The sequence below is a fragment of the Argentina anserina genome, chromosome 7, assembly GCF_933775445.1.
Source record: "Argentina anserina chromosome 7, drPotAnse1.1, whole genome shotgun sequence".
Classification (NCBI taxonomy): Eukaryota; Viridiplantae; Streptophyta; class Magnoliopsida; order Rosales; family Rosaceae; genus Argentina; species Argentina anserina.
The window spans coordinates 19,158,857-19,217,671 of record NC_065878.1 but is presented as its reverse complement, the minus strand read 5'-3'; the positions used below and the strand labels follow the sequence as shown (position 1 = coordinate 19,217,671).

Genomic DNA, 58,815 nt, shown 5'->3' with positions numbered 1-58,815 from the left:
TTAGTGAGAGTGTCTAGAAGCTAATTAAATGAGCATCTAGGATCATGGGCAGTGAATTGACTAAGATCAATTAAGCTTAATTAATCAAGCTTTGCTATTTTATTGATAAGTTAGAGGTTCTTGCCCTTTCCTGTTGTTCTTTATCAAACTTGAGGTTTAGGACCACTACGAATAATGATTCTACTAACAGATACATATGTAAAAATATACATTTACCGGCTTTATCAGTTTTTGCTATTCTGGCTAATAGAATTATTAGCAAGGGTGACAAAAATTTGCTCCGTCCCAAAAAAAAATCATCTCTAAATGGGTTCTCTCTAGTAGTGGGGGTCTGATTCTTGCCTTGGTAGAGAGGTGTACTAGGAAAATGAATGCATTGGAATTGGAAGGAGCCCAGAGGAAATGTAACACAGAGCTCTAGCTAGCTGCTGCAGATTTAATAAATTTGTATGCAGGGGCTGCAACATATTTGAAGAGGTATGTTAATGGGATGGGTAACATTAACTCTAAAAATAAGGTGGTCCTTATGGTTCTATTTAAGCATGGCTCGTTATTTGGGGGTGAAATTTGATGAGTTCTCTTACTTGTATGGCCAGTCAAGAAAAATTGAAGTCCAGCTGCACAATGAAGCAACTCTGAAACAGTTCAACTATGCTAATTCGATACCACATGAAGAAACCCAAAAAGACATTTTAATCTAAAAATATGGAGGATGAATCTATGATTTGATTTGATTGAGAAAGTGGTAAACTGCTGCTTCAAATTAATGCTGCAAAATCAATTAGCTATCCAACAATATCCCCAGTGCTATATTTAGCCATGCAGATACTATATACTACAGTTCATGAACCTTGAGCTTTGACCATACACAATGGCGATGACAATTAACAAATATATGTAATGAAATTTACTAATAGATTGAATCAGTTCTTCAATTAAATCATAACTCTTGTTCATGCATTTCCAAGTTGGATTAGAATATGACAATCCTGGTATCTGATCAGTTACCCTTTTTTTGCAAGAGATTGTGAGAGAGATCTTTTCTCAAATTAATTTTACATCTCCTTTTGCTATCCAAGTATTGCATGTGGATCAGCAGAAAATCTTGTGAAGGTTATTCTTGATTGATTATGCCGTGATGATGGTTACAAAGACAATCTGTATAGACTTTCAACAGTAGATAGATATTCTCTAAAATTTAGCTCATGATCATCTCATGCCATGAATAATCATTGTAAACGAGACAGGACAAAGTAATCGAGGTGATTAATAGTAAACAAATTTCATCTGCAGTTTAATTGCAGGACAAGCAGAAACATATATTGAACAGAAGGCTAATTAACTTCTAAGCTTCAGCTCAATATTAGTCCAATTTGTATGTATCATGCCAATATAGACAGTATTGTTTCAATTTCAGTCAAGTTTCAGTGAAGCACCATTTGTTCCATACATTACTTGAAGTGGGCGAGTTTAGTAACATGCATTTAATGTAATCCGAGACAGATATTTGTGCTACGTGATCATTGCAAATAAAATGCCACATATATGAATTGATAATTGAACTTCCAAACATATATCTTCATCTGCGGCAAGCAATAAAATGCTTTCTGAAGCGTGTATAACAAACCTGCATAAAACTACTTTTCATAAACCAAAAGTCAGAATCTTATATAATTCTTAATTTGGCTCCTTTCTTATGTGCACCAGAATCAATCATTAGCTCTAAATAAAAAACCAGCAGTAGCTCCCTTAAGTAACATGCCTTTCCATTGGATGAAGGAACAATTAGACGTTAAGTTCTTATATGCAAAGTACCCCGAAATATAAAGCTTCCTCATTATCTTGAAGTTAAGTTCATCAACTTGAACAACTCAAACAGCTATATGAAGATTTGCAGATTGAAGTGGGATCTTGTTCCAGAATCACTACAACTGTATGTTCTTCGATTCTTTCACAGATACTGCACGTCTGTTTTATATATCATCTAGTTCAAAGATACTTCCACATGCTTCCATGTGATTTACCTAGATGAATGATCCGATTGATCTTTCAACCACTGGTAAACAGTATAAGTAGTAATAACATGGCAAAACTCATGTTAAATTACTTGGCAATAGAGAGAGAAGGGGTCATTAAAAGAGTACATGATGAATTGATGATTGAAGTTTAAATGTTATTGGATCATTTTAGCTAGATATTGAAATTGGTTGAAACATGAATGTTGAAGTCTTCGGTCCTCAGCTAATTATAATGAAAAAACTCATTGTAGTTAATTACTGGACAGAGATATTTTACTAGTACATAAAATGTGGCAAGCTTAAACTCGTCTTTAGTTAAATTATCAAGTAAAAGTTAAGGTAGAGGATTAACCTTTATATATGCTCTAAAGAGTTGATGGTCGTTCAAGCAGTTTTCGACTCCTGATCGAAATCTGAGTAGCCAAGGGGCAGTACTTGTAGCCAGGTTCCTGCAATTTATTTAGCTGCTAATGGAGTTGGATAACTATCTCACATGCTTCCATGTGAGGTATGCATGCATTTTTCAAACCTTCGGGGAATAATTGCCACAGAAAAAGATAATACAAGAAGAACAACCAGGAACCAAATCGATGAGTCAACTTTCTAAAACCAGTTTTCAAGGGACATAAAACGTCATTCCCTATATACTTGTTCAGATCATAACTTACATTTCTTATTGATCAGCAGTTTTAAGCAAACTTATATCAAATGAAAATGGAGTACATGAAATTTCCGTTGACTCGTCGGGTAATAAAACGAATAATTATCCAACTTATCGATCTCTAGGTTATTCCGGGCATTAAAATGGAGTACGATTTATTGATCCTAGACTGCAAAACCCAATTTCAGGCTCATTGTATATATACATATGTAAAACAATCATTTCCATTCATAAACAAAGAGTAAAATGCCTCAAGTTATGGCATAATTGAGTTCATTGTTGTCAACCGAAACATATACTTCATACATTCATACATAAACATCAACTTTCCATAGAATACGACCACACGACCAGATAATAGAAAGGTCTAAGAAAACAGTAAGCATGGAAATAGGAGGAAGAACAAAAATCTTTTATATCTAAAGTAAATTTGATTCACCAACACAAATCTTTTCTAGCATAATTTTATTTCGCCGGTTACTAAAAAATATAAGCGTGAGGCTTTCCTAGACATACGAGGGTGCACAATTGTGAGTGCCCCTAAGAAAATTAAAATTAACTTTTGAAAAAAAGAAGAAGATATAGGTAATAAGTGATTGTAAGTTTGTAACCCCAACACTGAAGAAGAAAATTTAGCGGCAAAATTCCATGAAAGAGAAGAACAAACCGTTAGCGGCAACCCGGTTCGAGTTGAGGACCAGTGGGCTTACCCGGCCCACTTTCTGCTAGTCTTCTTCTTCGTCTCTGCCATAGATGAACAACAGAAGCTTTGCTTAAAAAAACCCAGTCTTGGCTTCCATAGCCACACACACACAAATTCGATGCCTTTCTTATCCAAAATTCAGCGCCAGACTGATTACCGGCGATTCCCTTCCTCCACTCCCATTGTCATCGACAATGGCGCCTCCTATTTCCGCATCGGGTATAAACCCCAATTAGGGATAAACCCTAATTTCTTCAATCCCAATTCGCATTTGTGTTTGGTAGTTTTTGTGCTTAAATTTTTTGTCTTTTGGGTGAAATTTCAGGTGGGCTGGTGAGCCTGAGCCTCGTGTTGTCTTCCGCAACATTGTTCAGAGACCTCGCCACAAAGTCACTGGTACTCACTATTCCGAGCTCCGTTCTTATATTCAGCTTTGAATTCGATTTGGGTTTTCATTTTTACTGTAAAAGATTTCATCTTTCTGAAATTCTTACATTATCTTATATAATTGTACTGCATGGTATTCAGAGCTTAGTTGAGTAGTGATAAGAAGCTTTTTGATTTGTAGTGTTAGTGTTGAGTACAGTGTGTTTAGTTTTGAGAGAAATGTGTGTGTGTGCCCAGGTGAAACTGTGACCATAGTTGGTGATCATGATGTTGCTTTGCTGAGATACTTTGATTGCACGCGTTCGGGGCCTCGCTCGGCTTTTGATAACAATGTGGTTTACCAGTTTGAGATTATGGAATACGTAAGTTTGGCTTGGTGTTGTTGTTTACTGTGGATTTGTTTTGCTGGTTATATGATGAGTATAGGTGATTGGAGTGTATTGTGTACGATTTGTTTATGCGGTAATGCAATTGTAGCCTCACTGGATATTTCTTGCGTCTGTAGATTCTGGACTTTGCTTTTGATCGTCTGGGGGCTAATGGATCAAAGGTATGATTACAAAATGGACACTTCGTTACTTTTGTTTTCATTAGACTTGCTAATGCTCTTGGCATCCATTGTAAAGGTTAATTTGCCAATGTGGTCGTTTAGATCAGCTTATATATAAGTAGAATATTTTCCTTAACATCTGTGTTCATTTGATGACAGAACAGATTGATCATCCCATCCTGATTACAGAATGCGTATGCAACCCGTTTCAGTCTCGTAGTAAGATGGCGGAACTGCTATTTGACACATATGGAGTCCCATCAATAGGTAGAGTATAATCTGATTCAGATAATTAAAAGGTTATACATGTCTCTAGATGATCACCCCAGTGCTAAGGGTTATTATTGTGCGATTGTGCTTCATTACATCTCTCCTTTTCATCATACTATCCTTTGTTGTTCCACCCCTTTAGACATGCAAACTTATATCAAATGAAAATGAACTAGAAAGTCAGTGAGACAAGAAATCGTCCCTGATGATTGAGATTGAGGTGTTCTAATATTTTAGTTTCGGTTCTTATTCCTAGCTGATATTCTTGATCTATTGCTTAATTATGATCATTGATTACAGATTTAGAGAGAAAATCCTGTTCCCATAGGTAGTTAGTCAATTTAGAATTGTAGTTAAGCCCAACTACATAAGTTCTGGAATTGATTAACGTACTAAACCACTATTGTCCTGTTCTTGTCCCTTCTTTCTCTCTTTCTTTCTTCTCCAATTTTTTTTGGTATCAAAGGCAAGGACCTTACCAGCCATTTAAATGGTAAAGAGGTGTCTAATTCTTGCATTCCACATTCCATATAGCCATTAGCATAAAAACATAACTAAATCGAAGAAATTGAACTCAAAGCTATATTTCAAGCAAGTTGCAAATTTAATAATATGCAGCGGTTACAATATAAACTGCAACCAAGCCACCCACCTTTTAGAATGGTCTGTGAATGGGATAGGGGACATGAACTCCAAAAAAAGTCTATCAAGTTAATTTGTTGTTATAATCATTGATTATTATTCAACTGGAGCTTAGGGAATCTATATATGAACATATATATATATGTCTCATCATAGTGAGGTAAGGACCTCAGTTATACATATATATATATGAGAATTTTCAAGTGCGGACGTCTGTACTTACATAAGGTACGGATTCGCCGATTCTGGCGACGGCTTGCCGCAACGGCACGGCAGACCAGCACAGCCGCAGTACCCACCTCCCGGCGATTCCGTATGTGCTGGCCGGTGCTCCATCGGTGACTCATGGCGGCTGGAATCTGCAAAAATCAAGTTTCTAGGCAGATTCTGGCGATTTCGCGATTTCGGCCGCGTGGGTCGCTGATGGAGCTCCGACCGGCACAGAGGAGACCGCCGAGAAGTGGGGAGTGCGGCTGTCATGATCCGTCCCGCCATTGCGGCCTGCCGTCGCCGGAATCGGTGAATCCGTACCTTATGTAAGGTACGGACATCCGTACTTGAAAATTCTCATATATATATATATATATATATATATATATATATATATATATATACACCTGAGGTCCTTACCTCACTATGATCAGTCAAATCTTCTTATCTCAAGCTGCACCCGGAAACGTTGTAACTTGTAACAAATTAATTAACAAGAAAATAAGGAGGTGGAATCATTAAATCAAATATCTTTGTTCTAATTGTGGATTTGCAAGCTGTTGCCTCTTAGTTAAAGCTGAAAAATCAATAATGGGTCAAGAAGCTTAAAACATGATCCCTTCTGATGTGTTTAGCCATGCAGATAATACAATTATAAACACAGTGAATGCCTTTGGTCTACGAAATCACAGACACTGCATTTTGAAGCAGCTGCAGTTAGACAATCTTTTTAGCAGATTGAACAATAATTTTCTGCTCCATATTTTTTATTTCTTGATTGATTTTGCAGCGAACAATGATGGTCTGCATAGAGATTTCCTGTAGCTTCTGTTTACTTGGGCCAGTATCTTCTCGATTATGGAAATTATATACTTGATACCGATTAACTTCATAAGATGTGTGCCTGATGATTTTTCAGCATCAGTTCTAGTAACTGTTTTATTCTGTAAGATAGGACGAAGGAAATGAACTGATAGTAACCAAGCAACAATGAACTACAATGGTTTCAGTGCCCGCAGTTTATCACTATACTAAGAATCAGAGCGAATAAAAAATGCAAGTGAAGTAAGTACTTTCATTTGGGGGAGTGAAACTTAAAAGGTCTCTGAATCTCTGAGCTTAAAGTTTCAAATTCTTTTTCCTAATTCAATGTACTGGATCAAACAAGAACACGATGTCTCTTTTTAAGGCCACACACATTTCTACTAGTTGCATGTTTCTCAGTTTGGCTTTTCACAGAAGCAGTACACTTGCCTTGCTTCCCTCCAAGTGGTTATAATCCCACATGCACCTAATCATAGGACAGAGACTTCCTCCACTCATTGAGTACAGAAGTTCCCAGAAATTGATGCAGACATGCTTGTCTGCGTATATCGTAAAAACAAACATATTTCTTCCTTTCTGTCATTGCATCCTGCTTATTACAAACCTACATATCGGCATATGTATGCATAGACTACTTTCAATGAACCAAAAGTACGTATTTAAATTCATCTAAATCATAAACAATTGATATTGAACCTTTTGTGCTTCAGAATCAATCATTAGCTCTAATTGACAAAGTTGAGGAGCAGCTCCCTTAAGTCAAGCCATGTCACTTGGATGAGGGGACATCCACCCTTAATTTAAACGTTTCTCATTCCTTTAAACTAAGCTCGTGTATATGATTTTCTTTGCTTGCCATCTATATGGAGGAATTCTTTCACTTGTGATTCACGCTCATGAGTGACGGGTCAAAGTTCTTAAACTACTTCACTACAAATGCAAAGTAGCAACATGAAAGAACTCAAATAGCCTGCTAAATCAAAGATTTGCGTAATTATTGCAGATGGATCTTATTCCCAGGTTCACCATCTATGCGTTCTGTTCTTTCAGCATAGAACTGAAAGATATTAGTTCACATGGTTCCATGTGATTAATCATCTATATAGATGATTTGAATATAATATCTTACACCAGTAAATGACAGTATATGTAGTTATGTACATGTTATCATGGTGCTAGTCAAAATTCACATAACACCACAGTGATAGCCGCTAAGAGACATGATCATCGAATACAATCCCCATATATCTTTAGTGATCGACAATATTCTCTGGCTGATCTGGTTGGCCGGATTCGTAGCTAATTAGTAATTCAGAATGGTAATCTAGTTTCCACTCATTCCACAAAGAAACTGTAACTAACTAAATCATGTACTTTATTGAAACATGAATGTTGTCCTATTCTGTCGTGTCCTATTAAGGCTATTCAGAATAGTAGTAAACATCTAAGAGACTATAAAAAGTCCGTGAATGCATAAGTGAAAATTGTGGTATCTAATATAGTTGATCATGAATTTATGGTGATTCAACTTCTGCAGAGGTAATGAAACCAATTAGCAGAAGAAGATTTCATTCCTGATGATCAGGTCAAGTTTAATTAGTTCCACGTTTTGTTAATTGGATGTTCATCAAGTTAAATGACTAATTAACACATGCCTCCATGTGAGGTTTATACAACTTTCAAACTCCCAGGGAATACACATTGCCCATATGGCCACCAGTCCACCACCCACAAAACAATAAAAATGAGAAACAAAGGACAATAGAACAAGAAGAAGAACAACTACCAACCAAAAACTCAGTCTACTCCCTACCTAGCACCAATTTTGAGGGGACATGAGACATCATTCCCCATGATTTTGTTCAATTCAAATCAAAACGAGAATGAATTGGTGAGACATGAAATCGTAAGATGATATGGATTGAATGTGTGCTATAAGTCTATAATGTTTCTTAGCTAATGCATGAGAGAACATCTAGCTAGCTTGTTCCCCTTCTTCCCAGTTTAATTATCTTCTCCTAAGATATCATCATGAATTCATGATTGCATATTATAGGGATGTTTTGAAGGTTTCAATATTCTTCGTATTATGTTCCGTGAAGAGCAAATGATGTGGCAAATAAATTAGCTCACCTTACTTATAAGTCTAATATTAATTTTGTTTGGGTAGAGGAGACTTCCTATCATTCAGGACGTTTTCTACGAGAATATATGTGGTGATTCTACGTCCCTCATGTTGCAAGATTTTATTATTATTCAATAAATGGCTCCTCGTATAGGTTCTTTCAAAAAAAAATTCCTTGTAATATTAGGAAATCAGATCAATCTTTCTATTCTTGGGTCAGCATCACAGTCCCTGCCTCCAGGCCAGGAGAAGGCCCATCCTTAAAATTCGTTCATCAAAACCATGAATCTGACAAGTCTTGTATAGTAAGGTAATATTTCATGTATTGACCGGTCTTACTCGACACTGTATATGCAATTGACAGCTGTGCTACTTAGTATTTTGATCCAATTTCTTTTCTTTTCAAGAGGTGGAATAGAATAGCCTTGTCGAAGCATAATCATAATACACTGAATTCGGTAAAGCTTAGAAGCTGAACCTTTGGGTGGTCCAAAATGTATAGATTACTCCTTTTTTGTATACAAAAGGCATGTTTATACATGTATATTCATCAGATTAGGATGTGATCTTAAATAATCCGGCTACCAACATTACCCTGTTTGAGAAAAAAATAAACTTTTACAACATTATACTTATTTAATAAACTCGAAGCTGCATTTCAGACCAAAAAAAAAACTCGAAGCTGCACTACAACAAACTTCCTCAATAGAGCTGGAATGAGAAAATGACATAACTAAGCTTGAATTAAAAGAAAATAGTCTTTTTGAAAGTGTTTTCCTGACTTTGTAATTGCGGGTTATGTATGAAGTATGAACTAAGAGATCGACCACAGTTTAAAGCTGCTATCGTTAGACAGTGACAGACTCATTTTCAATAATAGGATTATATACACATTGACTTTGATGAACAAAAAAAACAAAACAGAAATTACACCTTGACAAAGCCTATCCTAGCGCGCAAAACCTTCAGCACAAGACATATTCAAGATACAGATTGGATCCAGATGCAACAAGAGGCATTGTATAACATTACAACGTAATAGCCCAGGAAAGTCTGATATATTCAAGCTTAATTACATCTATCTACTTATATGAATGTACGTATGGAGAAACCAATTAGGCACATCTGGTACTGTCAATTCATTCTCAAAGTTACAGAGCAACCTATTAAAGTTATTGGAGCATACTATGCACATAAATACAGTAGGTCAAAATTTGCTTCTGATGAACCCAAGGTTTCCCTCGACAAGTATTTCAATTAGGAGATATTTGTAAATACAGTAAATTGATAATGCACATAAATAAACAACCACTTCGATCAAAACCATCATTGTTATATATATAGCACATTAAGAGCATTAAGCTGATGTAAAATGACAGGCGACTGATATATCATCGAGGGGTAGTTCACAATTTTGGAGAGAAGTAGTTGTAATTCAACTCACACTGTTATTCCCAGTATAAGGCAAAACAGACACATGTATATGAAACATGAGGTGAAATCTGAAATGTTTCCTCTGATCATATCATCATAATTTTAAGAGTTCACCAAATTAAATCATCATATATATGGAACTGCTACGATAATGTATGGAACTTGATTACTCAAAACCCTAAAATCAGTAAATGGCACTCCGAATTCATCTATAAATGCGGTGCAAATCACCCCCATTTTCTTAACTGCTAATCTTAGATAAAAGCATTACCCTGTGAATTTAGATCCAGTAAAAGGTAAACAGTAGATTTCAGTTTATCCATGCGACCATGCCAGGGAAAGATGCATAATTGTTTGTATTATGACATGTTCCATATTCAAAACAAAATCATGTCTCAAAAGAAAAAGATGGTGACCAATCATGAGAAAGCTAGCTCCAGGAATATAAGTGGCTCAAAATGATCGGCGAAATCAAGATGGACTACAGTACTCTCGATCAGAAGTACAGACATTCCTGAAATCCCCAGTTCTGCAACTCAGACAAATATAACCCAATCTATATTCCCTGAAGATATTATTCCAATAACCTAACAGATTTCTTAGCTAGAATAGCTTACTCCATAACCACTTAGATCAAGAACCGTTCTGGACGGTCCCCACAAGCCGGGTTATTCTCACTTCTCAGTGAGGACAGCACTAGAGCCATTGTTATTGTAAAAAATCGAAATACAGCAAGTGGAACCGGAGGAAAAGCAGAACGACACAAACCCCAAACCATGTTTAGTACTTAAACAAAGCGCCCGGCCAAAATCACGAGCATCACTGTCGAGTGAATTTAAGTACATGATTAAGACTAATATATAACAATATATGTCCCTGTTCTTGTTCCCCGCATGGTTAATAAAACCTTCAACATCAGTATCCGTCCCAAAAATTATCAAAAGGAAATTAAAATTACCATGTTTTTGAAGTTCATCATCCTGGTAATGGATCCATGTAGAGCTACGTCGCTGTAAATGTGTCAAATAGTCATTTGCTTGCCGCTGCAGCATCATCAAGATTCCCATATCTAACTTAAGGGCCTGGCTTTATCAACAAAGTTAAGCTTAAGCCGGCCCCTTACAGATTGTGAATCTTGAAGATGCTCCACCCGCAAACACTGACTAGATTTTATTTCAGATCAGATCGGGTCATCTTCCTCGTTCACCGATTCATCAAATTAAAAACGGAATAGAGGGCTGCGCAGGACTGGAGGAAACCCTAATTCTCTAGCCCTAGATCTGATGATGATGATATATATGTGTGTGTGTGTGTGTATATATATATATATATATATATATATATATATATATATATAAAGCAAAGTTGGGGGCTAGTAGTAAGAGTTTAGGGCGAACTTGTATATACTAAAGGAACGATCGAGTCGAACTATATATGAAGGGAAGAAAAGGGTTGAGGAGCTGGAGAGGGTTTGGGGGTATAAATATAGGGAGGCTTCACCGGATGAATAGGTGAAAGAGGAGACTCAGGAGAGATGGAGTAGTCATGAATGAGAGAGAGATAGAGAATAGGTAAATAAGGTAATTGGTTGGCAATCAGAGAGTTGCTAGGCTCAATGAGTGAACAGTCACCAATCGTAATCGTTGGTGCCAAAAAATGACCGAAAGCTTTAAAATCACTCTGACCCAGTCTGTGACCAACAGATGTCAGCAGAATAATATTATGCCTTTACACACCTCACTCACTCTGCTCTCAGTCTCTCACTCACTGACTCTACAAAGTTGAGTACAGGCTAACAAAGAACAAAGATGGGCAGGATTGGAAAAAATTGAAACCTTAACCACAATATAAGAAACCATAACGTTCAACTGTGGAGATGGCGTTTAGATTTGGAGAAACTGTTGCGTCCTCCACAAGCATTTCTTCAAGAAAAGGGTTTGGGGGCGGATTTGACACCATGACCCTGACTCGTTCGATCAAGGATCCTAAACTTAGGGTTTAAATTTCCTTGTGTTGATCCCTCATCTCCCATTGCTCTTTCTTTTAAGAGTAAGCTCACAACTCACAAGGTAATACCCTTTGATGGGTCTATGTTGGGATCTCGATTTTCATCTCTGTTTTACCTAGGGGTGGATACGTAGACCCGAAAAAGAAAATCATATCCGAACTAAAACTGAATCCGAAAAAAAAAACTGAAAACTGAAAATAAAAAAATCGAACTGAACCGATTATGTTTGAGTTGGGTTTAGGGTTTAGTCCTTCATAAACCGAACTGACCCAAATAACCCGAAGTCAATGGTCAACGTCATTGTTTTGGTTTATTTTTTACTTTTATTATTTAAAAAAAAAACTAAAGTCATCATAAACCTAATTGATCTAATCAATTTTGCGGTCTCTCTCATCTCTCAGACAAAAAAAAACTTAGAGCTATCTCTCTTTCTAAATCTTCACTCCTTAGTTTAGCGCTATATTAAAAAGTCACTTCATTCTGCAAAACCAATCCATATAACTCATCTCTCCTCCCTCTTCCCCCTTCTCTCCTCTCTCCTCCTTCGATCTCCATTTATTGTCGCCTATTTTTGTACCGTGACTCTAAAAATTGAATTCTCTAATCAATGATTTTATTAATGATTCATATCTTCAGCGAATAAGTATCAATAACGGCTCACATGAGACATGAAAGAAGGCTTGGAAAGACCGGGTGACCTACACGACAGACTTAACGAGGTTCAATTACCTAAACCTACATGGTGTGCAAACATTTTTGTTCCTCTCTGATTTTAATGCAGTAGAGTTTTTTGTACTTAAGATAAATATGCACTGTGTAGATGTTACAGTCAATTAAGTATGAAATAATTAATTAGACCATTTATTTTTCATTTTTATGTTAAATTTTGTACTTTGAAATTAATATATAATATTACGTATTTTATATACGGGTAAAACAAAAAAAACAAAAACGAACCGTGCGGTTTGAGTTGGGTTGTGGGTCACAGTCTCTAAAATAAAAAACATAACCAAATTTAAAATTGGGTTGAGTTATGGGTTATGTCCAAAACCGAACTGTATTAAGTATTAACCTATGTCCACCCATATTCTCTAGCTCTTATTTGCCCCCCTTTCTTTCTCAATTCACCAATCACATCCATATATACGCTGGTAGGTTATGAAGCTAAGTTTCCATTAGGATTTTCAATGTTGCTACAATAACATTCCACTCGACATGTGAAGCATTTATAACTAGTCAATTTGTGGCACTTGGGCATGGTAATGAGCTTCTTTTACATTCCCCTCCTCTTTTCCCATTCTACTTCTGTAATGTTAATGTTGGAGTTTTTTTTTGCCATTGTACTGAATCTCTGGCTTGACATCAACCCCACAAGTAGTCCTGTTAACTATTATTGTAACCTGCAAGTACTTATTAATTTTGAATTGCCATGTCCACCACTCAAAAGCTCATATTAATCTGCTAGTCATCAATTCCCACCATGAAGTAATAGAAAAATTCTAATATACATCAATGTATGTAGGTATGTTATGCATCCCACATTCAACGGTCGATATTGTTTTGTGAGTGTGCTCAAAAAAATAATATTCATTATAAACCGTCGGATGTGAAATATATAGCATACATTGATGTATAATATATTAACTCAAAGAATGATCATACATTCCCGTAGTACGTCCCCACTCCACTGGCTTAATATATGAGCTTGCGCTAGTTGGCAGACAGAGAAAGAGAGGTGTTTACTATTGCAATGAGCTGTGGCATGATTGCATGAATGTGATGAGGATCAAAGTCACGCACCAGTGATCCTTCTAAATTTTATGAATTACTCAAAAAACAACGAAGATGTTTTCAACTTTTCATAATGATAGATCGATGGATGGATGGATGATATATATCCATATAGGAATTGTGCGATTGAGTATTGAAGCCGTACATGCTAGTAATAAATAATTGCTTGCGTAGCTATTGACCAAGTCACTCATCATCTATATCTTCAGATGTTAATGATAAAAATCACGAGATACTTGGAAGATAATATTTGTATAACATATGATTAAGACCGGTTCAAGTGGAAAAGAACTATCATGTATAAATTTACAAGAGGCTATAAGTGTACAATATACTTGATAGTATCGATCAAACTCAATCAATTACAAGAGGTTATGAGTTTCTCTCCATCTACAAGGAACAAAGTATGGTTTTCAATTTTTCATAATACCGGCTCTCCACAATCATATTAGCATCGATCGAGATTCTACTCCAATTAGCCGAAATGGTCAGATATTATGAGATTGAAGTAATACAACAAATGTATCGCACAAACAAAATAATGATAGATTACTAATCACTTACATAATAAATATTACAGATTAATAATCACGTATCTCTATCTCAATCTGCTAATCTCTTATCACTATATGCCGGCGATGAATGACTGAGAAATAGTGAGGTTATCGCCGGAGCCCTTACTTATTAGTTGGACACTAGCTAGCTAGCGCCTAGCGGCATGAAGGTGCATGTATTACTAATTAATTTTGCAGTGACCTACAGGGTGTACTTGTACGAGGTGGAAGCCAAGTAAAAAGAGCTACAAAGCTTGCCTAACGTTGTTCGATCTAATTGTTATATTCCTCGATCTCTACCTAAGTCTATATTTTTCCAACCGTCCGTACAATCTGCATTTTCCACGAAGGGACTTTAATGTTGTCACATGCATGCAGCAAAATTCGCTCGGTCTCTTTCACAATTTCCATTTTGTTTTTCTTATTACAGTAGGAAGCTTTTCCTGAATGGCTGAATGCAATAATAATTACGATCAACTAGCTCAGCGTCTGATGATCATCAGTTTTCTCGGTGGCCGGTGGGAAACGATCTCCAAAGAATCGCATGTCCTTTTCGCAGGTAATATTGCGCATGTCCTGCTGCTCCTGCATATATATGCGCAAGTTATTATATATTAAGGGTAGATGCCGATGTTTATAGGAAGGATTATTGTGATCCTACCTTAAGATATGGGAGTGATCATCTCAATTCTCAAACTTTCCTATATTTTAATGAACAATCATCTGATTCAAATCTTACAGTTTCTCATAAACTGTCCTTTAAGTGAGCATGTCTTATAAAAGCATTCCACAAAGTAAAATTATGGAAATATTAATGAAGTGATTGCATGTAGACGAGATGATCGACAATTACATATCATGAAGAACGTATCAAAAAAAAATTACATATGATGAGAAGAAGATAAGTATGGTCGACATACACAACAGCTGACGCATATAATTAAGTCAAGAAAATGTTCAAAAATTTCCTTTAAAAAGTAAAGAGAAAGATAGGACAACGCACACATATATTACTTCGGGTTAATCTATTATACATCAATATATGTTATACATTCCACATCCGACGGTTCAAAACAAATATTATTTTTCTGACCACATTCTCTTGCCTTTTGCTTCAGTTGTTTGTGCCCTTCGATCAGTCTCATTCTCTTCTTTTGGTCGCGTATAAATTGTGACGAAATTAAATATGTGACATTTATACCTAGTAATAAGCACTAGAACTACGTACCTGAATGGAAGACTTAAACTAAAGCAAGAAGCATATATCTTTTTTCCATCCATTTTCCCTTCATTCTTCGATTTGTTCCAACTTGAGGAAGAGGCTAGGTTCGTGAAATGATAATGCTACTGTACTTGAGAAGTAGATTAATTTATAAATAATTTTTCAGATGAGTAGCTATTCAACAAAATCATTGATCGATAATCTAATATAATATCCGGATAATTAACTCTAGTAATAGATAAAAATCAGTGTGTTGCTACATTTCATCAGAAACATTATTATCCTCCTTCAAAGACACATGTATAGATCTTTTTTTTATGAAATTGTATGGAAATCCGCTTAATTAATATATTAATGAAGGAAAAATGTCGATTTAATACAATCTTGGCACACTTTTTGTCAATTTCAATGACAAATTTCAAAATGTGCCAATTTCAACAATGTAACTAAACATTTGCCCAATTAGTAAAAAAACTATTACTTTATATATATTTTTAGAATATTTTTACTTTTATTTATCTAAACACGTACAAAGAGAGAAAGTTGATGAGAGATATCACGTTGTTGGAACCTTGCCGAACTCCGAGCTCCGATCACCGGATTTTAGTCAACATCGCCGGATTTCGGCCATCGTCCCCTGACTCCATCCACCGATCGCCTTACTCTGGCCACCGGTTGTCGGAAAAAAATACTAACACCTAGGCATGTGATTTTAGACCCGAAAACCGTATAGAACTGTCAAAACCGTACTGAAATGGTCAATTTGATTCGATTTCAAAAAAAATAAATTACTAACCCTAAAGGAACCGCACAGAAACAACCAATTTGATTCCGGTTCCTATTTTTGAAAATAATGTTGGAACCGTTAGAACCGAGTATTCACAACTATATAAGAAAAAACCCTAAAAGAAACATATTTTATTGCCACATCCCTCATCACTTTTTTTTTTACTTCTTTGACTCATATTAATTACTATATAAACTAAAAAACCCTATTCGCTTTGCCTTACGCGGCTTACGCCCTGATTTCCTCTAAAATAAATTATCCTAGCACTCCCTAAAATCCAAATTAATTATCCTAAGTTTGCACTCTCTCTCTCTCTCAATTTTTTTTGAAATAATTGAGTATGTTAATTGTTGATTATTGAGTAATCGTACTAAAGAGATTGTTGACTTTTTGTATTTCCATTTTGAAGTTCGTATTTTTATATGGTTATTGTTTACAGCTTGGAGATAAATATATATTATAGTAAATTTTTGTAACCGTAAAAACCCGGAAAACCGACCCGATATTTTTGATTCGATTCGATTTCGGTTTCGGAAGCAAATAGTGCTAAATCCGGACCATTTTTATTTTTTCGATTTCGGTTTCGGTTTCTATTTCTGTTTCGGGAAAAATTAGTATTTTGAAATCGGTCATAAACCTACTAAAACCCAATAACCATCAATAATAAATTACTGACACTAAGTAATCTCTAATAACAAATTACAGTACTGACAACTAGTAATCACACCCTTAATAACTCATAATAATAAATTATTGACACCCATCTGTCCCACCAGCAACATCAAGATGATTCATTCCAGGAAAAGGATTCAATTTGGAAACCAATCTAAAAGTAGGGGATATTGACTTAAAGTACCGTAAAGGGAACGTGCAATCAAGCTAACTGTGTTTTGATTTACAAGCATAAGAGTACATGTTCCAAAGGCCAACCTATCCTTCCATAATCGGTGTAATCCTGCACTCATCAAATTGTTCATTGTATCATAGTTTGACGCAACATTGCTGAAAACGTTCCTAACCATCTGACTCTTTTCTTCTTCCCGTACTTCTTTGAATCCTGCAAATCAAACACTACCCAATTACCAACCAAGGGACTGGAAGCCAGAGAATGCTGCAAATAGAAACAATCAACTAGCTCTTCCAAAACAATGAACACCTCTTCGTCTCTCTTCTTCTTCTTGTTCTTCCTCCTACTCCTCCGTGTGTCCTCCTCCGACTCATCCGCCACTCTCTTCAACTTCCTCTTCCTCCCCGGCCGCCGCTGGAGCCTCCTCCTCTGACTACTACCCCTGCAGCGTGAAGCCGTCCTCCTCGTCGTCGCTTGTCGCGATTTGCGCGAAACTCCTCTGATATGGATCTAGACGGAGATGAGAGATAGGCTTCGTCGGAGTTTGCTGAAATCGAGGGTGAAGGTGCTACCTATGTTGCTGGAACTTGGAATGGGACACAATGGCGAATTTCGTTGACGACGCAGAAGGTTAAGACGCCGGCGACGTCGTGATCGGGGAGGATCCGATCAGAGCAACACCAGAGAGAGAGAGAGAGAGAGAGAGAGAGAGAGAGAGAGAGAGAGAGAGTCTGTGAGGAAATTTGGAACGTGAGGTTGGGGTAGCGTAGTCTTTTACACATAATTTGTTGAACTGGATTATAGGTTTTGAAATAGTTTTGGGTCATTTTTGTTCATTTGGTCAAAACCCCTAATAATGAACGTGATTGATCAGTTATTAGCTAGGCCGGGGACTATGCATGCATGCCGACTTCAGAATAGTTTATTCTGAGATTGTAGACTTGACGGGTAATGCTATATTTACATCTTCGATTCTGAGATCCGTCTAGCCAGTAGCTACTACGTATTGTACTAAATTGATTGTCCGGTGCACCAAACGTTCGATATGAAACATCAAGAAAAACCCTGAAAATCTCGCCTAGAAGTACTATGATGGAGTTGCATGCTGCATTTCAATATGTACAACGTACCCTACAGAAATTAAGTTCTATAGCTTTTTAGGCTACCCCAAATGGAAACTATAATGTCCTCTCCCAACACATCGCGCACAAAGCTTAGTTACAGCTGCCTTCTCCAGAATTTAATTTCTCCCCTTTTCCTCCTTCACTTCGATATTAAATCCAACTGTACACGCGACCTATCTATTTCGCTTTTCAACTTTGGTGTGTAAAAGAAAATAGATCAGGAAGCTTGGATACATGTCACGTCCCTAGATCTTAGCTACAACAATATCAAATGTATGTTCTTGAACCATCGAGAAATCCTACATGTATACCTGTTCCTCGTGCATGTTAATCATTTCTTCAAAATTACCGAGGAATTTTTAGCCTTTAGGTAGTCGTGTAAAGAGATCGACAAAGATTATTTCGATCGCATCATACTTTTTTAGAGAGAATACCTAAAATTTTATTAAAACAATCCAACATATGAGATGACTCGGTGGTAGACAACATTCTCCACTTGCATCTCTACCCTGAAAATAAACAATTAAAGTGGAAAGGAACCGAAATGGGTTCAACTGTAACCAAAATTATTGTAGAAGCCTCGATACTTCATTACCTTCAACCTCAAGAAGAAATAACCTATTCCAACACTATATACCAAAATTACTGGTATATATGCATAGACAACCTCCATATTACATTGACACAAAAAATTAATCGTTGTTAAATTATTAGCCACCGGAAACGACACCATAACCATAACACACTTTGCGACAAACCTACAAAAAAAAAAAAAAACAAGGCCCAAGGCCACCCTGATTGACCCGGACCTAGGCCCAAACGAGCCAAGCCCCCCACCATTGGTCTCCAAAGGATGATCTTACGGCCGACATGCCACCGAGCCGACCCCCGCCGTTGATGCCAGCCTCGGCCAGAAAGCCACTGTCCGTGGTTGTAGCGGAGCACCACCACCATCACCATTCAACCCAGCCAAGCCGCCATGAGCCCGTCCAGGTCCGAAAAGAAACCACCGCCATGGCGGCCTCCGCTCCCCCATCTCAGGCCACCGCACTCGCACTAGCTCCCCAGCCAACAAGACTCGACTGGAGATTCAAGACAACGCCATGACATCGCCGCCGAAAGCAGACCCTACAACCTGAAATCAGGCCAACATCTCCGATCGCAACCAGAAAACACCACCCCTAACAATCCAACACTAGGCCACCAATTGACCTTCCATAACTCTCGTCCGATGGCAACGCCCCCGAAGGGCGCGCCGTTGGACGAAACAATTTTTTTTCTTCCTATAACCCTAGGAGATTCCGACAATTGCGGAGCTCAGGGTTAAAATGCAGTATCCTTCTCATTCGATCGCATCACACTGATCGATCAGCAGAAGAGAAACTTAAGGTAAGGCCGTAAGGGGATTCTAAGTCACGATCGAGTACTACTGGAAGCTTAATGTGCTATGCGGATCTCTTGCTCGTTTGTTTACGACTTTCCCAATTGGGTAGGTCATTTCTTTGACATTGTCTTGAGGAGGCCCTTCTCAGCCGGACTTTCTCTCATGTTTTACTTTAGTGGAAAACAGTGTCTGAGTAGAACAAATGAATCGATTGATTTGAGTCCTGAGTCCTGAAGTATCAGAGGGGTAAAAGTAAACACGTGCGTACGTAGGGAGTAAAGTGATATGCCATGCAAGGGCTAGCTTACCTAGCTACGCCTTGAGAGGACTTAATTTATCTGGCGATTTTCTTTGGAGGAGAGAGAGAGAGAGAGAGAGAGAGAGAGAGAGAGAGAGAGAGAGAGAGAGAGAGAGAGAGAGAGAGAGAGAGAGAGAGAGAGAGAGAGAGAGAGAGAGAGAGAGAGAGGCGAGTGATGATGATATGACGCCATAGTTGATCTCATGGATCCCATGCAGTAGTTCACATATATATCCAAGAAAGTGTCTACTCTTTAGGCTTGTCATGATCAGCTAGCTGCAGGTTCAGAGAGTTTATCTTTCTTGCATTGGCTGCTGCAACAACGTCCTGCATAGCTAGTTGGTACGAAAGTGATGATGATCATGTTCTTTGGGATTCTACCCACCTGGTTAGAAGAGAGAAACTGCTTCTTGTTGATCTCCAGAAGGCAAAACTGGTTTAGAGCCTCTGTCCTTTTGTCTTGAATTCCAATTCCTGTTTCGGAAGTTGTCCCAATTTTCCCGTTTAATTTTCGTAATCGATTGTGCTCTGCATGGTGTATACTGTATAGTTTATTAATTTCAATTCATTCTAGCATAATTATATCTTAGTACAGAAATAATATGGAATCGGTGCTCACAAGTACTACTCAACCAGTATAAATTGTAGTTCAGCTCTAAACTCAGAGTCTGAGATAATTGTTTGGTGTAACATTGCATATATGTTTGTGTGATAGTGTAGCTATCAAAAACAATGTATGAAAAATAAAACTAATGTTTTCATGAAGTATTAATTGAGCACGATATCTAAGTATATTTGACATCCTTTTCCATCATTATATATTAAACATGAATCTTCCTTGTACCAAGAATTGAACGATTGCTAGATGCCTAAATCAATATCAAAGCACTTAAAACCTCTATTTTAACTTCTATGGGTATTCGATCGATAGTTCTTGTGTATTACTGATGCATGGAACCCTGGCCTGATAGATATGTACATATCTATTGGAAAAAGAATTTGAATCTACATGAAGATGATCGAAGTGGTATCCAATGTTGCAGCGCACATTCTTGCAAGGAGACACTAACAGAGAGCATGTGTACTCTAAATGCTCTCTTTAATCAGTGAGATACATGTATGCTTCTGGGCTCTCTGGCAAATCACAATTTGGTTCAATAGTACAATAATTCAATCCAGATCCACCAAAAGGGACGATCCCCTCATCACCTGCACCACTCCATAGTTTTCAAACCTTTTATCGATCACTACTTTTCATTTGTCTTCCCTTTCCCTTTCATCACCATGTGAACTTCTCGACTCTATTATTATCTCTCAGAAGAAATCTCTTATTTTCGAGCTAGTATATGTATGCAGCAGACACACTCAAATGTTCTCTGTCATTTACAAAAAATGCATGTTCTCCTCCACTAGCAAAAAATAAAAAGTAAAAAGCGAACATAATATATAGGTGAAGCGTAAATTCTTGTATGCACGTACGTCGTGTATGTGCAAGATGCAATATGAGTCATCTATACGTCTTAACCACCACACATGTATATGAAAGCAAGCACACACTCCAGTTTTCACACAATATGACAAGGCAATTGATCACGTACATGAAATTTCCGTTGACTCGTCGGGTAATAAAACGAATAATTATCCAACTTATCGATCTCTAGGTTATTCCGGGCATTAAAATGGAGTACGATTTATTGATCCTAGACTGCAAAACCCAATTTCAGGCTCATTGTATATATACATATGTAAAACAATCATTTCCATTCATAAACAAAGAGTAAAATGCCTCAAGTTATGGCATAATTGAGTTCATTGTTGTCAACCGAAACATATACTTCATACATTCATACATAAACATCAACTTTCCATAGAATACGACCACACGACCAGATAATAGAAAGGTCTAAGAAAACAGTAAGCATGGAAATAGGAGGAAGAACAAAAATCTTTTATATCTAAAGTAAATTTGATTCACCAACACAAATCTTTTCTAGCATAATTTTATTTCGCCGGTTACTAAAAAATATAAGCGTGAGGCTTTCCTAGACATACGAGGGTGCACAATTGTGAGTGCCCCTAAGAAAATTAAAATTAACTTTTGAAAAAAAGAAGAAGATATAGGTAATAAGTGATTGTAAGTTTGTAACCCCAACACTGAAGAAGAAAATTTAGCGGCAAAATTCCATGAAAGAGAAGAACAAACCGTTAGCGGCAACCCGGTTCGAGTTGAGGACCAGTGGGCTTACCCGGCCCACTTTCTGCTAGTCTTCTTCTTCGTCTCTGCCATAGATGAACAACAGAAGCTTTGCTTAAAAAAACCCAGTCTTGGCTTCCATAGCCACACACACACAAATTCGATGCCTTTCTTATCCAAAATTCAGCGCCAGACTGATTACCGGCGATTCCCTTCCTCCACTCCCATTGTCATCGACAATGGCGCCTCCTATTTCCGCATCGGGTATAAACCCCAATTAGGGATAAACCCTAATTTCTTCAATCCCAATTCGCATTTGTGTTTGGTAGTTTTTGTGCTTAAATTTTTTGTCTTTTGGGTGAAATTTCAGGTGGGCTGGTGAGCCTGAGCCTCGTGTTGTCTTCCGCAACATTGTTCAGAGACCTCGCCACAAAGTCACTGGTACTCACTATTCCGAGCTCCGTTCTTATATTCAGCTTTGAATTCGATTTGGGTTTTCATTTTTACTGTAAAAGATTTCATCTTTCTGAAATTCTTACATTATCTTATATAATTGTACTGCATGGTATTCAGAGCTTAGTTGAGTAGTGATAAGAAGCTTTTTGATTTGTAGTGTTAGTGTTGAGTACAGTGTGTTTAGTTTTGAGAGAAATGTGTGTGTGTGCCCAGGTGAAACTGTGACCATAGTTGGTGATCATGATGTTGCTTTGCTGAGATACTTTGATTGCACGCGTTCGGGGCCTCGCTCGGCTTTTGATAACAATGTGGTTTACCAGTTTGAGATTATGGAATACGTAAGTTTGGCTTGGTGTTGTTGTTTACTGTGGATTTGTTTTGCTGGTTATATGATGAGTATAGGTGATTGGAGTGTATTGTGTACGATTTGTTTATGCGGTAATGCAATTGTAGCCTCACTGGATATTTCTTGCGTCTGTAGATTCTGGACTTTGCTTTTGATCGTCTGGGGGCTAATGGATCAAAGGTATGATTACAAAATGGACACTTCGTTACTTTTGTTTTCATTAGACTTGCTAATGCTCTTGGCATCCATTGTAAAGGTTAATTTGCCAATGTGGTCGTTTAGATCAGCTTATATATAAGTAGAATATTTTCCTTAACATCTGTGTTCATTTGATGACAGAACAGATTGATCATCCCATCCTGATTACAGAATGCGTATGCAACCCGTTTCAGTCTCGTAGTAAGATGGCGGAACTGCTATTTGACACATATGGAGTCCCATCAATAGGTAGAGTATAATCTGATTCAGATAATTAAAAGGTTATACATGTCTCTAGATGATCACCCCAGTGCTAAGGGTTATTATTGTGCGATTGTGCTTCATTACATCTCTCCTTTTCATCATACTATCCTTTGTTGTTCCACCCCTTTAGACATGCTTCAAGACTGGTTTTTGGTCGTGATTTTGTTTTGCTTGCTTATGTTGTCTATTCATCCTCCTAAGTATTACTTTTTCATTTCCATGCCTGCAGCATATGGTGTTGATGCTGCATTCAGTTACAAGTATAATGAACATCATGGGGTTTGTAATAAGGATGGTCTTGCTATCTGTCCTGGATTTATGACGACTCATGTTATTCCGGTATGCTTTTTTGGTCTTGCTATTATTCTTTTGAGTAATGATAGTCATAGATGTGTCTACAAGATTGAATTCCATATGATAAGTCGTATGTGTCTATATATATGTTTCTTAATAGATAGGAAGTTTGATTGGGTGATAAATGCATCCAAGTCCACTATCTTGATTGTTATAGGTGACCATGATTTTGTGTTTGGTTCCCAGTTTATTGATGGTGAGCCTGAGTATAAAGGATGCTGTCGGACTAACATTGGTGGGTACCACATCACTGACTATCTGAAGCAACTTATGTCACTTAAATACCCCCATCACATGTGAGTAGAATGTCGTTGCCATTCTCATTCAATCAAGTAGGCATAACTCAGGTAATATTTTTCTGATTTTAGATGTTTATGACGCAGGGCTCGGTTTACATGGGAGAAGGTTGAAGACTTGAAGATGGAACACTGTTATATTGCTCAAGAATATATGCCAGAAGCTCTACTGTTTCAGGTATAGTGCGTTTTTATTTCCATTCATTGTTACTTCCAAGCGTCTGACGTAAGAGTTGCAAAATTTGCTTCTTTCTTTATATATTTGCAGAATAGAACCAAAGAAGCTGAAGATAAAACAAGGTCATGGCAGCTCCCATGGGTTCCACCACCTACTGAGGAGCCTCCTTCTGAAGAAGAGATCGCAAGAAAGGCAGCCATAAAAGAGAAACAAGGTCAACGGTTGCGAGAAATGGCTGAGGCAAAAAGATCTTCTAGGATAAATGAACTAGAAAATGATTCTCATGGTTTGGAATTTCTGTTAAAGCAGCTTGAACAGGTGGAAGAACATGATATACGATCTTTCTTGTCTGCGACTGGATATATATCCAGGAAGGAAGTAGAATCTGCCCTTGCGAAGGTAACACAATCTTTACTAAAAGCAAAGGGTGAACAAGCCGAGTATGAGGAGAAACCTGACGCAGAAAGATTTCATCTTTTAAATAAACCTGATAACGAGTGCACTCCAGAAGAGGTAAGCTGTTTAAGTTAAGTATCTTTCACATTCCCCATCAATTTGGGGTTTATTGATTTGGAAGATGTCTGTATGATCGGTGCTGTTGTCCGTATCCTGAGCTCCCTGTTTAATACTCTCTTGGGTCTTGGAATCGACTTTTGTGCATCATTTTGATCCTTATATCTACATATGAAAATGTTATGTAAAGATATTAATGCTAAGCCTATAGCATCTGTTTTCCTAGTTGTATATAGTCTGTATTTAAATTTCTTCCTTTCTCTTGACAGCTCAAGATGAAAAAGAGACAGGTGTTTCTAAAATCCACATCTGAAGGTCGGCAGCGAGCTAAACAGAAACGCCACGAAGAAGAACTGGAGAGAGAAAAAAAGAATCAACAAGATGAGCAAAGACGTTTGTATGTTCTTGACCTTGTTATCTTCTTTTGTATTTCAAGGGGTGAGGGTTAAGAAGAGAAGGGTCTTATAGTTGAAAATAAAGATTTCATCATTAGAACTGAGTTAGGGTATAAGCATTTAGCTTTCTGTGTGGGCTTGCACATGATTAGTTTGGTAGTTTCTTCTTAAAGATTAATTTGCTTCTCTCTTTCTGGTTATTGTAGAAAGAACCCAGAGCTTTATAAGGAGCAGTTGCTTGCTAAATATAAAGATCTTTCTGAGAAAGTGGAACAGCGAAAACGACTGAAGACAAATGGAGGTCAAACAAATGGGAATAATAATTCTGGAAATGTTGGCCGTGGTGAGAGATTAAATGCTGCACAGAGGGAAAGGATGCGCCTTTTGACCACAGCAGCTTTTGATCGCGGCAAGGGTGAGGATACTTTTGGCGCTAGAGATGAAGATTGGCAACTATATAAACTAATGAGCAAAGACAATGATGATGATGATGAGACACCGGATGCAGATGAAGCTGAGTTGGCACGTCTAACTTCTAGGCTTCGGGTATGTTTATTTGGTTCACTTAAAATGCTTTGTGTGATACCTTTTTCACTCTAATCCTAGTATTTAATGTGGATCATTACTGTGGCAGGAAGTAGACCCAACATTTGTTCCCAGATCAGATAATGGAAATTCGCAATCAGTAGAAGCACCACGGAGTCGTCCTCTAACTGAGGAAGATTTTCGGATAGATTTTGGTGTAGAAAGATACCGCTGCCCTGAAATTTTGTTTTGTCCCAATTGGATTGGGATCGATCAGGCAGGCTTAGATGAGATGGCTGGGGTCTCGCTAAGGAGGCTGCCATCTAAGGACACCAAGCTGGAGGAGAAGCTAACCAGTTCAATCTTTTTAACTGGTGGGAGTAGTCTATTTCCTGGAATGAGTGAGCGCTTGGAAGCTGGAGTCCGGATGATTACGCCATGTGGTTCACCTATAAGGGTCGTGAAAGCACTGAATGCAACTCTTGATGCATGGCGTGGTGCTTCTGCTTACGCTGCTTCACCACAGTTTCCAGCACAAACCTTCAGTAGGAAGGACTATTACGAGAAGGGCGAAGAGATAGTCCGCGGACACCAGTTTCGATACCATGCCTTGTAGTACTAGATGTCACTGCTTATTGTATCAGATGTCACTCTTAAATCACAATTTTTCACAATCAACACATTACTGATTAACATCATTGGCCCAAATCCTGATCTTTTGTTCATTCAAATTCCCAAATCAAAATAGCATGTGCTGCGAATAAACATCGAGCAATCCAAGATGAACAACTTTTTGGTGTGCTACATAATCACGTAATACGGCACCATCACTTTACAAATATATCATTTTTTTTTTCAATCATGTCACAAATGTGTAGTTGTACTTCCTCGAGAAGATACGAAAAATGAACTCCACCACACTAAAATGAAACTCCGATCACCAATATGTGATTCACCCAACACATTATATCTATTAAATTCAAATCCATCCAACTTTGATCTGTGATTAGTAGACATGTAACAATTACCGGTATTGTCAACCTCTTCATTTAACCAACGACTGAACAATGTCCAGATCTAACCGATGTCTTAACCGCAAACATGGAAGAAAAAGATTTATTAATGACAATTTAGATGTGTTGATCACAACCACGAAACCCGAGGACGAGATCAAGAACCTAATCGAAAAATCGAAGCCAAACAATCCTAGCAAAACCAAAACCTTCCCAACCAAAAAAGGAAAAAGAAAAATGAAAGGAAGGGAATATATATATATAGTAACAAGTGCCAGCCTCGCACAAGATCAATGAAATGGAAATGACCGTTAGAGCAAATTAGGTACCGAACACCCAAAACACAACTACGCTCCCAATATATATATGACCGTTACACCCTAAACCACTCTCCTTCTTCCTCCTCACTCCAAGCCCCTCCTCGCTCTCAAGAACAAGGCCTCTTCTCCATTCTTGGGTTCTCTTCCATTCCCTCAGTCTCTCAAACCCAACAAAGCCCCAGAAAAAATGGATTCACCCCAACCCCGCAAAACCATCCTCAACCTCCCAACCGGGATGTCCGAGTCGACTCTCCGACTTGACTCGCTCTCCAGCTCGTTCCGTGGCATCTCCAGCCTCTCTTCGCCGTCGAATACCTCGACATGCAGCGACAGGTTCATACCGTGCCGCTCTTCGTCGAGGCTGCACCAGTTTGGTCTCAACGACAAGGCGTCGCCGGTGAAGGACGGCGGGAATGAGGCTTATCAGAGGCTGTTGAGGTCGGAGCTTTTCGGGTCTGACTTTGATTCTTTTGGCTCTCCTGCAGGTGGTGGTGGTGGTTGTGGTGGAGGAGGAGGACAGGTGGCGTCGCCGATTAGTCCGAGTAAGAATATGTTGAGGTTCAAGACGGAGGTTTCCGGGCCTAACTCGCCGTATTCGCCGTCGATTTTGAGGCATGATAGTGGGTTTAGTAATGAGAGCTGTACACCTCCCAAGCCTCCAAGAAAGGTCCCCAAGACACCCCATAAGGTTGTTTGCCTCAAATCTTTTACCTTTTAACTTTTGTAGTGTGAATGTGTGCATGCATTTGTGGACTACAGCAATAAAATTTACTGGGAGATTGAATTTATTTGACGATTAATGAGAGCTGGATATGAGGATAATGATTGTTTATCAAGATAACCTATGAAGGTTCACTAGGAATGGGAAATCGGTTATTCTGTTTGTGACTTGTGTCAATGTGTTGAACCAACTAGCTGATCTAGCTGAATATTGAGGCTAAATCATGCCACAAGGTAGTTTTTATCTCAATTTTTTGTACCCTTTTATTTTCTGTTGTGAACTGCATGCATTTGTGAAGAAAACTCTTTCAGATTTATAGGTAAAGTAAATTATTGTGTATTTGATAATTGGATTTGAGTATTCCTTTCGCACATTTTTATGGAGGAAACCTATCAGGAATCACCGAGAATGAAATAGATTATTCTGTTGTGTCAATGTGTTGAACTAGGTAGGTGATTTAGCTGTATTTGAGTCTTAATCATGGCACTTTAGATATAGTTCTCAGTTATCGTTAATGTTGTGAAGTAGAGCTGCTAGGATGAGTTAGAAATTGGTTCGTGTCTAAAGAACTAGCTTTAAATGGAATATGCAATGGTTGATCTTACAAGAATTGATAAATGGTTGCAGGTATTGGATGCTCCATCACTTCAAGATGACTTTTACTTGAATCTGGTGGACTGGTCCTCGCAAAATGTCCTTGCTGTTGGATTGGGGACCTCAGTTTACTTATGGAATGCCTCAAACAGCAAGGTGAGATTGATACTCCGTCTACTAGACTAGGATTGAGCTTTTCCATTGCGAAGTTGTCTCTCTAGAAGTGTGCCCTTTAATCTATACTTCGAACACAACAATTTGATGAATGTGTGATGTATTGGTTATTTGGTTTTCTTAGGTGACAAGACTGTGCGACTTGGGGCCTAATGATGGCGTCTGCTCTGTCCAATGGACCAAGGAGGGTTCATATTTATCAATTGGTACAAACGGTGGCCAAGTTCAGGTGGCTAATTGTTTTATGGGCTTACCCTTCTGTGATTTATGCAATTATTGATAGTCTGATTCCTATACTAGTTTATATTTTCTTTTGTGAAGATACAGTTTCAGATGACCATTAATTCATGCATTTCTTATAGGTTTGGGATGGGACTCAATGCAAGAAGGTTCGAACAATGAGTGGACATCAAACAAGAACTGGTGTTTTGGCATGGAACTCAAGGATACTAGCATCAGGAAGTCGGGACCGGAACATCCTTCAACATGATATGCGAGTCTCAAATGACTGCATCAACAAGCTTGTTGGCCACAAGTCTGAGGTGAACATTACAATACTTAATCCTCCCTTTTGAAACTGTAACCTTACACCTCCAACTCTCTCATTATATCAATTGCAATCAGATAACATTTGCAAATAAAACATTAATGCAATATTGACATTACTTAAATTTCGATTCTCCAGGTATGTGGGCTGAAATGGTCCAACGATGACAGGGAGCTTGCCTCTGGTGGCAATGATAATCAGGTATATATCCAATACTAATTTATGGATTCCTTATTTTCTGTGGTCTTTCTCCCTTCTACATTTGGTCTAGCCGTATTTCTAGTAAGATGCTAACAATGTCATATTGATGACCAGCTCTTGGTGTGGAATCAGCACTCTCAGCAACCAGCTTTGAGGCTAACAGAGCATACAGCTGCAGTCAAGGCCATTGCTTGGTCGCCCCACCAGAGCGGCCTTCTTGCTTCTGGAGGTGGAACCGCTGACAGATGCATACGCTTCTGGAACACGGCAAACGGCCACCAGTTGAACAGCGTTGACACGGGAAGCCAGGTAATTAAATTTACAGCTTTTATGCTCACCAGCATAGGTTGTGTCACTCTGACTATGTCTCACTACTCAAGTGTTGCTACCTTGACTTTCAGGTTTGCAATCTTGCATGGAGTAAGAATGTGAATGAGATAGTTAGCACTCATGGATATTCACAAAATCAAATTATGGTCTGGAAGTATCCATCCTTGTCAAAGGTTCAGATTGCTAGTGTTCTTAATCTCTCTAAATTCTCATTAAAATTCTGAAGTTACTTGTAAATTTGTCACTAACTCGTGTTGGAATTCGCTTATAGGTTGCCACTCTAACTGGCCATAGCATGCGAGTCCTGTACCTTGCAATGTCACCAGATGGTCAGGTATTGCATCTTTATTCATAGCTTCATCATTTACTAACAGTTCAAAATCTCATGTTAATGTTGAGATTCTGTACTAGTAATAAACTCAACTACTGAAACTGTTTTTTTGTGCAGACAATAGTCACTGGTGCTGGGGATGAAACTCTCAGATTCTGGAATGTGTTCCCTTCTGTAAAGACTCCGGTAAGTATATCACTGATTCAGTCACACTACATTTTTCAAATTTTAAGCTGCTCAGAAATCTCCGCACTGAGATTAACCTATGATTTCGTCCTTCAAATTTCAGACACCATGCAAAGAAACAGGTCTTTGGTCACTGGGACGAACTCAAATCCGATGAGACTCTCTAGCATCATGCAAAGTTAGAGAACTTCTTGATCAGTAGGATGACCTCAGACCCAAAAGATACTGTGTTGAGCATATGAAGTAGTCTAGAATATAATGTATATGAGAAGATGCAGTGATAGTGTGATACATAAGTAGAGAACAGAGATAACTTGATTCATTTGTTTTTCTTTAGTTCCGGATATTTTGAAATCTGTACTCCTATCCTACAACACGTAACACTCAGACCATGAATGATTTGATATACATTTTTTTAACAGTTTCCAGTTGTGCTTCCCTCCCCTTCATAAGTTTTACCAGTTCATTTGTGTTTTAGAAGCACAAGCAATATCCGTTGAATTTAAATCGTATTGAATGGTCCTGATTCGATTCCGAAAGGCTCAGTTCAGTAAAGATTAACGAGAGCCAAAGCTTGAGCAAAATCATATACTGGTAACCTTCATAGTCAAAACCATAATGCAAACCATGCATTCTTCAATACCATATCTAATTTGAGCTAAAACTTTACAAGATTATTGAAGTTGGCCAGCTCACTGAACATACAAAACACGATTTGAGATTTTGAGACTCAAGAGTCAAGACTACAATTTGAGTAATAAATGACTGCAGATAACTGGAATTTCTGGGTACGTCAATCTTGTTCAATTTGTTGCCAGTTGCAATTGGGTACACTCTCGCTTCTGTGTGACACTATGTTCTAGCTGGTGACTGCAGACCTTGGCATATCAGATAAATCTCTCTCGATGTCGATCTTGTGGCTTTAGGCCTCAACAATGATGCCTTTCTAAATAATGGTTTGCAAATGCGGTTAAAATCTACAGAAGAAAGCACAAAAGCAGTTAACAACATATCCAAACAGAGGTGCAACCGTGCAACGATGAATGTGTTTTTAGAAGAGGGTTCAAACAAGCTAAACCTTGCACATCTTCACTCTCTAAAAGCTTTATGACAAGATGACCGCCCCTTTTTAATACACCATTAACCTCTAAACTTGTATTTGCTACAGGAAGACTTTCGTCTTCAGTTTCATTGTTGGAATTAGCTAATGCTGCTCCACCAACAGCCAAATCCAGTGCTTGCATGCCTAACTCGAGAGATAAGGCTGCATCTTTACTTGCTATCCCAGATACAAGTGGACACATATCTGAGAGTATCACAGAAAACCCTTTCTGCAAAACATATATATATATATATATATATAAACAATGACAAAACCATAAATCCTTGTATTTCTCAAGAAAAACTAATGTTGATATTCAGGTTAGAATTCATAGTAAGATGTGATCCTTCTGAAAACTTTGCAAGCAATGGAAAGACATAACAAGGGGCAGTAGAACAAGGTTGCTGGCTACCGTAATCAGCAGACTACAAGTACATGGAAAAGGGTTAATATAAATCTCGAAATATCAAATTTCTGCCTATATATAACTACGGGAAGGCCATGAAGCTTAGTCAACTAAGTTAACGAAAAATTAACACAATTTTCGGAATACAAAGCCACTACAGAGATTAAATTGTCCCCAAACTGAGGATATGAATCATGCCAAGCATTTAAAACCCATCAAACATAACTGTTAATTCAACCAAAAAGATACCTGTGGAGAAAGTTCCCTGACTGAGGCGTTAGGGAGCTTCATAACATCAGCACAAACAGTTTGAACCCTGGAATCACAATGCATGGCTGGAACCTTCACCTTCTGCTCTGCACATTTCACATCATTACATATCCAGTTAATGACTATAAAGTACTGAAGAACCAAAAAAGCACAAAACTAGAACAAAATCAGAGCTCAAATCAGACCTTGAGATCAATGCCAACAACAAGGCCACCATTTTTTATAGGACCCAAGCTCTGACAAGCTACCTACCAACGTATCAAGCAAAACCCATCAATGGTATCAAACTATGCAAATAATTGTGAACACAAAGCTTGCATCTTTGAAATGAAAAGTGAACCTGAAGCCAAGCACCAGGGGCACAACCAAGGTCCAGAACACAGGAGCCTGGTGTTATGAGCTTGTATTGCTTTTGAATCTGAAGCAGCTGTTCAAAGATGGACATGATTTAGTAAACTAAACTAACTTTCTGGGTTGAATAACTAAATTAATCAATCAATGCTACCTTGAAGGCGGAGCGAGCTACATAACCCAGGCGCTGAGCTTCTCTGTAGAAAAAGTCCGGCTTTCCTGCCCCACTCATATTCTTTGCAATAAACCCTAAACCCTAAACCCTGTGAAGTCTTCTATTTATTTTCCGGGACTGCAATAGAATGATGGTTAAATATTTGTGGGTTTATGTGAAAAGTGAATCAAAGTTTAAGTATAATGACTATAATGTAAACTTTATAGAAGAATACGAGAGTAGTAGAAAGAGAGGAGGAGCAGTCTCTTTCACCTAGCTTTTAAACTGACGGAGCATAAATTGTTTCGGGTGGAAATAGTCAGATTGAAGAATTTGGAAGCAGGTATGGTTTTTCTCGGAGGTAGAAGAAGAATGGCCAGATGAGGTTTGTGCAAGTTGGGCAGCTAGAACCGAGACTAAGAAGCTATGCGTTCAGAAGTGAAAGGAAAAACGGAGTCCCACATAGGAAAAGAGGAGAAGCGCATATAGGCTTGATAGTATAAAACTAAGCAGCTTTGGGTTTAAAATGGCACGGAGCCATGCGTTGAGCACATAGCGAACTATTCTTTCGCCTTTTACTAAAGAATACCGTGTGCGCGGCGCTTTAAGTGGCATACGCCTATTTTTGGAAGGGTGCACCTCTGTGGGTGCCCCTCAAACTCTAGTGTGTAACTTTTAGTTAAAGGACTCTGCAGAAAACTTGGATGGCGGTTAGAGATACGACAGCATTACAGATAATCTTGGAACATTGACAAAAGAGCAATTCTGACGCATTAAAGAGTTGTCTACTACTCTCGTTGAAGTGATTGAAATCCCATTACAGTGAGATTACATACTCTCCCAATGAAACCTATCTCGTCCAATCATGACTCTTTTGGGACTGAAACCAGTCAGTTGAAGACAAACATTTGATGAAAGATGTGATTAAACTCAATTTTAATAACCATTCAAGCTTTCTTCTCATATTATCTTTTTATCATCCTGAATTCTTCTTAATAGAGTTGAATCATACAACATAGTGCCAAGATTTTATTCTTACGAGTAAAAATACTCAATAACCGATCAATTTTTTACTGTTTGGAATCGATTGCAGTGAGAAGCCTCTCTCGGCCAAGAAGCAAATTCTCCACATCTGAACGAATCCTTTCCCCATCGAGACACCCCCTCATGAAAATCTTGATGCTTTTTACATTACACTGAGCTACTGAAAATCTACTCTCTGTCAGTGTAATAAAGCCTCTTTCAGCTTGGAAGTTGCTGGTCTTCTTTTTTCTCCGTTGTACATTCCTCTGTGTAGCTGTTATATTTTGTTGGAGTTTGGGGTCTTAAACCTTCAGAAACAGAACAAAATGCTTGAGTCCCACATCGAAAACGTGAAACACGCGGAGCGAATACGTTGATATAAATTAGTGGCTAAGAGCCTAGTTTAAAGTATCTTTGCGCTTGGGGCAATGACGCAGTTAATGAGGTTCTAACCGAGACGCGTCTATTGCTGGTTGAAAACTATTTCCAAACCCCCTCCTGGGCCTGGGTTAAGCTTAGTGCCCTCGAGAATTTCTGGAAGGGCTCCCTTCGGGGTAAAGCCCTACAAATTCCATTTCTAAATCTTTTACTAGATGAAATCGAGTGTCATACGTTTATTTACGCTAGATGAAATCGAGTGCCAGTTTACTAGATGAAATCGAGTGCCATACGTTTAACACGTCATCGTAAGTACAAAAGCCATTGTCACTTGACATATGTGTCCAAGATGACTTGCTTTGGGAGTGGGAGGTACACTACTTTGCTGGACGAGTAAGCCTATATCCCAATTGCCTACACGAAAGGGGTGCTTGCAATCTTTGTGCAAATGTGTGGAGGTATATTACTCTTGGTCTGAAGAATGCCTGCACGTAGGAGTGTACCAAAAGTGGAACTCTAGAGTCGGGCGGAAAAGGTCAAAAATGAATCAACCAGGAAGATCTTCGATCCAGATTCAAGAACATGTCTCTGCCTGGTGCTATTTGTGACCCCTCCGATATGAACTGGATACGGATCTTTGAAGGAAACTGTTAATGCAGTGCATCTAAATAGTTGTATATATGCAGATCAAAAAGCTTGATACCCTTACTACTTGATTGAAGAGTTTAGTAAGATTACTGGGCAGGTTGGTATTTCTTGGGATTATATTTGGGATTCAACTTCTGGGTTGAAGTTGTGTCCAATGAAAATCAAGAGAGCTTATTCAGTCAAGTGTATATTCCATTACACAGCGCGTGGGTAAGCATGAGACTATGGCTGTTGTTGGTTTTTGTAAGATACACAACACCTCTACACATTCCCAGCAGTACCCAGAAACCATCAAGTTCTGAATTAACACCCAATTTCTTTCCAGGAACCAGAAGTTCAACAACTTTACTTCTCACCCAAATTGCAGCAGTTGCTCAACTGGGCTCCCAGTCATCCCAGATCTCACGGTGGTCTCTCGGTGGCTGCTACGATGTTAGGATAACGATCCTCGATGGTAGTTATGGCGGCGGACGTCGCTGTTGAAATAATATGTCATACAGCATGGTGTGTAGTGATTGATATGAAGCATGATCTGTGTCTTCAGCATTGTCATAGCATGGCTGAAGCATGGTGTGCTTGTTGCTACAGTATTAATACCATACTGTCTTAGCTTTAAGTGATTGTAACAGTGTAGTTTAGTTTCCTTACGGTTCATATACATATATTCTCATCTCCTTGTATATCATTATTATCAATACAATTTCTTGACAGAAAAATCACAAACAGCTGTGTTGATGTCTTTGTTTTTCTTCATGGTATCAGAGCAGGATCATTAGTATCCTGCCTCTGCTTCCGATTCTCTTTGGTTTGTAAGATTTTTTTTGTTGTGCTCATTTGTTGTTTAGTTTAATCATGACAGAAGAATCATCTGTTAATCCCTTTAGTACTGTTTCCAATTCTAGTTCTATATCTTCAGACAATGATGGAAACACAAACCAACGTCTATGTTCTGCGTTATTGAATCAGTTCAACTATCTGAACTGGTCTAGAGCTGTAACTTTGGCTCTTGGAGGCAAACAGAAGCTTGGTTATATCTATGGGACTATTGTTATTCCAGATGTTGGATCTGATCAGTTTACTAATTGGCTTAGCAATGATCAACTGGTTCGAGCATGGCTTATCAATTCCATGGAACCTGAAATGGCAGGTATCTTCAACTTTTCATCTTCAGCAAGTTCTATGTGGAAAGATATTGAAGATTTTTATGGAAATCAAAATAATGCTGCTCGAGTTTTTCAGTTAAAAAAGGATATTGCTAGTCTTGAGCAAGAAGGTAATTCTTTTGTTCAGTACCTTGGAAAGTTAACTAGCATGTGGAATGAACTTGATCTTTATAGACCTCATACTGTTGATGGTACTATCTTGCTTAAACGAGCTGAAGAAGATAAGATATTTCAGCTCCTTGCTAATCTCAGTCCAGATTATGAAGACTTGAGAAGTCATATTCTCATGAATTCTGAACTTCCTTCTTTTAGAACCGTCTGCAGTACTGTACGAAGAGAGGAGACTAGAAGGATGGTTATGAACCTTGAGGTAAAGTCAAGTCATGCTGAGTCAAGTGCATATATCTCTAGTTTCAAACATGCTGATAAAGGGATGAAGGCTGGAGGAAAATGTACTCATTGTGGTGGTAATCATTTTAGAGATAAATGCTGGATTTTGTTTCCAGAGCTTAAGGTTAAGTATCTGGAAGAAAAAGCCAAGAAAGACCTTAAGGGTAAAGCATGGAATAGCAGTGGTCACAAAGCTAATATGGTTACTACTCCTTCAAAGCCTGGTGTATCTGTGGATTTTACAACAAATCCATGTGCTCTAATCAATGAGTTCTCAGTGTATCTTCAACAGAAACAGAAAATTGGTGGAGGTAGCAGTGAAAATCACATGGCCTTGTTGAGCAATTTTGCTGATTTCCTTGCAGAAGCTGATCATGTGAAGAACAGTGATATTTCAGGTATCTTGACTGCCTTTAAAACTGCACTGCAAGTAAATGCTGAGAATAATTTTTGGGTTATAGATTCTGGAGCCACAGATCACATGACAAATAAACTTGAGAATTTACATGATTTTGAAAAATTATATTCACATGTTTCTGTTGCAAATGGGAAGGGTGCTGCAGTTTTAGGAAAAGGGAAAATTAAGTTGTTTTCTGATCAAATAGAGTCAGAAGCCCTATATATTCCTTCATTTCCTTTCCAATTGTTGTCTGTGGGTAGAATCATTAGAATCCTTAATTGTCTAGTCATTTTCTCTCCTCATAGTGTAATTTTTCAGGATATCAACACCAAGAAGAAGATTGGTGAAGGTTTCTTTTTGAATGGCCTGTACTACATTTCTAAACCTTCTCAGGCATTTCAAGTCTCTTCTTGTAGAAATCCCGAGACACAATTGTGGCACCACCGTTTAGCTCATCCATCAGAAAAAGTGTTGTCCATTTTGTTTCCTTCTATTAGTCAAGAAATCAAGAACTGTGAAGTGTGCCACTTCTCCAAGCTCACTAGGCTGCCTTTCAATTCCTCTGCTTCTAGGGCTTGTAATCCATTTGAAATCATCCATTCAGACATTTGGGGACCTATTCTAGAATCCTTTGATGGATTTAGATATTTTGTAATCTTTATCGATGATTTTACTAGGATTACATGGTTGTATTTATTGAAATTCAAGAGTGAAGTGTTTGATGTTTTCAAAAACTTCCATGATCTGGTCAATACTCAATTCTCATCCAAAATTAAAATTTTAAGATCTGATAATGGCTCAGAATATATGTCACACAAGATGTCTCAGTTTTTGAACACAAATGGTATAATTCATCAAACTAGCTGTGTTGGAACTCCTCAACAAAATGGTGTTGCTGAAAGGAAAAATAGAGACTTACTTGAAAAGACCAGGGCAATGATGTTTCATGCTAATGTTCCCAAGAAATTTTGGTCTCAAGCTGTACTCACTGCAACCTACATCATTAATAGACTGCCAAGTAGAGTTTTGAATGCTAAATCCCCTCTTGAAGTTTTGAAAGATAGAAAGATTGACCTGTCTCACTTGAGGATTTTTGGTTGTGTGTGTTATGTCCATGCTCAAGCCAAAAATAGAGATAAACTTGATCCTAGAGCAGTCAAATGTGTTTTTCTGGGATATTCATCCACTCAGAAAGGATATCGCTGTTATGATCCAATTGCAAAGAAAAAATTTGTTTCCAGGGATGTGAAGTTTGATGAGTCGACTTCTTATTTTTCTGAGAAATTGGATATTAATTCTCAGGAGGAGTTTTATAAAGATCTTTTTCCTTCACCAAACATAGGTACTGGTGTGAATATCAGTAACTACCCTAATTTGTCCAGGAATAACAGTAATTTTGATGAAGTTCCAGTTTTTGATGAAGTTGATGATGGAAATGAGCAATTCCAACAACAAGAAGGTGATGTTGACCAAGGTGATGTTGTTGACCAAGCTGATATACAAGTTCTGCCTAGGAGAAATCCTGCTCGCATCAGAAACCCTCCAGTTAGGCATAAGGACTATGTGTCATATACTTCCAAGTATCCAATGGCACAATATGTGAGCTGTAAGAAATTTTCTGATGCTCATAATGCTTTTTTAAGTGCAATTGATGATTGCATTGAACCACAAACTTATCAAGAGGCTAGTAAGCATGATGTGTGGAGACAAGCAATGAATGCAGAACTTAAAGCATTGGATGAAAATCATACTTGGAGCATTGTTAAGCTTCCTGAAGGCAAGAATGCAGTTGGCAGTAGATGGATTTACAAAACTAAGCTTCATGCAGATGGAACTTTGGAAAGGCATAAGGCTCGAGTGGTTGCTCGTGGTTTCACTCAGACTTATGGTGTAGATTATAAGGAAACATTTGCTCCTGTGGCTAAAATGAACACTGTAAGAGTGTTGTTGTCTATTGCAGTAAATCAGAACTGGTCTCTACATCAAATGGATGTAAAAAATGCCTTTTTACATGGAGAATTGCAAGAAGAAGTGTATATGAAGCTCCCTCCTGGACATGATCAATATTGTCAACCTGATGTTGTCTGTAAGCTACACAAAGCCATATATGGTTTGAAACAATCCCCCCGAGCTTGGTATGCTAAGCTTAGTTCAGTCCTTGAAGATATTGGTTTTACAAGCAGTAATGCAGACTCTTCTTTGTTTGTCAGAAACAGTAGTGCTGGAAAATTAATGGTGCTTATTTATGTGGATGATATTATTATTACTGGTGATAGTAGTGATGAAATCTGCTCTCTTAAACATTCCCTTCAGGCTAAATTTGCTATGAAGGATCTTGGAGCTCTCAAATATTTTTTGGGAATCGAAATGGCTTCTTCTTCAAAAGGATTGTTCTTATGCCAGAGAAAATATGTGCTTGAATTACTGAAAGAAGCAAAAATGCTCGAGTGCAAACCAGCTAGAACTCCTCTTGACAGTAAGCTTGTGCTTGATTGTGAAGGTACATCTCTTACCAATATCAGCTACTATCAGAGGCTAGTGGGAAAATTGATTTATCTCACTATTACAAGGCCTGATATTTCTTATGCAGTCAGCATAGTCAGCCAATTCATGCATGCTCCTATAGATTATCATTTGACTATTGTAAATCGTATTCTGAGGTATCTTAAAGGTTCTGTTGGTAGGGGAATTATTCTCAGAAATAATGGTCACAGTAGCATTGTTGGATTTGTTGATGCTGATTGGGCAGGAAACGCAATTGACAGAAAAAGTACCACTGGTTTTTGCACATTTGTTGGAGGAAATCTTGTCACTTGGAGGAGTAAAAAGCAAAGTGTGGTTGCAAGGTCCAGTGCTGAGGCTGAATATAGAGCTATGGCTTCTGTTTCATGTGAATTAATTTGGCTTAAAAGTCTGTTGTTGGATCTTGGTTTTACATCAGCTGCACCTATCTTGCTTCACTGTGACAACCAAGCTGCAATGCATATTGCGTCTAACCCTGTGTTTCATGAGCGAACAAAGCATATAGAAGTAGATTGTCACTACATCAGATCACAAGTGCAAGCTAAAGTTATTCAGACAGTCTACACTCGAAGTGAAGATCAACTTGCTGATATCTTCACTAAGTCCCTTGCATCTGCACAGTTTCTGAAAATTCTCAGCAAGCTTGGATCTCTCAACCTTCTAGATCCAGCCTGAGGAGGAGTGTTGAAATAATATGTCATACAGCATGGTGTGTAGTGATTGATATGAAGCATGGTCTGTGTCTTCAGCATTGTCATAGCATGGCTGAAGCATGGTGTGCTTGTTGCTACAGTATTAATACCATACTGTCTTAGCTTTAAGTGATTGTAACAATGTAGTTTAGTTTCCTTACGGTTCATATACATATATTCTCATCTCCTTGTATATCATTATTATCAATACAATTTCTTGACAGAAAAATCACAAACAGCTGTGTTGATGTCTTTGTTTTTCTTCAGTCGCCAAGAAGGTTATTGTCGAAATTGAAGAACGACGATGAAACGTCAACATGGAAGAAACCCACAATTGAATTTGATCAGAAACCATCTAAAAGCATAGACTGATTGGCTTTGAAGATCTTTGAAGCCGTTTCTTGCCTCTACTTTTTCCCTGCCTTTTCTCAAATCAATTCAGTGATAGTTTTTTTTCTCTCAAATCTCTATCTTCTTCTCAAATCCTAGCTCATCTGATACCATGGATATGACCACCCACCCATGCTGCCGGAATCAAGGACGGAGGGATTGAGGGAAGAAATTTTTATAGATTAAACCAGAAAGCCTCTGCTAATGAGTACGGACTCGCCTCACTAAGAAGGCTAACGCGCGTTAACCCCCCTCAATCTACCAATTTGTCCACATAACAAATCCAATGGTGCAGATGACCCGTGTATATACTCGGGCCGTGTACTCAATAAGTTTCGAACAAAAAGCTTTCGCTCATTTTTAGAATGAGGTTGCTGCCCAACTTAAAGTTTATATATTGTGTGTTTGGATAGGGTGGTATTGTGATGATTAAACGTCGCTGAAGCTTCTTAACACTATTTACAAACCCATCCTCACCACCACCACTCTTCGGCCACTACACGGCCGCGGACTCGGCGATATCCTCCTCTCCTCCCCACCCCCTTTCCATCTTAAAATCCGAACTTCAATTCCAAATTCGCTAAAGCACACTTCAATTCTTCTTTTCAATTTTCGCAATTGATTGTGCTTTTGTAGTATCAGAAGAACCCTAGATTGAGGCTTGGAGGGAGCTAGGACAGGTGCTTCTCTCTCTCTCTGAATTTCAGTGTCAAATCGAGAAAAAGAGAGGAGGACGAGAAATTGAGGAAAGAATGAGATGGACCAAAGAGTGGATGGTCCAGATCCTCTTATTAGGCAATATTAGGCAACCTCTCATTAGGAGAGGATCTGGTCCCTGATATAAAGTATGAATCATACATTGGAGAAGAAAAGTGAAAATAAACCGGAAGCATCTTTGTGGGAATGAAAAGGGCAGAGTTGCGGGAACTGGTTTTGGTACTTTGGCCTTGTCAATATGCATAATTGAGGATATGATCGATTTATTGATATGAGGAGAAAATCATGTATGATAACTACGAAATTAATTAATCCGTCAATCTCACGAGTGGAATCACTGAAATGATACATTTTAGCTAAATTCATAATTATTGAATTTCCTTGGTTGTTGATCAATTTCTAGAACTGTTGGAGGCAATTATTTACTTATCACTATCAAAAATCTCTCTGTGGTATGAACCATACAATTATATGGTCTTGAAACTGTTTAGTTACATCTTTTGGTAATGCAGTGAGATTAAACACAATTTTGGCGACGTATTGATATTAACAAAAAAGTGAGTCATAAGTAGACGTCCCCTATTTTCAAATCCTTTTTTGCAACATTTTCTGGAACCCTCTCTTCCTGTAAGCATTTCATCTTTTTAATCTTATATACATCTTCTCTGGTTCAATGTCGACAAATTAAAGGCGTATATACTCTTTTTATACTTTTTTCCGAGGAAAACAAAAGAGAATATTGTCGAGTTAAGAACCATCTTAATTAATTTCCACGATTGAAAAGTTGGGAGAAAATAATGCCAATGAGCATAACTGAAAGTTTGATTGATTTGACGACAAAAACACATTCATGTGCTCAATTATGTGACTACATTAGAAGAGCTAACATGTGAATGAAATGGATGTGAGATCAGACTTATTTGTGAGACTCAAGAAAGTTCCAGGGTTGGTTTCACGTAATCAAAAATATGTTCTGTGCTTAACCTTGCTTGCACACAAGCCTTAGCCTCACTTGTCAAGGGCAACCGTTACTTCACTTGTCATGGCCATGGGAATCAGTACCCTAGCTTGTTATACGCATTGTTAGCTTCACTCACATGAAACATGAAAGTATCTATAGAACGTCGGTTTCACGTTTGAACTTTGAACCAGATTGACAACCTTGGAGTCTTCATTACTCATTCGATTCGATCATAAAGACAAACTTTTTAATATTCCCTCCACCTTTAATGAACATCAAAGTTTTAGGATCACTTGATTATTCTTGGTTTGCCATTTTCTCTCTATGGTGGCCAAGAAATTAGAACGAGCTTTCTTAGCAATTTGTAGTTAGAAACGAACGATCATGTTCTTTTCTATATTATGACATGTAGAGGTAGAGCAACAAGTTTATATAACATGCTGTCAAACCCAAACCGAAAATCAGAGCATCTAATAAGATCAAGTCTCAGTCAACCCTTTCCAATTCGGACTATTTTGTTGAGGACCTCTTTAATTTATCAAATTTTTGATCTTATATTCATATTTTGACCATTTAGTCTGTAGATATGAATAGATTATCACTATAAATTTTTATCCAAAAAACATTCATAAATGTAATTTATTTCTTATGAACTTGAACGGTTCATGTTTGATAGTTTTGATCCGTATACTAATTTGATCTTTTATGATATCTTAACGGTTACTAAATTGACTGAAAATATGTATGAGTAATCAATTTATTTATACCTAAAATCTAAACGGTTGAGGTGAAAAAATGTGACAAAAAATAGATTTATTTGATAATTAAATAAAAATTCTTTAACTAGTCCTCAACAAGATTATCCTCTTGGAATCAACAAGATTATCCTCTTTGGAATTAAAAAATCTCCCCTCAATCTAGTATGCTCTTGTTGATATGTTAAAAATTGCAAACCATGAAAAAATTGAAATCAAACGTATTTCACAAGATCGGTATCTAAAGTTAATACCCATGCATTCGATTATTCGAACACTGGAGTAAAACCAAAAGACTTAGTTTAAGCATATAGAACAAAGTATCATGTTTTCTCCCATATTGTACCCATCAAAATCATATTCAGGTCCCAGAGATAAACTTCTATAATCCCAATCATGGTTGTAGCATATGCAAACTAGCTTCTTCGATCCAGTTTTTTCTCTGGATTTCTGGTATGGGAACCCAAAAGGATAGGTCATGGATTGCAGATGTTTTGTTCCATTGTTGTGTCACTTCCCCACCGAGTATAAGCCCATCAAAGAACAGAAGAATTCAAGAATATTATTTGGAAATACTGTAGTTCAAAGTTCAAAATTCTGATTCAATTTTACCTGCCCAGAAAAACAGTGCATCATTAGCAATATGATAACCCACATACAGTATGACAATGAGGTAATCTAGATTTTGATCCAAATAGTTAAATACCGTCATAGTCATGTGGCTCAAGCTAATATAGGTCAGTAAGTCCAACAAGCCATAACATAATCATGCTGCCTTATGATGAGCTAGGACAATCTAATAAGCAGCCCTCCAAGAAGAGAGTGATAGACATTCCATAAAATCTGCTCAAGATTCCTGTTGATTGCATCAGTTTCTCTTCTCTATCAATCTGTGTAATCTCTAATTGCTGATTCACAGGATCTAGATTGCTATTGTATTTACTGTAATCACTGATTTTATGGATCTATATTGATCCTACACTTGTATATAATCAGTATGATCTCAATGAGAAAGGAATCAAGCTTCATACCTTTCAATATCTCTTCATGGTATCAGAGCCTCTGTCTAATCGACAAGCTTTTCTCTTTCCCCTCCCTCCCTCTTCCTCATGGCCAACGACAAAGATCCCCTCCCTCCCTCTGCATCAGCCAACAATGATCTACCACCATCATCCACCAACCCCATATCTCAAACCACTACCACCACCGTGTCCAATTTTCTTACAATTAAATTGGACAGATCCAACTATGCTCTTTGGCTTGCCCAGATCACTCCACTCCTCAAAAGTCGCAATCTCATGGGGTTTGTAGATGGAACCCGCCCTTGCCCATCGGCCTTTCTTCGTAATCCCACCGGCACTCTCACTGACCAGGTTAACCCAGCTTATGAAGACTGGTTAGCCACTGACCAGATGATTTTGGGCTGGATTAATGGGTCTCTCACCCCTTCCGTGCTAGCCACTGTTGCGCGCTCTTACTCCGCCCACTCCACTTGGACTTCTCTGGCTCGCCGCTATGCCTCTACTAATCAAAATCGCATTCTGCAGCTCCGAAGTCAATTGCTTCGCACCACCAGGGGAGACATGTCGATCTCTGATTTTCTTGACAAAATTAATCAAGTTGCTGATACACTTGCACTCTCTGGTCACCCTGTTGACGATTCGGATCTGATCTCTGTCATTATGAACAACGTTGGCTCTTTATTTGAGAATACAGTGACCTCAGCCCAGGCCAGAGACACCCCGATTACATATGATGCACTTGAGGCCTTGCTCTTAAGCGCCGAAAGCCGGATCAATAATCAAGCTCTTGCCGGTTTGGACTCCACTCCTTCAGCACTTCACACCAGTCGATCTTCTGTGGGTGGCTCTCGAGGCCGTGGTGGCTCTTATACTCGTGGCCGGTCTAACAATCTAAATCGTGGATCTTTCTCCGGGCCATCTACTTATGCTCGTGGCTCAAGCTCTCACTCTCCTTCTCGGGGTGGCTCTATCCTTGGTCCCTATCCACCTGTTCGATCCGCTTTCACTCAGGACACAAGAGGACCATGCCAAATCTGCCAGCGCATGGGTCATACTGCCATTGACTGCTATCATCGAATGAATATGGCCTATGAAGGCCGTACCCCAACTCAGCGTCTATCTGCTATGGTTGCTGGTTCTGCCACTCCTCATACCTCCACCGCTTGGCTACTGGATACAGGTTCCAACACCCATATCACCAATGATCATCGCAACCTCACCAATTCCCAATCCTATAATGGTTCTGATACTGTCGGTGGTGTAGTCTCTGGGCAAGGTTTGCAAATTTTTAAGATTGGGAACACATCTCTCCCCTCCACTCTTTCTTCCCTTACTTTAAATGATGTTCTCTACTGCCCACAATCTTCTGCTAATATCTTATCTGCCCATAAATTACTCTCAGATAACTCTTGCTATATTCTAATGTTTCCCCATGTCTTCTATGTCAAGGATTTAACCACCGGGAGGACGCTTTTGGAGGGTCGGAGTAGCCATGGATTCTATCCTGTTCATCAAGGTCCAACATCCACCAATAAATCAAGTGTTTTTCGCTCTTTTTCTGCCGAACGAGTCACTGCTGATGTGTGGCATACTCGCTTAGGACATCCGTCTAGCAATATTTTTGGTCATCTTTCCTCTAAACTTTTATTATCAAATAAGAAGCAAGTATCTCAATGTCATTCATGTCCTTTGGGCAAGGCTACAAAATTGCCATTTTCCCTATCAGAGTCTGCTACTACATCTATTTTTCAAATAATACATAGCGATATTTGGACCTCTCCTACTCTTTCCATTCAAGGGTTCAAGTATTATGTCGTCTTCATTGATGATTTTTCAAGGTATGCTTGGCTTTTTCCAATGAAACGAAAATCTGACGTCTATTCTATCTTTGTTGGCTTCTTTACCTACATTGAAAACCAATTTTCTCATCAAATCAAAATCTTCCAAACTGATGGTGGGGGTGAATATACAAGTAACCAATTCAAGAAATTCTTCTTGACAAAAGGGATTCATCATCGTCTTTCTTGTCCGCATCACCCCGAACAAAATGGATTAGCGGAACGTAAACATCGACATCTCATCGAGACAACCTTAACTCTTCTTGCTCATTCTGCCGTTCCCCAACCCTATTGGGTTGAGGCCTTGAATACGGCTCTTTATCTTATCAATCGTCTGCCAACTCGAGTCTTAAATTTTTCCTCTCCTTATGAAAAATTATTTCACACTATTCCTAATTATTCTTTTCTCCGCACATTTGGTTGTGCATGTTTTCCTTATCTCCGTCCTTATACCAAAAATAAACTGGATTTTCGATCTACTAAATGCGTATTTCTTGGCTACTCTTTAAATCACAAAGGGTATCGTTGTCTTGATCTCTCTACGGGTCGAATTTACCTTTCTCGTCACGTAATTTTTGATGAGTCCAATTTTCCTTTCCGAGAATCCAATGGCGCCGGCACTACACCTCCTCGGGCTACTCCATCTTTAGACTCCTACCCTCTAGTCGTAACTACAACCACTACCACAACTACCCCCTCTCCACCCAATCTAGGCCCATGCCCAACCTTATTCACTCCACCTCCACCATTCCCTCAGCCTCCCTCTCCGTCTCTAAACTCTAATCCCACTTCAATTAATACCATCCCACAAAATACTCCCACCCAGCCACAAACCCGTCCCATTATTCAATACCAAAGCCGTAAAAGACTATTACGGGAACAACAACCTCCTCCCAATCCTTCATCTGATCATATATCGCAATCTTCATCACAAACCATCTTAGCACCACCGCAAAATCTAGACCCACCCTCTCCTCCTCCCTTATTTCATCCACCACCGATTCCACCTATCCATCCTCGTCCTGTCACCCGAAGCCAACAAGGGGTTGTAAAGCCTAATCCCAAATATGCTATGGTTGTCCATCCCCTTACTCATCACATTGAACCCAGTTGTTATACCCAAGCAGCCAAGCAACCAGAATGGCGTTCTGCCATGGAAACCGAATTCAATGCTCTCCAACATGCAGGTACTTGGAAATTGGTTCCCTATACTCCCTCCATGAATGTGCTTCCTAACAAATGGGTTTACAGAATCAAAAAGAAGTCTGATGGCAGTGTGGAGCGGTATAAGGCTCGGTTAGTTGCCAAAGGGTTCAAGCAGCAAGAGGGTGTTGATTATGGTGAGACCTTTAGCCCGGTAATCAAACATTCTTCCATTCGTTTGATTTTAGCAATTGCAGTATCATATGGCTGGCCAATCCGGCAACTTGATGTTCAAAATGCATTTCTACATGGCTATTTATCTGAGAAAGTTTATATGAAGCAGCCCCAAGGTTTTGTCGATCCCAAATATCCAAACCATGTGTGTCAATTGCAGCGTTCCCTGTATGGGCTCAAACAAGCACCCCGTGCTTGGTTTTCCTGTTTCTCGGCGTATCTAGAGGAATTGGGGTTCCAAGCATCCAACGCCGACTCATCCTTGTTTGTTTATCAGTCTGGGAATGTAAAGCTCTTTCTTCTTATTTATGTGGATGATATCTTGCTTACAGGCACTGATATAATTCACATTCACACCTTGATCTCCAAGTTGAGTACACTTTTCTTAATGAAAGATATGGGTTCCTTGCATTATTTCCTTGGCATTGAGGCAGAAAGATCATCCAAGGGTTTAACTCTTACCCAGACTAAGTATACAATGGACTTGCTTCACCGTACCAACATGTTGGATGCCTCTCCTGTTTCTACCCCATCTAGTGGCAAGCGGTTGAGTGTCAAGGATGGCGTTCCTTTATCTGATGTCATGGAATACCGGAGTGTTGTGGGAGCCCTTCAATACTTAACTCTCACTCGACCGGATATCTGTTATGCTGTTAATCAGGTGTGTCAGTTTCTACACTCTCCAACTACTGTCCATTGGATTGCGGTTAAACGTATTCTGCGTTACTTGAAGCATACCCCTACATATGGTCTGTTCTATACTCCGAGCACCCTACACTTGACTGGATACAGTGATTCCGATTATGCTGGTGATTTGGACACAAGAGTCTCAACAGGTGGAACTTGCATTTATTTGGGTTCAAATTTGATTTCTTGGAGTTCAAAGAAACAAAATGGGGTCTCTCGTTCTAGCACCGAGGCGGAGTATCGTCAGCTTGCCTATACTGCCGCCCATCTTTCATGGTTCCGGATTCTTTTTAAGGACCTGGGCCTTCCTCTTCTGTCCCCAACATTATGGTGTGATAATATCAGTGCTATTTCACTTGCCTCCAATCCGGTTTTTCACACCCGAACTCGCCATGTTGAGGTTGATTACCACTACATCAGGGAAAAGGTGACTCGTCAAGAGCTTCAAGTACACTATGTCTCCTCCCAGGACCAGCTTGCAGACATTTTCACTAAGGGCCTGCCCACTGCACGCTTTCACTACATTCTCAACAAGCTTCCAGTCTGTTCTAGGACCATCAGCTTGCGGGGGGGTGATAGACATTCCATAAAATCTGCTCAAGATTCCTGTTGATTGCATCAGTTTCTCTTCTCTATCAATCTGTGTAATCTCTAATTGCTGATTCACAGGATCTAGATTGCTATTGTATTTACTGTAATCACTGATTTTATGGATCTATATTGATCCTACACTTGTATATAATCAGTATGATCTCAATGAGAAAGGAATCAAGCTTCATACCTTTCAATATCTCTTCAGAGAGTGCATAGACAATGCGTCCTTTCCATCCCTGCAAGAGCCAGCGACTATCTTCATCAATTACGAAATCTTTGTGGTAGTATGCATGCAATCTGTCCTTTGCTATGTCCATGATCTCCTGGTTCAAAGGAAGTTGTGTAAAACCAGCCCTCCGATTCCTCACCTGCCACTGCTTGTATGTTTCTGGTCTTTCAATCCTCTCTGAACCCTCACACGCAATGACATTCATTGCCTCCCGGCCAAATATCTCCCTCTCAATCAGCGTCCGCTCTGGAATATCACGGGGCACACACATGTCAAGCATGTCAAACAATGTAGAGAAGTGGAAGAGAGCCTCACGAAATCTTGAAAGAAAGAAGGGGGCACTGTAAGCTCCATTAACAACTCCGAGTATGTAGACATCTGGATTCATCTTCCTTATAAGATTCAGGACAATATCTCTTGGACTCTCTACCACCACCGTCTCATCAAGTACATTTCTAAGTCTGTAACAACAATTCACAACAAGCACCTCATCACGATCTAGTTTAAGATCCTCAATTTGAATAGTGTCCCACTTTTGTGCTATCGCGTTGAACTCAAATGGAACTTTAAAAGTTTCAGCATAGTTTGCTAAACGTCTTCCTGTCTCCTCAACCCTTTCTGCTGGTCGGAAACCTGGATTTGGCAAATCAATCCCAGTAATTCGGAGCTTTGGGGGTCCACCAGGCCTAGAGGAGAGGCGCTGTATGAGGCAAGGCCATTGAAAACCATACATAATACCAAAATCAATTATGTGGAGCTTTGTTGCTTTCTCGGATACATTCATTATTGTCTTATTTGAGAAGAAATTTGAAAACTTCTTGAATGGACAAGCAGCAAGAAATAGATGGTAAGCCTTCAAGACAACTGCAGCTGATGTTGGCTTGGTTATAAGGGGCTCTGTAAATTTGAGTCCCAAATCCAGCCATTCGTGCCTCAAGACCATCGGCAAAACAGCAAGCCATTCTTTGCATCCCATCTCCCACAGGAGAAGCATGCTGTCTGATTCGCTTAAGTAACTCGTTGCCAGTTCCCTCATCACCAGCTGCAATAGCTTGTGCACAGACCGTCAAAAGGGTTCTCAAATCCACCACGTCCTTTTTACCTCCCTGCTTCTTCCTACGGGATTTTCCGCCACCCGGCCCCTTTGACTGACCATTCTGTGGTGTGTTCTTTTTTGTTCCGTTCTGCAGAGCTTCACGAAGAGCAGATTCACCTTGTCCACAGTTTAACAAAACCATGTCAAACATTTCTGGACTCACAGCTGATTCAGTAGAAACTGATGATTGCTTGTTGCTCCTCTCCCCTTCTAAATTCACGTCATGATAAAAATGCTTCTTTCCCCTTGACCCAGCAGATGAGTACTCATTCTCATACTTCTTTTCTAACTTAACTGTCATATCAGTAGCATCTGCCTTAAACTCTTTAATCAACAGTATCTTACTCTCCAAATCAACAATAAGACTATTACCATTTGGAAGAAACTTACTTGCTTCCTCAAACCCTTTCTTAAATTGCATAATTGAATCAGTCTCATTAAAATAATCAGGAACTCTAAGAGTGCTCACAGGAGATTCCACAATCCCATCTACAATATTACCGGTTCCATTTGATGAAGCATGGGATGACTGAGAAGTTGATAGATAAGCAACACTAAGAGACTCAAACTCACGCAGATCACAATCCCTAATGCTACTACTGGTACTGGTAGAGGTGGTACTACAACAGCTGGAATTTAAAGAATGACTTTCATCTGGGCTTCCATGATTCTGATCGGCAGGAGTCAAATCAGGCAGAAGAGGATGCTTCTCTCCAATAAGCTCAAAAAAAGATTGTTGAGCAGCATGAAGCGCTGCAGACTCTTGATACATGCAAGTTTTTTCTTCCATGTCTTCTTCCATAAGCATCTGGTTGATGTACTTGAGAACTACATCACTAAAATCACAATCTTCCTGTGAATCCCCATTTGAATTCACGCTCAAAGGCGATTCCAAATCACTAGGAATTTGAGTATGAGGCACTTGGACCATAGTAGCATACTTATGTCCAAGTACCCTACTTGAACCACCACCATTCCAGCATCCACTATCCAGATTCTTATTCATCGAGTCCAAAAGAGCTTGATCCCTCAATCCCAACAACTCATTACCAGAATCATAAAATCCACTCAATAATTGATCCATGGTCATTGAGATTGCAACCAAAACTCCCAACACCAAAACCCAAAACCCAAAAAGCTCTTAAGCAATATGCTTCAATACAATCTACACCCCAAATTTCTCCAGACTAATAAGCCTTCTTCAAACTTCAAAACCCAGAAAGAATGAACCTAAAATACAGACACAAGTTTCAATCTTTAACCTCAGTAATCAAAAGGGTTCCCTAAAGTTCATATCTTTGTGATTTAGAAGTATCAGAACACATTAGGAGATAGCCATATGAATCAAAACCCACTATTCTGAACAAACAATGCCATAATCCAATCAAAAATGCAAGCTTTTCTTATCTACATATAAAATACATAAACATGCAAGAAAAATAAACACCAAAGTTCAATCCTTTCCAACACAAAATGATTACAAAATTCAAAGGAAGTCAACAATAAGAATTTTTAAGTACCTGAGTAAACCCTTGAGAAAGGAACATAAACTCTTCAGTAGTCCAGGTCTTCAAGACTCCATTGTGAACAAAACCAAAGTCTTGAAGACTTGAAAGTCTGAAAGATGCTGATGATTTGGTGGTCTATCTCTTTATGACGAGGACGTGGAATCACCGCCGCCAAAATCTCGGATACTACAAATAGTCTCGGCGAGATTCTAGTGCTGTGCTTAATTTGTGCTTCAATTTCAACCAACAATGACCACACTGATCCAGGAGGAGGGTATGAGATTGGCTTCAGTTATTTTCTCAGTTTTGTAATAGGTGCTGGGTACTACTATGTATATGTCAACATAATCATTACATATAGATATAGTACACTTGTCAAAATAATCAACGGTCCACGTCAAGTTTGTAATATTTTAGGGTTTACATCACAAATAATACCTGAACTCAGTCGGAATGATTAAAGTTATGTTTAAATTTTGAAATTTATCGATGGAATATCCGAATTTCATATTGTGAAAAGTTCTTTTTAGCTCTTTTCTATATTTTTATCTTGTAATTTTATCTCGTATTGGTGGTCTGATGTATACTATCAAGAAAAATATCTTATTTAAATGTCAAAATTCAAATCGGATCCGCAATTAGTAAAACATTAATGAGAAATTTTCAAATGTATCTAATAAATTGCTTATCACGGTAATTATGGAAAATTGGAATTTATTGTAAGAAAAAGGAGAGGATCTCCATAGATTAGAAAATTAAAGAGAGAAGTTAACAATTCATCACAAAACCATGTGAGTTTTGTGATTATTGTTTTCCAATTGGTCTTAATCTCAGTGTCTTTCAGCATTTTAGCATCAATTTATAGAATTAGGACAAAAGGCAAATGGCCAAAATTAGGATATAGATTCTAGACCAATATATAAATGATAAGATTTACATCTAGTTTGTCGCATAACTGCTTTATGAGTGAGGCTTATCTAATAAACTCCCATGCCTAGTTCACAAAGGATTAATGTCTAAATTTAATCTTAAACTTTATTCACTCATTTCCCTAATGTCTTTGTCATCCATGGTCCATTAAGCATCTTAGTGCGTTCTAGAACTTCATGAAAAGGCTGCATTATCAAATACCACATTCATATATCATTAAAATTTGCGGTCCTCTCAATTTCTTAATGAAATGGAATAGCAATGAATTTGGCCAGTGTGGCCACATAGGCTTGATCACACTTCCGTGTTTTAGGAACACATCAAAGCGTTAATTAGCAAAAGTTTCATAGTATTATTAAGTATCGAAACTCTACAACCAAAAATTATATGAAATGGCTTAAAGAGTTAAGTTCAGTGATTCCGAAATATTGTAAAATATACTCAAGTGGGGTGATAAGTTATTGTTGGTCAATAAAAAGAGAGGTGGTCATCGTCTTAGGGTTCATAGACTCAGCCCAATTGACATTATTGTACAGATGCACATCATAATATAGAACACAAATTTATTATGAGATAGGGACTGCTAGCTTGACTACTTGTGCTACATGGCTACATCATTCACTATCATTGGCCTCATCATAATATAGAACTGAGCACTTCTGGTCATTTACACTTTGACATGATAAATAAATACATGTCCCCCATGGCTCAAATCCTCATAAAAAAAAAAAACCGTCTTCCCCAGAAAATGCTTCAATAACTTGTAAAACGGCCAGCTCTCTGTTATCTTCATCCTACAAGACTACAAGTGCTTTTCAGATAAAAAAAGACTACAAGTGCTTTAAGTGTTCTAAACTCTTCCGGCATTGGCCATAAACTGGAGCCTAAGAGCATGAACCTCATGGGTCCTTTTAAGGAAGTTGTATCGGAAATCAGAATTTCCCGGTGGAGTCAACTCATTGAAACGAAGGCTAGTTAGTTAGGTTACTAATCCCCCACCGCTGTGGCTTCGATTCAGCGTTAATCTTCCCTTTAGATAGTCATTTCGAATCGATTTTCAGACGAGGAAGCTGTGATGTAGACAAATACAAAATACGTATGCAAGGGGATAACTGTAACGCACTACAACTGAAATCTACATATGTCAATGGTGGGATACTTGATACTCTGTTCAACAGAAAGGTGTACGCCATACGTAATCAATACTGCGCGCAGCCGTATTTGAAACAAAGCCTTCGATCGACTTTCTACGCAAGTCATTCGTATCACATGGTAGATATATACTAACTTCAACAACAAACATTGAAGTTGACCCATAAAAGAAATTTATTTAACTTGACATTGGATAAGATCAACAAACCCATGAAAGACAATAATAAGATCAGAAAGGATAAGCAAGATCTGAGCAACAAAGGAAAACAATTGAAGAACTTTATTTACTGTAGATGTTCATTCACAATTCTACAATATTTATGATGAAATTAAATCAATTGAATTCAAATGACTAGCTGTTAGACGGACTGAACTTATTTGGAAGGGATCATTTACATATGCTAATATCTTCAGACAGAGATGTTAGCAAATAAAATCATAGTATGGATGTGAGAATAATACACATTTTAGGAGGATCATTTGTACAATTGTCTTCTTTCTCTGTTTCTGTCAACTCTGCTGTTTTCTACATCATACAATGGCTGAGTACCTTTCAGCGCCATGTCTATCAGTCGAGCAAGTATCTGTGATTCTTGGGACACAAGTCTGGAGCTTGCCTTGTTGCTTAGCCTGGTGTTGGCACCAGTAAGAATGGGCAGCCAATACTCTGTCCAAAAGCTCCTGGGGAACAGGCTCTCCCCTTCTTTGCTGAGGAGAGATTTGTGCGGTGTGAACCAAAGTCTTCCACTTGTCCTGCAGTAATGCAAAGACTATAATTTAACTTATGTTTTTCCAGCAAAGTACCCCATCAGCGACATTGTGGCATCCACTAACTCATAGTAATCACAAGTCTAAAGAAACAAGTGTCTTGACAATATATAAGATAAATGTAGGACATGGTTACTCAAAATTCACACACAACAAGTTTTTTTCTAGAATAACAGTTTAGTACCACAGAAAATTCTCTCAAGACAGCATTCAAGGCATGTGATAAGATATTTTACTACATGATATCAAAATATATTATCACCTTCAAATCCACATAAGTTCGATGATCTGCATTCTCAAATGCACACATTTTAACATCACGCCACCTGCAAGATGAGAAATGTGGTTAAGTCCCTGTACATTTTTCAGCCCTAATATAACTTTGATGTTTAGATGCTAAAAAATATTGCACCTTCCAGTTCCAAGGTCCTCAACAGCTTGCACTAATGCTTCTACTTCTGATACAGAAAATGGCCTCCTGGTTCGGCGCTGCACAAGCTCAGATCTTTTTGATTTCTGGTTCACAGGAACCGCAGCTAGTGGCTCCATGCTCATGTCAGGAAGTGGAACTATTGCCTGGCACTCTGGCATGGCTTTGTTGGATAATAGATCAATATGAGAGGAAACTGATTCATGCTTACTTTCAGCAAGACAGGCAGAATTGGTCAGAGGGGGATCAGATATCAAATCAGAAATCCCTGGATCCAGTAGAGGTGTGCTTGGGGACCTGAAACAGCAAAAATATTAGGACAGATACTGAACTGCACTCTTGACCAAAACTAGTCAGAATCATTGTTACAAAATGCTCAAACATCATATTCTGACCATATCAGCCGTAAAATGGTAAAACAGCTTATCAAAAACGAAGTCAAAATTACCCGGTCAAAAGCAACGATCCCTCACAGGACAACGAGGGAGGATCACAAGGATACAAAGATGGAGGAGCTTCTACAGGACTAGGCTCCAATGTAAAAGCCAGAGAATCCAAATTGTCTTTACAAGAAATTCCACTCTGTAGTAGAGTTCTGTTGTCATCCCTAACCCTTTTACCTTGATACAACACCCCAACATTTAGGCCACCATTTAGTATGGCATTCACTGCCTCCATAACTGTCCTCTGCAAAACGTCACGATAGAAACTTATTTAGTAGTAGAAGTGACAGAAGTCAGCATCAACCAGCAAACATAAAACCCAGTACGAGACTAAAAAACTAGCATGTTCCAGGCCAATAAAGAAAGTATGCTCATGAGAAAAACACTAGGACCTGTACACTAAGAATAACCCAAATTTGTGGCAACTGCTAGTCTAAAAAGAGTTGAGGAAATTTCGACTCAGTTATACCTTCAAGGAACCGACAGTTTCAGTTTCTGGCACCTCAATGAAAAGCTCAGGTACCTTAAAGGATCTGATTCTGAGTTTCACTGTACAAAAGGAAATCCACCATGATAACCTATCAGACACGATCCAAAAAAAAGTGTCCTTACACACAATGCCACCACAAAAACCTTTAATTACCATTAGATTCCTTGGAGTGGAAAGAAGCTTGAGGGCCTATGACTGAACAAGACACCCCATTTGCTGCAGAGAAGAACAGCTCTTAAGCATATCTATTGGCACAAGCCTTAAATTCGAGAAGTGTAAAGGAACAGTGATGGTCTAAATAGGTTGCTAAACCAACAAACGTACCAGCAGGAACACTTTTGTCTCCATTCATGCCCTTCTCTGGTAAATAAGAAACACTTTCACCACTGAACCCTCCATCAGAAGTCACTATTGAGCATTGTTTAAGCATTTTCCTCCTCTTACAAAAAGTGTCAGGTTGAGATCGTTCACGATTGTAAAAGACTTTCCTCTTATGGTAAGTAGCTTTTACTCCCCCATCTAAAGAAATCAAAAGCACAAAATACAATCAAAATCAATCATATAAATTAATGACTCATAGATACGCACAATTGGAAAAATACGAGGCTGAAATGGTGAAAGCAAGAAGCAGCCACATACCATATCTGGAGTTATCACATTCCCTCAGTTTTGGAGCCACCTTCCAATATTTGGATGTCAGTAACTTTCTTATTCTTCGGTCTCCAATACGTGATGGAGGCCTAAAGACTTTTACCTTAGTGCTGAATTTATTGCACCTAGAAAATTTTTCGTCATCATCTCTAATACCTAATTCAATATCATTCCTATGCCTGGAAAAAGAAGCATTTGGAATGAGATTCCTGTACAATGACAATTTGACATTATTGTCTCCATTGACAGTTGCAGGATACTCTGCATGCACTTCCATTGGATCCTTGGAACTGCATGTGTTAGACCTATTACACCCTCCAGTGTCTAATCCCTCACAGCCTTTCGGACCTATATTATTAAAAGAGGACTCCCCAATACCTGGGGAGCCTCTCCCTAATTTACCCAAATGATTGAGAAATGTGGGCTTGCTACTGCGTATTACAGACTTCGTCTGACCAGCAACTTTCTTTGAGCTGTCACAACTTGTAATGATCGAAGCACGTTCCAAAGCCGTATCACTCTCAGCATGCAGAAATTCTTTTCGAGTACACTTCCGATCAATGTTTTTTGAGGTCAGCTCTAAAGAAACACTCTCTTCAGAGCAGCCCTGATCTAGACATTCATCTTTCAGAGGTTTGTGTTCATCTTGTATTTCTTGCTTAACATCTTTATCAAAGGCAGGCTGAGAGTTTCTTTTAGAAGCATGACTGGAGGCGGATGAACTTTCGCTCTCCTGCAACAGCTTGCCAGCTATAGAAGCCAGTAATTCAAACGCACAGATTTGTCCATCCTCAACTGATGTCTTTTGTGGGCCCCTCCTCTGGAAACAGTAGCCAAGATTCATGAAGTTAACACATTGCAAATCATTAAAAAAAAGGCAACTAACTAAGAAGAGAGAATTAAAGTGAATGCTTACTCTAGCTGATCTGGGAGCTCTAGGTATGGTGGGGAACTGGAATCCATTAAATCCAAAATCTAGCTTCTTCTTCAACACCATATCTCAGGCATAGACGGCAATAGGAACTCATCAATCAGAAAGAAGCATCACCTCCACATTCCCCTCACTGTCATCACAAAGAATACGAAACATACGTGTCATGCTCAACATAACTGGAAATTGCGGATACATACTGATTGAAGAAATCTTGTTAATCGCATAACCGTCAGTAAGAATCAATTCAAATCAAATAGACACACACAATTCTGATAAAATCCAGAAAGAAAACCACATTTGTCATACTGTTGCCTTTTCTCACTGCCAACATGATCAATACTGTGAAACTTCCAATGTAGCCAAGAAACCCTTTGTATGAATATACCTATTCTTTCTGGGATTTCTAACATATCCAATAGATCACAGATATTAAATGAATAAATAGGATTTATAACCCTCAACAAAATTGGCCCCAAATTCATAATTCCAAAACAAAAGCAGAGCATAAGGAAATGAGACTGTTTTAACAATGGCAATCACTATATCAAGGTCCCAGATCATGAAACCCCTGATCAGAGCTCTTTGGAAATAAAAATAAAAATAAGACAGAGACTTAGATCAGCCATAAATTGGAAACAAATTTGACCCCAATCACATCCAAATTAAGTTGCTTTATATAGGAAACATTGAGTAATCTAAACAAGCTTAAAACCCCAAAACCCAATCCAATGCTGATCAAATTCAACACTTCATTCCAAAAATCCCAAATCAAGGCATAACAAATACAATTCCCTCCAAATTCCGATCAATCCTTGCACAACAAGGCGTCATACGTAGCGATCAATCCAAAGACAACAGCTTAAATCCCATAAATCTCAGACCAACAACGAAACAAGTAGTCCATGCAAAAATTCAAACCCAACAATTCTGATCATTCCAATCAAACCCAAATTCATCAAAACCAAAACTCCACGATCCGATCCCGATCTCAACCACAAGTTCCAAACTTGCATGCAAAGAATCCAAAACCCAATTCCTCAAACAAAACACCAAACAAAACCCAAGACAACGAACCAAAACCAACCAATCACTGATCCAAAACGTCGCGGAATTCCCAAACAACTCAAACCCAATTGGCATCACAGCACAGAAACACAGACCCAGAATTGAAAGTTACCACAGAATTTAGAAACCACTCACCTCCATAAAGATCTTGTTCTGTGCAAGAGTTACCAATCAAAACCAATCAATCTATCTACAGCTTTCACAGTGTTTCTGTAAACAATGTGCAATTGATCTGTGATAATCACAATTCAGAACAATACACTCTGTTTTTTTTTTTGGTTTAAAACAAAAAAAATGGATTGAAATTGAAGAATGTAAAAACCCAGAAAGAGAATTTGGTATATACAAAAAGGAGAGAAAAACCATGCAAAACAGGAACAGTGCCTTAAACCCCTTCTTATAAGGTCTATGATTTTCTGACCACAAAACCGGGACAGCCAGTAAAAGGGCATTATTGTCCGGAACAAAGTTTACTCTTTGCCCAAAACCTCTTCTTTCTCTCTACGACCTGTTCTCCTCTACTACTACTTCTCCTCTCTGCCACCTGGACCTCCCACTCCTTGTACGAAACCTTTTCGGATTTTTTTGTTATTTATTTTTATTTTGAGGATAAGGAAAAATGAAAGTGAGAAAATAGAGATTTGGAAGAGGACAAGAGAGTTGAGGATAAACGATTGTGGGGGGTTTTGATTGGGTGGAGCTGGGGAGAATTGGATATTTGCATAAGCAAAGCACGATCCATTTGCCGATATATGGGATATTCGATCTTTTCTCTACATGGAATGGTTTCATATGGGATATTCTTTTTCCCTTTCTTGGATCCATACTCATGAGTTATGTCAGATTAGTAGTTAATTTTAGAGGCTAGGGTTTATGTTACTGTCTGACTTTAGAGTTTGAGTCTCGAGTTTTAATTTTGTCCAAAAGTTTGAGGGCTAAATTTTATCCGTAATTTCTTACGATTTTTAGTTCAAGATGCAAACAGAACAACATAGTGTAGTCTATTGTGTGCCAGTGATTTGTCAATTGTTTGTGTTGAGAAGTATTATATGAAACAATTTTGTATAATAGCAATCAAGTGCAAAATTTTCCTACACGCCTTTTATTAAGAGGATATTTTATTTATATATCTAAATGGTTGTATCTGGTTTACCGATATATTTTTTTCCTACTAATTTGAAAGTCGTAATGACATTTGATTAAAAAAACCTTATTAAGATCCCATTAACTTAGCTTGCCAGTTACTAGGAGACTTCGAATTCCTTTATTCTATATGACTTGTGAAGGAGCAGCTTATGATTC

At 38.5% G+C, this 58,815-nt stretch overlaps 4 protein-coding genes, 2 non-coding genes and 1 pseudogene across 10 annotated transcripts; 4 read left to right on the top strand and 3 right to left on the bottom strand.

The window, feature by feature from the left end:
• Positions 1-3,376: 3,376 nt before the first annotated feature.
• LOC126802403 (actin-related protein 5) lies at positions 3,377-26,290 on the top strand. Of its 5 annotated transcripts, none has more exons than XM_050530026.1 (12): positions 3,377-3,601; positions 3,708-3,778; positions 4,007-4,131; positions 22,972-23,016; positions 23,181-23,283; positions 23,528-23,637; positions 23,839-23,948; positions 24,036-24,126; positions 24,217-24,639; positions 24,909-25,036; positions 25,241-25,580; positions 25,669-26,290. In XM_050530026.1, the coding sequence occupies exons 1-12, from the start codon at positions 3,501-3,503 to the stop codon at positions 26,173-26,175; spliced, it is 2,154 nt and encodes a 717-aa protein (XP_050385983.1). In that variant the 5' UTR covers positions 3,377-3,500; the 3' UTR covers positions 26,176-26,290. The 5 variants fall into 5 exon arrangements, with proteins under 5 accessions (XP_050385983.1, XP_050385984.1, XP_050385986.1 ...); XM_050530027.1 differs by lacking the exon at positions 22,972-23,016 and adding an exon at positions 4,275-4,319; XM_050530025.1 differs by lacking the exons at positions 3,377-3,601; positions 3,708-3,778; positions 4,007-4,131 and adding exons at positions 22,075-22,298; positions 22,405-22,475; positions 22,704-22,828 and having other exon boundaries at positions 25,669-26,288.
• Positions 26,291-26,983: 693 nt separating this feature from the next.
• Positions 26,984-30,384, top strand: LOC126802010 (protein FIZZY-RELATED 3). The gene is made up of 10 exons (XM_050529525.1): positions 26,984-27,580; positions 28,241-28,363; positions 28,506-28,610; positions 28,744-28,923; positions 29,067-29,129; positions 29,244-29,438; positions 29,531-29,632; positions 29,731-29,793; positions 29,908-29,976; positions 30,080-30,384. The coding sequence occupies exons 1-10, from the start codon at positions 27,080-27,082 to the stop codon at positions 30,131-30,133; spliced, it is 1,455 nt and encodes a 484-aa protein (XP_050385482.1). The 5' UTR covers positions 26,984-27,079; the 3' UTR covers positions 30,134-30,384.
• A 208-nt stretch (positions 30,385-30,592) lies between these two features.
• LOC126803078 (uncharacterized) lies at positions 30,593-32,357 on the bottom strand. Its single transcript, XM_050530831.1, has 6 exons — positions 32,260-32,357; positions 32,095-32,181; positions 31,940-32,002; positions 31,734-31,835; positions 31,055-31,307; positions 30,593-30,953 (listed from the first exon to the last, which is right to left on the bottom strand). Exons 1-6 carry the CDS (start codon positions 32,335-32,337, stop codon positions 30,829-30,831), a joined length of 708 nt encoding a protein of 235 aa, XP_050386788.1. The 5' UTR covers positions 32,338-32,357; the 3' UTR covers positions 30,593-30,828.
• Positions 32,358-32,794: 437 nt separating this feature from the next.
• Positions 32,795-32,911, top strand: LOC126804265 (U5 spliceosomal RNA). The gene has a single exon (XR_007673221.1). It is a non-coding gene; the product is annotated as a U5 spliceosomal RNA (small nuclear RNA).
• A 781-nt stretch (positions 32,912-33,692) lies between these two features.
• On the top strand, positions 33,693-33,844 carry LOC126804264 (U4 spliceosomal RNA). The gene has a single exon (XR_007673220.1). It is a non-coding gene; the product is annotated as a U4 spliceosomal RNA (small nuclear RNA).
• Positions 33,845-42,506: 8,662 nt separating this feature from the next.
• LOC126802413 (scarecrow-like protein 9) lies at positions 42,507-50,928 on the bottom strand (annotated as a pseudogene).
• Positions 50,929-52,994: 2,066 nt separating this feature from the next.
• LOC126801545 (telomere repeat-binding protein 3-like) lies at positions 52,995-57,805 on the bottom strand. Its single transcript, XM_050528929.1, has 10 exons — positions 57,649-57,805; positions 56,431-56,578; positions 55,503-56,334; positions 55,188-55,382; positions 55,017-55,079; positions 54,843-54,922; positions 54,379-54,617; positions 53,913-54,227; positions 53,763-53,826; positions 52,995-53,485 (listed from the first exon to the last, which is right to left on the bottom strand). The coding sequence occupies exons 2-10, from the start codon at positions 56,509-56,511 to the stop codon at positions 53,264-53,266; spliced, it is 2,091 nt and encodes a 696-aa protein (XP_050384886.1). The 5' UTR covers positions 56,512-56,578; positions 57,649-57,805; the 3' UTR covers positions 52,995-53,263.
• Between the last annotated feature and the right edge of the window lie 1,010 nt (positions 57,806-58,815).

Excerpts from the sequence above, each read along its gene's own strand:
- LOC126802403 (XM_050530026.1), top strand. The coding sequence starts at position 3,501 with ATGCCTTTCTTATCCAAAATTCAGCGCCAGACTGATTACCGGCGATTC. Across the intron at positions 4,132-22,971 it reads AGTTTGAGATTATGGAATAC|ATTCTGGACTTTGCTTTTGA; the intron begins GTAAGTTTGGCT and ends TTGCGTCTGTAG. Across the intron at positions 23,017-23,180 it reads TGGGGGCTAATGGATCAAAG|ATTGATCATCCCATCCTGAT; the intron begins GTATGATTACAA and ends ATGACAGAACAG.
- LOC126803078 (XM_050530831.1), bottom strand. The coding sequence starts at position 32,337 with ATGAGTGGGGCAGGAAAGCCGGACTTTTTCTACAGAGAAGCTCAGCGC. Across the intron at positions 31,836-31,939 it reads TTGTTGGCATTGATCTCAAG|AAGGTGAAGGTTCCAGCCAT; the intron begins GTCTGATTTGAG and ends TGTGCAGAGCAG. Across the intron at positions 30,954-31,054 it reads AGAGAGTGAAGATGTGCAAG|ATTTTAACCGCATTTGCAAA; the intron begins GTTTAGCTTGTT and ends TTTCTTCTGTAG.
- LOC126801545 (XM_050528929.1), bottom strand. The coding sequence starts at position 56,511 with ATGGTGTTGAAGAAGAAGCTAGATTTTGGATTTAATGGATTCCAGTTC. Across the intron at positions 54,923-55,016 it reads CCACTCCAAGGAATCTAATG|TGAAACTCAGAATCAGATCC; the intron begins GTAATTAAAGGT and ends CCTTTTGTACAG. Across the intron at positions 53,827-53,912 it reads GAGGACCTTGGAACTGGAAG|GTGGCGTGATGTTAAAATGT; the intron begins GTGCAATATTTT and ends CTCATCTTGCAG.
- LOC126802010 (XM_050529525.1), top strand. The coding sequence starts at position 27,080 with ATGGATTCACCCCAACCCCGCAAAACCATCCTCAACCTCCCAACCGGG. Across the intron at positions 27,581-28,240 it reads TCCCCAAGACACCCCATAAG|GTATTGGATGCTCCATCACT; the intron begins GTTGTTTGCCTC and ends AAATGGTTGCAG. Across the intron at positions 29,633-29,730 it reads AGTATCCATCCTTGTCAAAG|GTTGCCACTCTAACTGGCCA; the intron begins GTTCAGATTGCT and ends ATTCGCTTATAG.